The sequence below is a fragment of the Malania oleifera genome, chromosome 8 (genome assembly GCF_029873635.1).
Source record: "Malania oleifera isolate guangnan ecotype guangnan chromosome 8, ASM2987363v1, whole genome shotgun sequence".
Lineage (NCBI taxonomy): Eukaryota > Viridiplantae > Streptophyta > Magnoliopsida > Santalales > Ximeniaceae > Malania > Malania oleifera.
The window spans coordinates 37,231,258-37,303,346 of record NC_080424.1 but is presented as its reverse complement, the minus strand read 5'-3'; the positions used below and the strand labels follow the sequence as shown (position 1 = coordinate 37,303,346).

At 35.9% G+C, this 72,089-nt stretch overlaps 1 protein-coding gene across 1 annotated transcript; it reads right to left on the bottom strand.

The window, feature by feature from the left end:
* Positions 1-29,339: 29,339 nt before the first annotated feature.
* On the bottom strand, positions 29,340-66,501 carry LOC131161991 (uncharacterized). Its single transcript, XM_058118071.1, has 6 exons — positions 66,118-66,501; positions 55,882-56,093; positions 44,518-44,835; positions 43,319-43,393; positions 42,319-42,393; positions 29,340-30,034 (listed from the first exon to the last, which is right to left on the bottom strand). Exons 1-6 carry the CDS (start codon positions 66,323-66,325, stop codon positions 29,489-29,491), a joined length of 1,434 nt encoding a protein of 477 aa, XP_057974054.1. The 5' UTR covers positions 66,326-66,501; the 3' UTR covers positions 29,340-29,488.
* Positions 66,502-72,089: the final 5,588 nt, after the last annotated feature.

Below are 72,089 nucleotides of genomic sequence, written 5' to 3'. Positions count from 1 at the left end.
CCTCATACCACTGTCAATGTTTTACCCCCTAATATAAACGCTTATATAATGACCTCCTCATACCATTGCCAAAATTATAAGATGGTTATATCAGGTACGAAATAACAACCTCCTCATACCACTGCCAAGGCTATATCGCAATTTACATAAACCATAAAACAATACACATCCAGTACAGATAAACACATCATTACATTCCCACTCCTAGTATTTATTTATTCAAATAGCATCACAACCAAATAGAATTTGCAATCCAAATAGTAACCACAAGCGAACAACAGACGAAGTCAAGCAGTATCGGCAACCATTCAATTATCAACGTTGTTTTCATGCCACATGGTTTTTTTTTTCCCAATATAATATATAATCAAAAACAAAATTTTCAATGCATGCACTATTCAAAAAATTATACCTAAATTTATAGAATTTATACTCAAATTTAACTAGTTTAAAATTAATAAAAATTGTAATAATGTATTTCCCCTTACCTACTCTTCAAGTTCCTGCCTAAACCGAATGGAAAACGAGACCCTGTAATCTAAAATTCCCAACTCTCTTAAATCTCATAAAAATACTCATTTTGTACTTCCTAGGCTCCATATAATTATATTTAACAAAAAAACTCCAAAATATCTCACTAACCCTGCTTTTGGGATGGTGCCCCAAAACCCCAAATCAACGATCTACTTCGGCAGTTTTGTAGAGAACAATCCTACAAATCTCGTGATGGTTCTAGATCATAAAATTTTGCTAAATCCAATCTAGATTCAAAGAGAGAAGGCAGAGGGGCTGTTTTTAGAGAGAGAAAATGAGAGAAGAGTGATTTCTTCGCTGAAAAATGAAAGAAATCACTATTTATAGGCAGGGACTCATCGACGAGACACATGGATTCATCGACGATCCCATAAAGAACATTCATCGATGAGACCATGAGTTCATCGACAAGATTTAGAATATCTCAAACCCTCTCGGTAAATCCTCATCGACGAGACATGTGCCTTTGTCGACGGGCCAAAGAAGAACGTTCGTCGACGAGGCCTCGCTGACACTCCTTTTAAAAATTCCTTTTTCTTCCCTTCTCTCTTTCCTTTCCTTTTCTTTTATTATTTTTATTAATTAAATTTTCCGAGTTCTTACAGTCTTCATGCTTGTATGTGAGTTGTATTGAATACTGTTAGGGGGAGCCTTTCAGGTGAACCCACATTTTGCTCATGTGTTTGTCATCATTAAAAAGGGGGAGATTGTAGACTTTTTGGTCAGATCCCTGTTTTGATTATGACAAACCATAGTACCTCATTTGTTGGCCTAGTTAGGCTTACAAACTCTTGGTTCTAATGATAACAATGTAAAGTTATTTAATGAATTTTCAAGTGATATGATTACAGGCAAAGATGATTTGCTCAAATTACTCATACCCAGACATGGAAGCTTACAAGGATCAAGGAATAAGGAAAGTCACATGTAAATACCAAAGATCCATAATGAAAGCTCATAGAAGTCTGAAAGAGTGAAGAGCAACATTAAAAGGACTCAAAGCAAAGAAAGTGTCAAATCAACTTAGGACGAAGTCTTTGTAAGTGCTTCTAAGTGTATTCAAATATGAATTTTTCATTTTGAAGCTCATTAGGCAAAGACACTTAGAAATCTTAGTCTTAAAAATCTTGGAACATGGTTTTCAAGAGTTAAATAAAGTTAAAATTCCAAAGTTTATTAAACAAAAGAGAGAGAAATCAAAAATTTCTAATAGCCAGCTAACAGACGACTGTCTTTCTAGTGACAGACAACTGGTTTTTGCAGTGTTTTTAACACAAGTCAGAAGACTGACAGACGACTGTCAAGTAATAGACAGACGACTGCCAGTGACCAGTGAGCCGTCTGTGAGTGTTCTGCCAGCTGACTGCCAACCTTCTGTGTATATTGAAAAATTGATTTGGTCATGGACAGACGATTGTCACCATATGGACAAACGACTACCACCCTACTGAGTTGTTTTAAAACTAAATTATTCTAGTAACAAACGACTGCCAATCTAGGGACAGACCACGGCCACCTCTCTGCCTATGAATTTTATAGTTATAATATATGGACAGACGACTACCAATACTTCACAGTCGTTTGGCTCATGGTAGTTTTCAAATTTCCAACAGATATATTTTTTGAAATTTAAATTATTTGAAGCTTAAATAAATTTAAAACTTGGAAACTATCCAAGTAAACTTGGGGAACAAGCAAGAAGTCTTTCTACCTCTATAAATACCCTCAAGGATCATTGTTTTAGACATCAAGAAATCAATTCAGCTCTCATACTCTCTCAAAGCTTACTGAAAATCTGAAAGTGTGCTATTGCTCTCATCACTCTCAAAAATTTCTAAAAGTCTTGCTGAGTTTCTTACTGTGGTTGAGCATCGATTGTTGATTCTTTCATCCATTGAAAGATACCTATGGTGACAAGTTTCTAAGAGCTTCATTTTGAAATACATGTTCTGAATTTACTGAAGTACATAGTGTTTCAATTTGTACTAATCAACTCTTTAAGGAGCAAGTTCTTGGAGAAAGCAGGCTCTAGCCTTACCCAAGGAGTATTGTAACTAGTATTGTTCCGCCTGGTAAAGGTACAGTAATAGTGAATCCTTTGGTGGTTTTGCCAAGGGCGAGGACGTAGGCTATGTTGAAGCCGAACCTCATAAAAAACCCTGTGTTCTTCTTTCTCTTCCCTACTCTTTATTTTTCAGTAAAAAATATAATCTATGTGGTTGCTTTAAAATTCAATTCTGAATGTTTGGGTGTTAAATAGACCGGAAGGTAATTTGTTTTAGATTGATTAGCATTGATTGCAGAAACCAAAAAGGACTACATTGGTTGATCATCTTTGACTTATTAATCTGAAAGTTTATTTAAAAGCTGAACATTAGGAAGAAGAATAATTGTGATACTGGGCTTATAATAAGTTCAGCAAATTTTCATATCAATACAGGGCTATTGTTACAAAGATTGAGTGATTGATTATATTGTGTTGATTGTGATTACTCTAGATAAATTTTGCGATTGTGTTTAAGTTTTGATTACTGTTATAACTCAAAAGAACTAAGACTAAGGGGAATAAAATTTTTAAATCCCAATTCACCCCCCTCTTGGGAAGCTATTCCAATTTCATCATCTGTGTTCTTTGAGTACTTGAGCAGGTTTATCTTTTAGATAACATAGATGATGATGCAATGTGAAAGTCGTAAGAGCACCTGAACGAACATACCCTGGCATATTCCATGGAGTTACAAAGGAGCAGCGCATGAAGATCGATTTGTGTTTCAAGTTGTATTATATTTTTATATTTATCATTCAAGTATGTATTAATTATCTATCAGTCTATAATAATCCGCATATCATGCATGGTAGGGACTATAAGCTCAAAACCATTAAATGACCTTAGGGATCAGTCGACCGATGTCGGATTTTTAGGGATTAGCTCAAAGACCTTAAACTGATCATAGGTCCCAAAATATCACATAAAAAAGTTTCCCATATCTTAGAAGTAATAATCATGTGAGCAGGGGTGACTTCAAAATGGAATTAGGACTAAAATGCACAATCTTTGTGTGTTCGGTCGACCAAACCTAAACACACATAGACTTCGGTTGACCGAACATCCCCAGGGTTAAAGGTTTGACCATCTAGTCGACCAATCTTAAAATGAACATCAACGCCCTAGTCAACCGAATTGGAACATAGGGATTTCCCAACGCCCTGGTTAACCGAACGTATGAATTTGGTCAACCAAACTTGACCTGGTCGACCGAACTTCAGAGGTTCAAAAATCGCCTCAAGTTTGGTCAACCAACACCTCAGTTCAAAAACACCCTGGTCGACCGAACTAAGCAATCTAGCCGACCAAACCTTAAAACTGGTCGACCAAACCTCTTGGGTTGCTCGAATTTTACCAAGGTTAAAATGTGGTTATTTTTTATTAATCATACTTAAACTTTTTCAGAAATACCGAATGAGTCCCAACAGTTATATTTTTATGAATGTCTATAAATACCAATTCATTTGGAAATTTTAAGCATAGATTAGCAAATATCATTAGCCAAAACTCTCTGAATTTCAAAACCCTTACTTTATCATATAAAAGCCATAAATTCATCTCTTACTCATCCTACTTGCTAAAATCTTTTGGTAAGAGTATTATTGCGATTATTTATATTGGCTCACACTCTCATTGTATTTGTTTTGATGTTGATTTTTTTAGAGTAAGCTTAAGAGTCCCCTTGTGATTTAATTCATAAGTTTTCAGCATAAATACTCTTTAGAGCTTGTGAATCTTGCAGTATTGTTGCAAGTATTCAAAGACTTGTTCTTCTGCTTTGTGAAATATTTTTCAAACAAGCTTGATTTCAAATATCTCTCATGCTAGAATTTTGAGGAAATCATCTTAGAGATATTTTCATTATATTCTCTGAAAAACTTTGAAACCCTACTGGTGGTTGAAATATATTTACATATTGTTTCAAAGATAGATTAGTAATACACTCTTACACTTGATTGATTATTGACATTACCTAGAGTGCTATTACACATTATTTGCACTGAGCTTAGAGTTCCTATCTGGTTGATGTGCATTGGTTAATACTGGTACAAATCTGCTTGTTGGAGAAGCACATATCTTTGTATACAAAATTTCTATTGATTATATGGTGTACTCCAGGTGTGGCCTGAGGGGGCGTTGATCTAGCCCATAAAGACCGGTAAGGCCTTCTCCGCCCCGTAAGGAGAGTGTGTAAAGGTTGAGGTCAGCCTTGGTGTAATTTGACCTAATCATAACCATGCCGCTCCACCCATTAAGTGAGCAATAATGGTAATCCTCGAACTTGCGAACTGAGGCGGGGGCATAGGCAGTATTAGCCGAATCTCGATAACATATCGTGCGTGTTCTTTATATTTCAGCAAGTTATTTTCTGCACTTTCATTTTCAGCACATGTATGTAGTATGCCAGATTCATTATATGTTGTACATGTGTTGATTGGGTTTACGATTATATAGACAGACCCTAGGTTGTGTTATATTGCTGTTGAAATTTGAATTGATTTAGGGAGAAATTTTTTAATACCCAATTCACCCCCCTCTTGGGATTACACCAATTCCAACAGGTTGGCTTGAGGCTGGGACGTAGGCAAGTTTGGCCGAACCTCGATAACAAACTTTGTGTCGATTCTTTCTTCTCTTTACATTACTATTTATGCATGTTCTTAATTACTTGTTGATATTCCTGATTTTGATTTAAATTATGATTCATGGGTATTTGGGAGATACTGGAACTGATATACCTGTTTAAATTATTTGAACATTCATATATCTACTGAAATTGCAATTGTTTAGAAAATACCCTAGGTTGTGTTATACTGATTGTGGAAATAAAAGTAGGACAATTGACCTAGAAGTTTAAAATCTCCCATTCACTCCCCCCCCCCCTATCGAGATTACATAAAAAAAAAATAACAAGATATGGGTATTGCTGGTTCAATAGGTCCACATGCTTGGTCTGACTCATCAACTAAGTCAGTTTCCCGGCCAGTCAACATGCAAATGCATTAATTATTAGTGATGGTTTTGTGGTGTTAGTCAGAATGGCTACATTTGTGGCCACAACATTATTTCTATCCTGTTTTGTTTCCTAGACAGTATCAGCAACTGTTTTTATCTACCCACTGTTACGAAGTCAATTTCCAAATGATCGATTCTTCTGAATTGTAATCATCTTCATGAGCAACCCACCTATAGAACCAAGTTAATTAAGCGCGGTATTTCTTTTTTCGGACATCAAATTCCTTTTTAGTATGATGAATAGTTTCCAAAGATCTCACAAACTCTATTGCATTTAAAAAATCAATCCAATCATTGCAGAACTTCACGATAGATACAAAACTAATACAATACTATCAGTGACTATTTAAAAAAAAATCGTCGCTAATAATAGACTATTAGTGTCGGTTCAAAAAAACCGTCACTAATAATAGGCTATTAGTGATGGTTTTCATAAATCATCATTAATATTGTTGACTTTTTTTTGGTTAATAAATGAATTATTAGTGACGGTTTCTTAGCCAAACCGTTACTAATACAAGACTATTAGTGATGGTTTTAATAAACCGCCGCTAAAAATAGGTTATTCATAACGGTTCTCATAAACCATCACTACTATTATTGACTTTTTCCTAGTCAAGAAATGCATTATTAGAAACGGTTTACGGAACCATTACTATTACAAGACATATTAGTAACGGTTTAGAAGAACCATTACTAGTAATGCATTATTAGTGACGATTTTTAGGAACCGTCACTAATATTGTTGACTTTTCCTAATCAACATGCATTATTAGAAACGGCTTATAGAACCGTTACTAATATAATACTATTAGTGACGGTTGAATAACCATTACAAATAAGGTCCTGTTAGTGACGCCTTGAAATCGTCACTAATACCCCAAGAAACATCGCTAATATTTTCACGGAATAGTTTCAATGCAAAAAGTGGTTTCCCACGATAGTTTGAGTAGGAAAACTGTTTTTTAATGATGAAATTATTAGTGAATGTTTTAAATTCATCACTAAAAGTGTCGTATTAGTGACGGTTATCAAAATCGTCACTAATACTTACACTATTAGTGACGGTGTTTAAAAACCGTCACTAATACACGCTTTTAGTGACGAATTTCAAACCGTCACTAATACTTTCGCCACTAAAAACCAAGTTTTTTGTAGTGTAAATAACACAATCACGCAGATTATACAAAAGTAATAACAAAGACAAAGAAATTACGTGGTTCAACAATGTCTACATCCACGAGAGTAATCGGCAATGATTTCTTACTATCTTGTGTCAAAGACACAAACAACAACACATATACAGCATATATAACGTATATATAAAGGTTTCTCAGAGGTTTTCCCTCCAAACCCCAACCAACCTAATGTCCCAATTCGAATTTGAAAATCTACGCTGGGTTCCCGAGCCAAATCGTCGACAGTTTGTAGACATACCGTCAATGGTTTAATACCGAGAGTAAAAGCTCTCTGAATTCTAGACCAAATCATCGATGGTTTGTAGACATACCGTCGACAGTCTAATACTGAGAGCAAAATCTCTCTGAATTCTGAACCAAACTGTCGACGGTTTCCTCAACAAATTTCAGCATACTGTTTTCACCATGTTTTCTCTTTGTGCATGTCTTCCACTCGCAATATGAGCCACATATCACAACAATGTTCATTATATATACTCATGAAATTTTTTATGTATGGAAAAAAAAGAAAATAAATTTTAGACACATGTACACTAATTTTGTGAATATTATGAAATATCATGGTATAATAATTTGATTTATAATTTAATTTTAAAATTTAAAAATTATTAAAATTAATTATGTGTATGGTATGGGCTCTCTGCTAGTAACTAGTTTACAAAAGCTCTAAAATATATTTTGTTTGAGGAAATCATATTTATGAGCTAAATTTGGCTCTTGAGCATCTCAAGAAGCATTATCGTTCCCAGCATCTCTTTTCTCCCTTCTCTCTATTATTTAATGTTCATCTCCCACTCCTGCACCCTCCTGGTCTGCCATATTTCTCTCCTTAGCATTACATAAATAGGTTGCTGCTTGCCTAATCCACTCAAAAAGCATTTCACAATGAGTTGTTCTCGGAAAATTTGTTGTGTATTAACCCCACCATTTTCCATGAAGCTGTCATTCACTTAACTCGAAAATGAATTTGGCTTCATCATTGTGGCAGATACTTGTTAATTAACTCTATGCTACGTGTTACATTAGGGTTTTATATCATATTCTTTATTATTTTAAATATAAAACCACACTCAAACAACAACTTACCAATTTAAAAATAACTTTGTGAAATCATTCATGTCAAATCCGTCAAATTTGGGATAAAATACTCTTATGTTTATGGTAAATTCCCACTCCTAATTCAAATTCTTGAGCATTGGGAAGAATGATGAAAAGTTACAATAATTTATTAAGATTCAATTCAAGTCAAATATAGCAAGTTCACATGATTTAATTGCAAGATCCACGGCATAACCCTTAAAAGATATGACACTAACGAATTCTGTAGACTATACTTATCTTCAAATGACATTTTGAAAGTTAGTTCTAATCCAAATAACTTAACTTGGCGATAATTATATGCTTTTCGTTGACAACTTAATTTGATAATTATTTATTTATTTATTTATTATGCATTTTAAGGAAATGATATCGATTTCTAATATTACTTGCACCCTTTGTGTATTTTACAAATTATCCTCTTTTGTGTCTTTTCACTCACAGTGAAAGCCAAATGATAAAATTATCATTTGATATATGAAAATAACAAATATGAAATGAAAATAATATATATATTTTTTAAAATGCTAATAATTTTTTTTTCAGAATATTTTACGTTCAAAATATGTGCACAATGTCACATAGCATATAAATAACAGGATCTATTAACACTCGCATTGATCATTGTTAATCTTTATAAATAAAAAAAATTTAGAGAGAATAGTCCATGCCAATGGAAATATAAAAATAAGATGAACAAATAAAAGGAAGAAGCTCCTCAATGGTGGCTCAGGTGATAAACTCAAGACTCTCCCAGTTAAATAATCAGGGTTTGAGTCTTGGAAGTTACGACTTTCCATTTGAGATAATATCTTGATATTTAAGTGAAGAATGGTAGATGGGTGGACCCATTATCCTAATGAATCAGTTGAGCGTCCAAAGGACCTCGACACCATCATTTGAAAAAAAAAAAAAAAACAGTATTATTTCTCTCCACCAAATTCACTTTCAACTGAGTTAGTGCTTTTGTTAGGATAAGCTCCATGAATAATTTTTTTATGATATTTGACTAAAAGCTAATTTTTTTTTATTTAAATTATTGAAAATCCTAATGAACCAACTATTAAGTTCTACTCAAAATTTCCAGCAACAATAATAACATGTCAACTTCTGTACCAACCAATTACCACGATAACCAAGTTAACTGTAATAGATAAAATATAATAATATTTGTTGAAAGTAACCAGTCAAAATATTTTCTAAAGTAAGTTTAATAATTTAGGATAAAAGTGCATGGGAAAACTTTAGTTTAGAAAGGTTAGAGGTCTAATAATTTAGGAGAAACTCTATTAAGCCAAAACTAAAATAAAATAAAATGAAGTAAAAGTATCATAAAAATATTGAACAATATATCATTGTACTATATACAAATTTCTAATAATCTAATCATTTTAGATTAAAATATATTTAATTATATTTTTAAATATATTTTTATTTTTATTAGTAGAATCGCTGCTTTTATTTTATAAAACTCGTGTACAAATTTAGAAAAAATAATAATCTAGTATGCATAAGCTCTAGTCACACTATAAAAGTAAAAGGCACATGGAGATATTCAAGTGATTAAAGTTTAGGGCATATTCATATTAGAGGTTTTAAATTTAAAATCTTAAAAGTAGTGAGAAGGGGTATAATATGAAAAATGAGTTATATCTTATTGTTTAATTTAAGTCTAGTGTGCATTTTAATTTAGAAAAAAAAAAAAAACACTATAAACATAAGAGTAAATATTTTAGATCAAAATACAGTTAAGTATATGTTGACCTTCTAGGTCATATCCCGTTTTGATAATGACAAATATCTTTGTATCTTACCTATGCCCTGAGTTTTTGTGCAGGTTCTTCTTGCATGAAATGACAAAGTCTTACATTATATGGTGGCATATGAAGATATAAGGGAAATGAAGACCAAATTGTTTTTATTTGTATTTAATGTTTAAATTAATTTTGGGTTTTTAATGATCATGGGATGTAATAATTAATGCATTGCATGCATGATAGGCTAATATAAGTTCAAGAGGCCATAGATTGACTTTAGGTCCCTAAACACCACATGAAAAAATCCCCTTTAACTCACAAGTTATATCTATGCAAATAGAGGTGAATTTTAATCAAAAACATGACCTACCTTTAATTTTGAAAGGGCTTCGGCTGACTGAACTTCAGATGTTAAAAACGCCTCGGTCAACCGAATAGGTAAAAAGTCAATAAGTTGACTTGGCTCGGGCGACCGGTCCAAAATGAACGTACTGTTCACGGTCGATCGAATGTAAATGCTGATACTTTTTACCTTCCTCGACCGCCCAATGTTTTAGTTCAAAAACACCTCGGGCGACCGAATTTTGAGGTTCAGCAAACCAAACAACTCACCGGGCGACCGAACCTCGAACGATTGGAAAATTGCCTTGGCCCAGCCAACCAGACTCACCATCAAGCACCCGAGCTCAAAAATTAACCTTTTCTTTGTGTGTCTGTTCAGGCAATTGAAACTCTCGGATTGCCATAATTTAACCACGTTAATCAGGGTAAAAAGGCTTATTAAACTTTTCTAAAAATTTCCTTTGTATCCCAATGGTTATATTTTTTATCGAAGGCTATATATATACCTTCATTTGGAAAAATTAGAGAGTGATTAATACTTTGATTAACAAAAATATTCTCTGAAATTTCTTGAGCCATTCTTTCACATACAAGCTTACATACTCCACCCTTACTCATTTCTTTTGCAAAAAAATCTTTTTTGAGAGTATCTTGAGATAACCTACACTTCTACTACAAGCTTACACTCTTATATACTTGGATTAATTTTTTATTTTAATGAGAGTAAGCCAAAAAGTTTTCCCTTGTGATTTAATCTATAAATTTATTTTGGGAAAACTTTCTTAACCTAGTGAATCTTTGCATTCTTGTTGCAAGACTCAAGAGCTTGTCTTGTGTTTTGAAGAAAATATTTTTGACAAGCTGGTTTTCAAAATATCTCGTGTGCTTAACTTTTGAAAATCATTTCGAGATTTTTGCTTGTGTGTTTCAGATTTTTGATATTGAACATTGTGATTGATATTGTTATTTTGAATCAAAGATCCTTACACATGCACTCTCACAATGTGATGCAATATTTGCATTATCTTGAGAGTAGTCATATAATCTTCATTAAGCTTATAAATCCTATCATATTGAAGTGCATTGGTTATATTGGTACATATATGCTTATTGGAGAAGCACGCATATTGTACACAAAATTTGTGTTTTATTATTCGTTGTATTCCAGGCGTGGCCCGAGGAGGTGCTAATCTAGTCCGTAAGGATTGGTTGAAAAGGTTGAGGTCAGCCCTAGTAATTTGACCTAGTGTTGTATACGGTGCCGCTCCACCCGTTAAGTAAGTTTTAGTTGAATTCTCGAACTTACGAACTAGAGGCAAGAACGTAGGCACAATTTCAAAACCTCGATAACCCATCTGGTGTCATCTTTATTTTATTCGCTTTACTACACTGTGCATGTTTGTTTAATTTATTTGGAGCAAATTAATTACAATTTTATTTATTGGCTTACTTATTTTACATTCTAGATTGACCCTAGGTTTGTGAAATACTGCTGCTGATTAGTCAACCTATGAAAGAAAATTTTTAAATATCCAATACACCCCCCCTCTTGGGTTTACAGTAAAGTCAACAATTGATATCAAAGTCTATTTACTTAGACTTAATCATTTTTTTCTGCAAAAAGATCAAAATGACTCATAATACTGTAACCCCTTTTTCCGAGGGACCCTCGTCCACACGTCCTCCTGTTTTCAATCATGTAAACTACACATTCTAGAAACAAAGGATGCGCATTTACCTTCAAAATATTGATTGGAAGGTATGGAGAGTTGTCTCTAAAGGAAATTATGTTCCCATGAAAACTGTAGATGAGGTTAGAGTACCTAAGACTGAGGATGAATACTCTGATGATGATATGAAAGCTGTAAGTATTAATGCGACTTCTATGAATAATTTATATTGTGGACTTGATGTAAATGAATTCAACAAGGTTATGACATACTTAACTTCCAAGGAAATATGGGATAAATTAGAGGTTACTTATGAGGGCACTAGAGATGTTAAGGATAGTAGAATTGACATGTTGACTAGTGAATATGAAGCATTCAGGATGAACGCTAGTGAATCCATACAGATCATGTACGCTCGTTTTACTCATAGTATTAACTCAATACATGCATTAGGCAAGACATATCCCACATATGAAATGATTAGGAAAATTCTTAGAGGATTGCCACCTATTTGGGAAGCAAAGGCTACTGCTATAACTGAGGGTAGAGACTTAAAGGCAATGTCCCTAGATGAACTAATAGGGTCACTCACTTATGAGTTGGCTATTAATGAGAGATTAAATAATAAAAATGGAATAAAGAAAGTGACTGCTTTGAAAACATCTTCTAACACCTTTAGTGAATGTAGTGAACCAGAATCAGGAGATGACATGGCTATGCTTACCAGAAAATTCGGTAGGTTCTTTAGAAAGAATAGCAGACCATATAGAAGGTTCAGAGATTCAGTATCTGAAAAGGGAGAATCAAGTAAAAGAAAAGAAAAATTAAATGCTCCCACATGCTACAACTGTAACAAAGTCAGGCATATCAAATGAGACTGCCCTTTGCTAAAAAAGGAAACAAAGAAAAATAAGAAAACAATGAAAGCCAACACATCGTGGGACAAACAAAATAGCAGTGATTCAGACATAGACTGTAGTGACTTTGAGGTTGCTAACTTGTGCTTGATGGCACACAATGATGAGGTACTATCATCCTGCTCTTTATCTTCTTATTATTATGATGATGATTCTAATTCTGATAGCATGCCTACATATAAAGAACTACAGTATGAATACGTTTGGGTTTCTAAATTTCTACATAGGATGACCAAGGAAAATGATATTTTGAAAAACAAATGTGAAAATTGGTCAAAATTTTTTGAAATTTGAATGAAGTCTCATGCCACGTCTCTTAAAGAAAAGGATTTGAAAATTGCTGAGCTTGAATGAAAATTGGAGGATAGCTCCAAAATTATTCATAAATTTATAGAGGGCCAAAACAATTTTGAAAAACTTGTTGGGGCCCAAAGAAATTCACTTGGCAAAGATGGTCTTGGCTTCAATGGAATTCAAAACATAAGACGAAATGATCTTTATTTGGGACATTTTACTTGTAAATCAAAATCTCACATTCTACCTAAAGAATCATTCAGACAAATGACATGTTTTAAATGCAAAAATATTGATCATATTCAATTTGACTATACATTTAGAAATAGAAATGTGAAAATTAAGAAAGTGTAGAGAATCAAAGGTGATTCAGGCACTAACCCCTTTGGACCCAATAGAATTTGGGGACCAGCATTAGTTACTTAAATATTTTTTTCAGGTTTTCTTAAGGTCATCCTCATCTAAGGACAAGTGGTATATGGATAGTGGCTGTTCACGACATATGACTGGCGATAAGGCTAAGTTCGCTTCCATTGCTCCCAAGGATGGAGGGTTCATGACATTCGGGGACAACGCAAAGGACAAAATCATCGTAATAGGTAAGGTTGGTAAGGAACCTTCACTCGTTATTGATAATGTCTTATTAGTTGATGGCTTAAAACATAACCTACGGAGTATAAGTCAATTGTGTGATAAAGGTTATAGAGTGTCCTTTGAAAATGACAAATGCATTGTTGAGAATAAATAATATAACAAAAATATTTTTACTTCTAATCGTCATGAAAATGTTTACACCACTAGTTTTGATAACTTAGCTTCACAACATACAGCATGTTGTTCTACTATAAATGAAGCAAGCTGGTTGTGGTATAGGCGTCTAGGGCATGCTAGCATGGATCTTTTGTCAAAACTTGTGAAAAAGGACTTAATTGAAGGATTACCAAAAACACCTTTTGTGAAAAATAAAATTTGTGATGCATGTCAAATGAGTAAGCAAACGAGGTCATGTTTTAAGAAAAATAAAATTATATCCACCACTAGACCACTTGAAATGCTGCACTTAAACTTAGTCGGTCCTAATCAAACTCAGAGTCTAGGAAGAAAATTATATGCATTTGTAATTGTAGATGACTATTTCAGGTTCACATGGGTACTATTTCTTACACATAAAGATGAATCATGTGAACAATTTACTAGACTTTGTAGAAAAATCCAAAATGAAAAAGGCTACAAAATCACACACATTAGAAGTGATAGGGGAATTGAATTAAAAAATGATGGCATAGAGAACTACTGTTACTTAGAGGGTATATCTCATAATTTCCCTGCACCTAGGACCCCACAGCAAAACGGTGTTATTGAAAGAAAGAATAGGTCCTTGCAAGAAATGGGTAGAACAATGCTTAATGAACATAAATTACCTAAATATTTCTAGGTCAAAGTAGTAAGCACTACTTGTTACATAATGAATAGAGTATTAATCAGGCCCTCTCTAAATAAAACTCCCTAGGAATTATGGAATGATCATAGACCAAACATCCCTTATTTTCATGTCCTTGGCTATAAATGCTTTGTACTTAGGGATAATGAGCACCTAGGAAAGTTTGACTCAAAATGTGATGAAGAAATTTTTCTAGGTTATTCTCTTAATAGCAAGGCTTACGGAGTATTTAATAAAAGAACATTAAGTCTTTGATGAGTCTAATCCTTTTTTTCCAAAAGAGATGATGAAGATGATAATGAAATTAGAACAAGATTAGAGAAGCTCTTCATTGAAAATAATGTAGACAAAATTCAGAGATTAATGATAAATCAATTGAAGATAATAATTGAAAATGAGGTTTAGGAACTTCCTAGAGACTAAAAATTTATTAGGAACCATCTCTTAGATCAAATCATAGGTGAACTCTCACATGGTGTTGCCACACGGTCTTCCTTAAGAAACCTAGTTAGTCATTTTACATTCTTATCATGAGAAGAACTTAAAAATATTAAGGAAGCCATAGAGGATGAATCATGGGTAATCTCTATGCAGGAAGAGCTAAATCAAGTTGAAAGAAGTAAAGTTTGGACCCTAGTTTATAGACCTGACAATTATACTATTATTGGAACCAAATGGGTTTATAGAAACAAAAGGATGAAAATGGTATAGTGACAAGAAATAAAGTTAGTTAGTAGCCCAGGGGTATAATCAGGAGGAAGGAATAGACTTTGAGGAAACATATGCTCCCGTGGCTAGGATGGAAGCCATTCACATGTTACTTGCATATGCCGTTTTTAAGGATTTTAAATTGAATCAAATGGATGTTAAAAGTGCCTTTTTGAATGGCTATATAAACGACGAAGTCTATGTAGAACAACCACTAGGATTTGAAAACCGTAAATATCCTAATCATGTATATTGGTTTTCTAAAGCCTTGTATGGATTGAAACAATCTTCTAAAGCTTGGTATAAGAGGCTTAGTGGTTTTCTTTTAAAAAATGGATTTACCAAAGGTAAGATTGATACTACACTTTTCATTAAATCTAAAAATGATCATATGCTCCTTGTACAAATATATGTTGATGATATTATATTTGGAGCTACAAATGATGAATTGTGTAATGAGTTTGCTAAATGTATGCAAAACGAATTTGAAATGAGCATGGTGGGTGAACTAAGCTTCGAGATTAAACAAGTCAAACATGGGACTTTCATAAGCCAATCAAAATATGTTAGGGACTTGCTCAAGAAATTTGTTGGGCTTACAAGGCTTAACATCCTATTTTGATATTAACAAACAAGTGAAACTTAACATATTTGGTTGAGTAATGATATTTCAGGACTTACCAGGATCAAGCATGTAAATGCAAGGTCAAGGATCCATTGCAAGCTTATACTTCAAAGAAAGATGATCATATGAAGCTTAAATGACATGGATTCAAAGAATAAAGCTTGAAGATCATGAGAGCATGGATATTAAAGAGAACTCGATGAAAAGCTCAAAGTATTTTAAACTTTGAAGACAAGTAGTAAACCAAAGCATGAAGATTTAAGTGTTTAAGAATGACAAATGGCTTAGAAGTCTTTATATAAGTGCTTTAATGTTTAAATATCTTTTAAAATATTATTGAAACTCTTTAGGGGATATTTATGAACTTGGAGACCTATTTTAAAACCCCGGAAAATGTTTTATGAAAGATCAAATCAAAAAAGCAAAACTAATTTTGAAAACAAAAAATAAAAAACTAGAAAAATGAGCTGGTCGGGTGACTGACTAGATTACACTAGTTTTACTCAGCCGACTGACAAAAATACAACGGTTAAATAAACTGCCCAGCCGACTAACCAAATGAACTGACCTTATTCAGCCAACTGACAATGTCCAGCTGACTGACATTCTTGAACGTGGTTGAGTCAGCTGACTTATGATTTAATGAAATTAATTTCTGGTAGACAGAAAGGCCTTAGATGCCTGTCCATCCGACTGACCCTATGAAAATTGCCTACCCACTCGCCTGTCCAACCGACTAGCTCTACGGAAATTTGAATTTTAAACTCTAATGGGAAAATTTCTAAAAATTAGTTTTCCAAATGTAAACATTATAAAAACTTGGGGGACACTCAAGCTACATAGGGAACAAGGAAAATCTTCCTAAAACCTCTATAAATACACGGTTTTACAAATCAAAGTACACCAAGAGCTAAGGAATTGAAAAATCTACTGAAAGCCATCTTGCAAACCGGTTGTTCTCTCTTGCTCAAATCTTTGCCCAGCTGATATTGCTGAATTTCTGAAAGAGCTGATCATCCTAATCTATTCCTATTTCTAATCCTCATCTAAGAATAATATTGGTGAATTCTATACTTGAGCTTCAATTCTATTTCATATTGGTATTTAAATTTTTAAAGTACATTGTGTTGAATTTGTACTAATCTACTCTATTTGAGAGTGTACGTAGCTACTCTTTTGTATTCTTATAGTATTTTTGATGATTCAAGGTGTTTGGATCGTTGGCTAAGTGTGGGGTATCGCATAGAGAGGTGGGCTCTAGCCTGATTGAAGGAGTGACTGAGTAAGTGAATATCACTTGGAGAGGCGGGCTCTAGCCTACTAAATGAGTGTGTAAATGGTGTTGTTTCGCCTGGCAAAGGAACTGGTTTAGTGGATCCTTTGGTGGTTTTCCAAAGGTGAGGATGTAGGCTGGGGATAAGTCGAACCTCGTAAAAACCGTGGTCTCTCTCTCTCTCTCTCTCTCTCTCTCTCTCTCTCTCTCTCTCTCTCTCTCTCTCTCTCTCTCTTTCCTTTACTCTCTTTACTTTCAGCACATATAAACTGTGTGGATGTTTTAAATTTCTAAATCATATATACTACGTGAAATAGATATTAAATAAACTTAAGCTTAATTTGTTTTTAGGATTGCTAAAAATGAAAGGGAGTACGTTGGTTGATTCATACTTTGCGAAAACCGTAAGGGAGTACGTTGATTGGTGAAACACTCAAAGACTCTTTAACTGAAAGTTTATTTAACGTCTAAGATTTTGGAAAGAGTATTGGATTTTATATTGTACTTCTTTTTAAGAAAGAAAATTTATTATCACAGGGCTTACATTAACCACAGGGCTTGAATCAAACTTTCATATATACAGGGCTACAAACAAACAAAAGCTAAATCTTATATCTTAGTTTGGATATTATGGTTGATTGGAAAAATTGATTGGATTGGTTGATTGATTGGTTACTTGATTGTTTAAGTACTTGTGTTGTAGATTGAATATTGTTTTAAGTATTTGTTGTGTATTTGATAAATCAACAAGAAATCAAGAATTCTTAAAAAGAATTAAAAGAATTTTTTTAAAATCCAATGAACAAAACCAGTGTGCTTAGTCCCAATGTCTGGCCTAAGGATCTCTCTCGTGGTCTGGTTCTCCGCCTCAACTACAAGTTAAACCTGGGAAACACATCAGCCTTGTGTCACATAAGATAAACCAAGACCTTTCGTGATACACCCACGAAAAACATATGTCTGCCTTGTGATGCTATCCTCATCGGTCCCCAAACATCTGAATACATGTAGTCACTCATATGCTATAACTACATATGCCACAAACAATCTTACTCAGATTCTACAGCTGTAGCTCCACCTATAATTGTAACACCCTGTAATGCATAGATATTTCCTACTACCTTTTCTCCTTTCATCACCAACAACTCGCCTTCACACACTTTCATTTCTCCACCTTAAGACTTGTAACTATATCCGTTACAATTTAAAGTGCCTAATGAAATTAAATTCTTTTTTCACTACAAAAAAACTAGTTTTAAGTGACAAAAGTATTAGTAACGGTTTCAATATCATCACTAAAAGTGGTTTATTAGTAACGATTTTTAAAAACCGACACTACTAGTGTAAGTATTAGTGACGATTTTGAAAATCGTTACTAATGAGGTATTTTTAGTGACAAAATTGAAACCGTCACTAATACTTGCGTCATTAAAGGCACTTATTAGTGATGGTTAGTATTATATTAGTCACAATTCCATGAGTCGTTACTTATAACGTGTGTTGACTGAGAAAAAGTCAACAATATTAGTGACATTTCTTAGAAACCATCACTACAATGCATTATTAGTAACAGTTTTCTTGAACGTCACTAATAGTCTATTATTAGTAACAGTTTATATAACCATCACTAATAATACTTTTGCTGAGTGGGTAAAAGTTAACATTATTAGTGACGGTTTATTAGACCTGTTACTAATAGAATTTTTTATTTTAAAAATATAAAAATAACTTATTTAACTATATTAGTGACTGTTTTCTTAAACCGTCACTAATAGTCTATTATTAGTGACAGTTTATGGAAACTGTTACTTATATGCTAGTATTAGTAACGGTTTGTGAAATTGTGACTAATAATGCATTTGTTGACCAAAAAAAGTCAACTATATTAGTGATGGTTTATTAGAACCATTAGTATTATCCTATTATTAGTGACGAATTTATTAAACCGTCACTAATAGTGTTTTTTATTTAAAAAATATAAATACAATTTATTTAACTATATTAGTGACGGTTTAGACAACCATCACTAATAGACAGTTATTAGTGACGATTTATGAAAACCGTAACTAATAGTGCATTGTTAGTGACGAATTTATTAAACCGTCACTAATAGTCTTGTATTAGTCCCACCACTAAGAATGCATTTGTTGACAGGGAAAACAAGTAGATTAGCTTATAGATAATCCAAACCTAAAAGTTAGGTCTTCCCACAGAGATAAAGATGGCAAAGGAATCACCTCGATTGTTATGCCAGACAAACATGCCAGCCCCATTAGTGTTCTAGGTCACCTAAGTGGCCAAGATGCACAACAAATGAGAATCTGGATGAGTTTAAGATAAAATACAATAAGAAGAGCATGTCCTAGGTTTAATGGGACTAGAGCCCTTGCACATCATATTGTATATAGATATAGCTTTTCCCCCAAGGGAGTCCCACTTTCATCATCCGCAAAATATTTTTCTAGTTTCTTTGAGAGAGACTTTGTAGTATTGTGCAAATTAGGCTTCATGGAAGTATTGCTCATTTTTAGTTTCTTCAATGAATCAGGTCCTGAAGATCTTTTCTCACTTTTCCTAATAAAAGCAACCTATTTCAAATCTGAAGGAAAGATCTATATATATGTCTAGTCATGGACTGGGATTGTTCTTAACATAGTAGATGAAACAAATAAAAGAGTTGTCATTAATAGTGAACAAGGCATATATACGGAGTACTAGGAGCCATCTGAGTAGAGGAATTTGAGGTTGGTATCGACCGTAGCTAAGCCGAAATGAGATTCTGCAGCAGCTTGGTAGACTCTTAATCCATAGTCAGTGCTACCGTGTGCTACGCTACCAAAATGCATAATGCCCATTCAATACGCAACGCTCGGTGGTGGCAGAGACAAACGAGCCTTTTGGCAGAGAGCAGGATTCAAGCCACCTTACGTGGAGCTGGTTTTTGAAATGCAATAGAGTTTGAGAGATTTTTTGAAGTTGTTCATTATCACAGTATTAAAAAGGAATGGGACTCAAGAAATTAAAAAATAGCTTCGTTCCAATATCTATGCATGGGTGGGTTTCTTGTGAAGATGATTACAATTCATATGGGCCAGTATGAGACTATCTTTGTAGCAATGGACTGAAAGGAACTATTGCTGATATTGTCCAAGAAGAAAGATCATCACTAATAGTCTTTATATTAGTGACGGTTTTTAAAACCGTCACTAATCATGCAACTTAATTAAGCAGCTCATCTATTAATTTTATTAATAAAAGTAATAAAATATAAATTAGTGACTAAATGGTTCATTTCCATGCTACTTTTTCTAGGATGACAAAGTTCTAGGATTTAAAATAGGATCTGTTGACCTTATAGGTCATATCCCGTTTTGATTATGCAAATACCTTGACAATTAATGCTTGCCGAGTTTGTGTGCAGGATCAGTCTTGCATGTATTGGCAAAATCATATGGCGTCGTATAGAGACTTGAAGGGAAATGAAGACCCAAAATGTTTAACACTTGTATTTTGTATTCATTTTTATTTAGATCAATAATATTAATCCAAGGTCTTTAATAATTAATGCATGTCATGCATAATAGGACTATAAGCTCGGTAAAGACCATAAGAAAAACTCAAACACCTTAGACAAGACTTTGGTCGACCGACGCCGAGTTTTTTAGGCTAAATTAAAATGCCTTAACCATAGATTGACTTTAGGTCCCTAAACATCATATGAAAAGTCCCTTATAACTCAAAAGTTATACCTATATGAACAGGGGTGACTTCTGATAAAAATCAGGACCTTAAATTAACATTGATAGGGCCTCGTTCAACCGAACCTTTGCAGTGTAATTAATTCAGTCGACCAAATCGTACGAAAGTCAACCATTTGACTCCGCATGGTCGACCGAAATGACATGTGCCTGACACCCCGTATAATTTGGTCAACCAAATTTTTAGTACATTTGGCCACAGTCGACCGAACTTAATGAGTAGTCAACTATTTCCTCTTTCGATCGATCAAACCTCAAATTTCTTGAAATTGCCCGCACTACGGTCGACCATATTCGTAGTTAAAAAATGCCACGGTCGACCGAAGTTCTTAAAGTGGTCGACCGAACCCTTATTACGGTCAACCGAACCTCTCAAAAATGATTTCCAAAATATTAAGAACTAGAGATATTTAGCAGACAAGCTTGTTAAAAATATTTTCTACAAAACAAAAGAAAAGTTCAAGAGTCTTGCAATAAAGATGCAAAGACTCATAAGCTTAAGAAGGTTTTCCCAAAAATAAATTTATGAATTAAATCACCGAGGAAGACCTCTTGGCTTACTCTCACAAAAATCAACAATCAATTCACGTATTTTAGAGTATAATCACATAAAAACAATATAGGGTATCTCACAATACTCTCACCAAAAATGTTTTAGCAAAGGAATAAGAATGGGTGGAGTATATGGGCTTGTATGGAAATAAAAGGCACAAGAAATTTCAAAGAAATTTTTTGCTAATGATTTTCCTAATCCATCACTAATCAAACCAAATGAGAGAGTATATATAGACACTCCAAAAAGTATAACTGTTTAGGACTCATTCGGTGTTTTTGAAAAATTTTAAGTATAGTTAATTAAAAATAACCCCGATTTTACCTCGGTAAAAATTGGACAACTGATCTTTACGGGTTAGATCAATACCCCCTCAGGCCACACCTGGAATACAACAGATGATAACAATTTTCACGTACAAATAAGGGTGCTTCTAACATAAGAAGATTTGTACCGATACGCAAAAGCAATAACCAATGCACTTTAATATGATAGGAAATATAAGTTCAGTGAAGATATATGAAACTACTCTCAATATAATGTCAATATGCAATCAAAGTGTGAGAGTGAGTTTAGCAAGGAGAGTTTGTAAAGGTTGAGGTCAGCCCTAAAAATTTGACGTGGTTGTAACCGGTGCCGCTCCACCCATTAAGTGAGCATTAGTGGAATCCTCGGGCTTGCAAGCTAAGGCGAGGACGTCGGCAGTATTGGCAAACTCCAATAACATATCGTGAGTCCATTTTATTCCGCAATTTATTTATTGCACATGTCTGTTATTTTCATTAGACTTTGAATGTTGCGCATGATTTAATTTCCGTATATTATATTTATCTGTGCATTTGGGATTGCATGAACAGACCCTAGGTTGTGTTATATTGCTATTGGACATTGAACCTAGGACTAAATTTTTAATACCCAATTCACCCCCACTTGGGAATACACCAATTCCAACAGGATCTCGATCTGTTTGGATTTATCTTTGAAGGGTAATTTCCTCTGTCCTTGGTCCTTTCCTAAACCGCTGCTGCTTTTTGTATGTTATTTGTTCTTCAGAGAAACAGCGGTGGTGCTAGAGATTGAATTTTTTGAGCTTTCAAATGTTAGCAAGCGATTGATGGCAACAGTATGTGGTCAAAGCATAGAGGATTATTGTTAGTTTCATTCTTCTATCATTAGCAACTGTAGTTCTTGAATTCTCCCTTGATCTCAAAACACTCCAGAGTAGCTTTAATTTATATTTAAATTTTTAATTAATTATTAATTTGATTAATCAAATTAAAATTTCTATTAACCGAATTGATAACCGATTAACCAAAAATTGGTCAAATCGTAACCGAATCGAACCGACCCTATTTCTTGACCGAACCGAATTGACCGAAATTGGTCGCTTAATTCGGTGAACTCGAGTTTCCCCAAATTATGCTCACCCTTAATAAGTACAACATTTTCAAGTTCAATTTTAAATTTTAGACTATTAGTGATGGTTTATGAGAACCATAACTAATACTCCATTATTAGTTACGTTTTTAGATTATTAGTGATGGTTTTGAAATCGTCACTAATATTGTAAACCATAAATCCCTTACCCCCCGCGTATTTTTCCCCAATTTCCTCAAATTCCCTCCTTCCTCTCACGCAAGTCGTGCTCCTGCCATCTCCTCCTTGCTCCGCCCTCCTCCTTCCTCTTGCTCCTCGCTCCTCTTCCATACGCGAAGCACCATCCTTTTGCCGCCGAGTCTTGAGCCACCACTGCCACCACTGCCGCCCACCGCATCACCGCGTTGCCCCTCGTTCGCACTGTATTTCCCTCTTGCCGCATCGCCCCTCATTCGCGTTGTATTTCCCTCTTTCCACTGCCGCCTCCGCGCTCCCAATTAAGACTTCTGCAAAGGACTAAGAGTGTGTGTGTGTGTGTGTGTGTGTGTGTGTGTGTGCGCGCGCGCGCGCGTGCATAAAGTTGTGTGTGTGTGTGTGTGTGTGTGTGTGTGTGTGTGTGCATGCACGAGAGCGCGTGCGCGCGCGCGCGCGCGTGTGTGTGTGTGTGTGTGTGTGTGTCTGTATGATCTGGTAATTTTTTTTTAAATTATTTTTGGAGTATGGAGATTAGAATTAAGCTTCTATTACTTGCTTTACTATGTATAATATATTTTTTGTCTTTGATTTGGTCTTTGAAATGTGTAATTCTAGTTGGTTTTTTAGAAATTGATTTGTTTATTTCAATTGTAGCTAGAATTGAAGTGTTATATATTATTTTTATGAAGTTTGAGTAATGTTTGTATTTATTAAGAATATATCGTCATCTTAACAAATCATTTTTTCCATTAAAAACAAAGATTATTGTGGGAAATATATGGATGATATCTTTTAGAGCAATTATAATTGAGAATTGCAATGATTCATAAATAAGCAGGATTATTTTGAAAGAGGAAATTATAGTTCCATATAAGTGAAAAAGAAACAAAAAAGTAACAAAACCTCGGCTTAAACTATAAGTAGTTTTGTCCATTATCTATATAAATTATTGTGGAATTTTTGGTCCTCTATTAAGAGGTAAATTGGAGTTCAACTTAACCAAAAAGGTAGTCGAATCAAGTCTTTCACCCATTGATTCCTCTCTCCATTGTCCTTTGAAGAGATGGAGATTCAAGACCCCATGAAAGCATACTTAAGGTCCTCAAGCATTTGTCAGTATTTATGATATAGTATATCTTTTGGGCACTTGTGAAATGCATGCTGCTAAGTTGACTAGGATGTTGCATGCCGATTAATTAAACAAATTGAGAAATGCATGTTGATTAGTTGACACTAGGTTGTTGCATGATGATTAAGCGTTGTTATATTGAATTCAAAACATTGAACCCTTCAATGGAATCCATCCATTGTATAATTACTAAAACCATGCACACATACTAACACTTACCAATACATAAGCCTTATTTTGGATCTCGAATATCTTAACAAGTCTTATGTAAAACCAGTCAAGTGTCCTAATGGTTTATGGACACTTTTTGGTCTCACCTTGTTTAAAGCTTCATTTTGAACTTAAATGAGTGATAATATTAAAAAGGGAGTTTATCAAATACAAGAGTTGTTGTTTAAATGATAATATTAAAATCCAAACTTCTTCGTTTATTGGCACCTACAATATTGCTCATACCTACCATTTTTTTTAATCCAAGACTCCTAAGGTCATGCTCTACTTCTACCCTTCAACCCTTAAATCGTCAATAGTACTCTAACATTGTGAAACCCTAGACTCAGCACTGATTTCTCTTTTCTTTTTTTCTTTTTTTACCCAATCTTCTGCCTCCCCCCTCATTTCCCTCCATCCTCCTGTCCTCCTCCCTCCTTTTTTGCCTACGTGTATGGGGGGGTTGCTCATGAAGATGATTACATTTCAGCAGGGTAATTAGGAGACTATCTTCTTAGCAATGGACAAATAAAAACAATTCCTAATATTATCCAGGAAGCAAAACTGGATATATATCAGGTGATGTGGCTAAACTCGCTAGTGTGCTTGACACCACAAATGAGAATTTGGATGAGTTGTTGAAAGATAAAATAGAACGACAACCCATGTTCTTTTAGGTAGAATGCTTGAAGAGAAAAACCGTCACTAGTAGTCTTATATTAGTGATGATTTTTACAATCGTCACTAATAATGCATTTGTCGACGGGGAAAAAAGTTCAATAGGTTACCAAGTATAGAAGACTCGTCTCTGCGCAGTCTCTTCGAGAAGAAATTATCCTCTAACTTGACCTATATAAGTCGACTCAATATCTCCCAAAGGGGTGCATTATTAGTATCTGTTTTACGAACCGTCACAAATATAGTGGATTATTAGTGACAGTTTTCTTTAACCATCACTAATATATTAGTGATGGTTTTCTTTAACCGTCACTAATAGTGCAATTATTCATGATGGTTTTTTAAAATCGTCACTATTAATGCACGTTAACTAAAGAACAATCTGTGTTTGATTGATTGAGTTTAGACGACAAGCTACAATCTTTTGTTAGGTGTTTGGGTGCTTGTGAGCTAGTTGGAATAGGTTGTGTAGCGAAGTATCTACCACATCGGGTGGCTATGCAATTCGTAATGGATCAATAACTTTTGGGTAAGGTTGACTTCTTGCATGTCCCGTAAATATCATTCAAAGCAGGAGTTTCCATTGGGTAGTACAACTAGTGGAAGCGTCATAGGTTGACTAGAGAAAATTGTAATAAAGTGTATGTTTGTGAAGATGAGTAATCCTAAGACTTCACCATCTGATCAAGCAATAATGCACAGGGAAGGTTGCGATTCCTTGCATCAAGGAATCCTAGCAATCATAGTGAAGGACCTTCCAAGATCAAGGTAGAGACGATAAGTGAATGGAGCAATGAGGAAGATTTCCCTTCGGATACGGAGGTTCAACCCAGTGATGCAAGTGAAACTAATTTCAAATCAAAAGTGGCACCAATGGTTCCACCCAAAAATGGTGAAAGCAATTGTCATGACCTAGTCGCATGAAGGGGTACTCTAAAATTGTCACCATGGTGTAATGACAAGCTATCTTGAGAAGCAGCAACACTGGGAAGCACTGGCCGGTTAAGGAAGAAACCATAATACAAAATATTACTTACCTCTGAAATCCTTCGCAGGGCCTGGTTTGAGACTTTGATCCTTCTCTTGGCTTTGATCATTATATTCTAATTTCACATCATTATGATCAAACGGTGGGCATTTCCTCTCGTAGGGAGTTGAGTCAAAAACCATAATATGAAACACCAAGTTCCCTCCATACCTGAACTTTCTGTGAAAATAATTTCAAGCATGTTTTCTCTTGAAATGTCATATTATGATGTCTCAAAGGGCTTTGTTCAACATTTTATAGGTTGGCCACCACACAGCCATGTCACTTCCGAGACATGCAAGAAAGTTGTTGAAACTTGATCTGTCTTGGTGTCACAAATTCTAAAAACACCTTCATTTATGCATAAATTATCTCTTATATGAATAAATTGTTTTTCATCTATATTTTGAAAATGGTGGGTGAATGTTGAAATATTTTCTAAAATATACTATTTTATGGGGTTTTTCAAAGTCTTCCTTTGATTAATTTTCTAAAGCATTTAATGTTATGTGGGTTTGTCCCACATTTGAAAAAGTGGAAAGGAAAGGTCATTAATAAATGACAAAGTGGAATAATCTCTTAAAATTGGTTAATAGAAAGTGCTAGTGTGTACTCTAGTGCACCCACACCGTCCGCACATACACATGCGCGTGCATGTGCACGGCGTGGGCTATAGGGTGCTAGTGGCGAGTTCGTGATCGTTGGTCATGATCGAATGGTTAAAAATAAATCTTATATTTTTTTAATATTAAGTGGCGCAACCAAGTGGTGCGACCAGGAGACTAGATGTGACCTAGTCGATGATATCATTGACTGAATATGAAATCTCGAGAGTCTCGACCAGGGTGCGACTAGGCTCAACCAAGACACAATCAAGTCGACACTAGGTGTGAACAGGTTGAATCTGCAACCTTTCAAAACAGATGCAACCTTTCGGAAATGGCATGATTTTGTCTATATAAAGACAAAGTTAACTCCACGAAATACAACAAAAAATTCATCATTCTCTCCTTCTCTTTCTTACGAAAAGTTTCCTCAAATTATATCTTTTTCTAATCTAAATTGGTTCAGATTACTCTAAGGGTGTTTGTGATTCGTTTTCGTTTATGTATAACGAAAACTAATATCATATCATAATTTAGGTTTCATTATATCCTAAAAACGTATTTGCTGACTCAATAAACACCAATTTGGTGAGGACAAATAATGTTTTAAGGAAAATGACATTGTAACATATCTTAAAGCAAATTTCTATTCTGCAGTATTTTCTCATCTTATTCCTACAAATCATCATTAGTATGAATGTTCAATAAAAAATAAATAAACAAATAAACAAAACAAAGGAGGGTGGTTAAAAAAGAATAATCTCCCTTTGACAAAAAAATAACAACCTCTTCTAAGAATTCAAAAAAAAAAAAAAAAATCTTGAGACCTCCTATGAGATTTTTGTGTGAAAGATTTCAAATCTGAATTCATAAACCTCCCTTGGAACCTACTACTTGAGGCCGGCGCAATTGGTGATGGCCGTTGGCAAGGAGATGACTCCTAGCTCCAATGACAAGGACAGCTAGGGATGGTGCAATCAACCCCTCCCTTATAGTTTCGGATGCAAGGAAGAAGTCAAAAAAAATAAAAGAGGCAAAGACCCTTGTGGCTAGATTTGTCATATCTTGATGCCCTCTTCCTTTAAGTCGTAACCAGGTTTAACCTAATTTGATTGCCATCATTTCCCTCTACTATATAAAAAAAATTAAGAAAAGACATGAAGGCGAAAGCTTGTCATAATAAGTTAAAATTTTTCAAAAAAAAAATCAAAATAGAAAATTTTTAGAAAAAAAATTCAGGAAATTCAATCAAAATTAGGAAAAACTATGAAAAGAAAAACATTAAAAATCAATTATGAAATTCAATAAAAAAATAATAATAATTAGAAAAATTGAGAGGCAAAATTAAGGATGATAAAATAAATTATGAGATAGAAATTGGAAAAATCAAGAGAATCAAGAAGGGAAAAAGGGCTAGACAGAGATAAGATGAACTAAAAAAAATGAAAAAAAAATCATAAATATATTATAACAAATAGCCAAAACAATTTTAAAAACAAAAAAACAAAACCAAAAACAAAACAAAGGGAGCAACGAAAAAAATGCGTAAGATTCAGGATGGAGTTCATGAGTTCCTATGGTTTTAGGAAATAAGTGGAATAGTTTCTCCGTAATTATGTGCCCTAATTCTCCCTCTCCATTGGACCTTGATGAAGTTTGAGCTGTTAGGGTTCTACAATTGACTTCTTAGTTCTGATTAATTCCTATAAACTTGAAACTCAAAGTCCTTTTCCTTCAATGTGTATATGCCTTATCCCTTCTTATCTCATCCTACATGCGGCTCCAAAAGGAGCATTCTAACTCCATAAAGCCTCATCTTTTCTGGTCTCATCCTACATGCAGCTCCCAAAGGAATATTCTAACTCCAAGGGAGAATAGGTCAAGGCAAAAAAAGGAGGCAAAGAAAGTATCAAATGCAAAGTAGCCTTTGTAGTTTATATATTTACATTGAAGGTCATAACAACATAACTGAAAAATAACTATAACAGCTAATTCTTCTTTGCCTCCTTTTTCTACCTTGAGCTTTTCTCCCTTAGATTTTAATTTCACGTTGCCAATGTGAGATGCTACACTCCGACAGGGTCCGATAATCAGTGACAGATTAGGTAGATTGTGAAGTGAGGATATTGTAACCATATCTGACTCATTTTAGTTGCAGATTTATGGTCATTTGGATTGAATAATTTGTGATGAATGACAAATAATATATGACGGATGATAGATAATCTGTCATTCTCATCCTAAGTATAATTTTTTTTACCATTCGATAAACAGTTTATTTATAATATAACAGCTGAAGTTATTTTTAAAATTATAATTTGATAATATATTATATATTTAATAACCAGTCAAAAAATTATAATTTTTATTTTATTTTTCAAAACATGAATTTAGAGACTTTTGTTTTGATCACAAGAAAATTAAGTACTTGAACTTGATTTTGAATGTGGGCATAAGGCAGATGCCAGATACGCATACAGTGGTGCAAGAGCTGGATGTGTAAGATTAGGCCTTGGCCAATAGCATTTATACTACTTGAATTGATGTATAATAATTATAGACATATGAGATTACCGATGAATTTAAACATTAGTTGTTAGTAGATAGAGATTCAATGGATAAAATCCTAAATTCGTCAACATATTCATTTAGAGGCGCATAAAAAAAACTCAAATCATATTCAATTCATTTTATGTAAAGATTAGTTATGAATCGATTTAAACGCATCAAATTCAAAAATATGAAACTTAAGTAATCATGTCAATATATTATTAGTTTGATTAAAAAATATCTTAGTCATTGAAAAGCCTGACGTGCAATCATTCTATTCTTTCTATGGATCTAATTTTCCATCCCAAACACCAACCTCGTTCACTAGAGAGGGGGATTTTCGACAGAAGAGGATTAGAATTTAGAACTACGGGGCGCAAAAATGCTTGTCACATGCACGCACAATTTCATTGGAAAAATGCAGAGATTAGTCAGTGAGGCATAAATATTTGCCTGGCCAATTAAAATGCAATCTTCTGTAGAAAATTATACGTATTTTCCTCTGTATTTGGGCTTTAATTCCTTATTGAATTTAGGCTCACACCCTTGGGCCTCAGAAGGACAGAACACTGCGGAATGAAGATTACCACCTTGCAGCCACTTGAGATGGTTCTCCTTGAACTCCTGGTGTTTTATCCTAGCCAACTCTGCAACCTCCTCTGTGTATGGTCCCGTCTTCACCATGGTCAGCAGAACCCGGCTGTACCGTAAGCTTAAAATCTGCTCACAAGTGGCAACCAATTTGAAACATGGATGTTCTGGGAACCTGTTGTCTGTTAGATCGTTGTCTCTTAGGACAGGATAGAAGAAAACCAGCCTGCCACCCATAACAAGCATCCTTGTGGCAAGTTCGAGCAAATCATGTATGCACTCAGCTAAGCTGTACGCTGCAGTTGATGGTATGTGATCTGCCCTGTGGTAATCAGGAACGGTGTAAGGACTCACAGTCCCCTTTAACAATTTCCGACCACCAGATTTACGTCCACCAGCACGAACCCCATAAGGAGGATCACAAATTATGGCATCGAACACCTAAAAAGGAAAAGAAGAAATATTTAATAATTGGAAAGAACCAAAAGAAAACAGCACTACCAAGAATAATGAACATTAGTCCGAGACTCCCAATAATTATACAAAAATAAGTGAAGCGAATAGTTAAGCCTTGCTGAAAATTTGTTCAAGAAATCCTTAAAATGCCCTATTGAACATTCTACAGATATCATTTCAATGCTTAAATTGAATAGAAACCCTAAAGAAAAAGCCCCAAGACAATACTCAAGAAAAAGATTGTCTGGGAAAAAGAAATGGAAAAGTCTTCATAGCACCATAATAACCATATGGCCTGCCACAAACACTACTGGTATGCCAAGGCAGAGCCCAGCAAATACAAGCTTCCCAACAACAGAATTTCAAAAGACGCATCTGGATGGAGCAAGACATGGTTACAAAGGTTGAGTTGGTAGCTCAAATTCCAAAATTGACTTCAAAATTTCCATATGTTTCGGCAGACTTTCAAATTCCCATTTTCATCAGTCTTTCTTCCTACTAACCAAATTGTTACCAAAGCAGCACACTGAAGTCACTACCTTCCTCCAGCATTCTCAAAACCTGGAAGGGATATGATTTCTGATGAGAAATTTGTCAGTCACAGAGGGAGGCAAGAGGGAACAGCAAGAAAAAGGAGAGTGAAAAATGATTTGGGGGTAAAACAAGTTGAATTCATTCCACAGCTAAACAATTCAATTAAAACAAATTGTTTATAACAGAGAAAATCAAGAGACACAGTAACAAAGAAATATACTAAATATTTTCATCCAATCATACAGAATAGACAAAACTTGGAGGAGCTTTAGCAATTCTTTCTTTGAGCAGGCTTTATGCTCACTCCGCATGATAGTCCAAGCTAGCAACTTGGGTCTGGGAGGAGTTTTGGATAGAAATATCTTTGTAGTTAAGTAGTAAAGAAAACTATGTAGGAAGAAATTGTGTAAAGATGGATATGCACAAGAAGAACCCATCAGGCTGAATGGACCATAACCCAGAATCAACTTGAAAGGGAAACAAATTGACTTTATTATGATCCTTGAGGACAGAACTCACTAGGTAAAACATCAAAAAAAGGAAGATAAAAATGAAAATTCCATCAGGTACTCATGATTGAGGTAGAGCCGAGATATTGACAACAAATCCAGCAAGAAAGGCAATCATAAAAAGAAGATTACAGCTGATCCAATATCAGTACTCATAGAAGGATACAAAGAAAATAGATGCTAACGTATGCAATTTCAAGGAGAGTATAAGACTGCCCATTTGATAAATTAGTTGCTAACATTTTTAAGTGGGGTCACATTCCGACAATCATGCACACTTTCACCCCAAAACATTCACGGTGGTTGAGTAGAAAGTCAACTGTAATGAGGCGTACCATCATATATCCTAAAACAACCTAGAAACTTGGGGATTACACAAACTAACAGTTCAGTAAATGATGAGCACAACCAATAAAAAATCATTCCCCAGTTCTCTCAAATTTGTTAGCAAATAAAATGACCCCAGCATCATTAGATGCCAAATTTCTTGAGAATTGGATTTCTCCATTTTGCACCTCTAGAAAAATTCTTGCATAATTCTTGGGTCAAGTTCTAGCACTAAATTTTCTTCAATAATCAACATATAGAGTGTACGAAGCACCAATATCTAACAGAATGGTTCGAATTGTAATCTCTTTTGAGAAGGTCTTTTATTATATAGGCAAGACTGCCTGTTATACAAGGAAACTTAAATCTGTACACGCTAGTCACACAGAGTGATCTTAGGAAGCTATATATGGTAAGCCAATTACTTTACATAGAGTGATCTTAGGAAGCTATACATGGTAAGCTAAATCTCCTCTCCTATTTATGAAAGTATATACACCCTAGATTAATAGCTATTAACAAGGCATAATTTATGGTCTTCTATTGACGTTGCCCCTCATAATGATGCAGGTTATCCATAAGCATCAATTTGTTAGTAATAAAATTATGCCGTTGCCATATGAGAGCCTTGGTGAAAATATCTGCCACTTAAGATTGCTAGACACATGAAGAAGAGAGATAGTTTGAGCTTCAAAAGCCTCACAGATGAAGTGGTAATCAACCTCGATATGTTTAGTGCATTCACGGATGATGGGATTGGCTGAAATGTGAATGGCACTAGTATTATTCACATGAAGAGAAGTAGGACCACTTGGAGAGAAGCCAAGTTCAGCCAATAGCCCTCGGAGTCAATGTATCTCAGTGCAAGCTTGGGAAATGGCCCTATATTCGGACTCAGCAGAGGCCTTAGAAACATGGTCTTGTTTCTTGCTTTTCTTAGAAATAAGAGCCGGACCAAGAAACATACACCAACCCATAGTAGAACGTCGAGTGTCACTACACCCGGCATAATCAGCATCACTATATGCTACATGATCAAGTGAAGTAACAGCGGGATAGAAAAGTCCCCGCAAAGTTGTGCCATGGACATAGTGAATGATTCGTCGACCTGCATCCATATGCAGGTGCCGAGGAGAAGCCATGAATTGACTAACCTGTTGGACTGCATAAGAAATATAAGGTCTAGTAATTGTAACATAGATGTTGTGATATGTGGCTCACATACTAAGTGGAAAGCATGCACAAAAGGAAAACATGAAGGAAATCAAGCAACAGAAGGGGAAACCGTCGACGGTAAGGCTCTAACCGTCGACGATTTGGAGCAGTGTCTGAGAGATTTTACTCTCTCCCTGAAACCGTCGACGGTTTGACTCAGGAACCCAACACAGATTTCAAATTTTGAAAGAGAGACGTTAAGTTGGTTGGGGTTTGGAGGGAAAACCTCCGAAAACTTTAAATATACGTTGTGTCTGATGTATATGTAGTTCGTTGATGTATTTTTCATGTCCTTTGGACAAGTAGATAGTGAAATTGTTACTGTTTGCTCCCATGGATGTAGGCATTGCTGAACCACGTAATTCCTTGCATATTGTGTTTCTATTACTTTCACATATTTGCAATGGATTGTTTTTGTATTTTCATCGTTAAGTGCTGCGTGTTTGATCATATATATATATATATATTGGTGTGCAATTAGTTTTTTTTCACAACAAATTGGTATCAGAACATTGTTGTAATGGCCTTTGGAACTTCATATGCAAAATTTGATGTTGTCAAGTTTAATGGAACCGGAAATTTCGGTTTGTGGCAAGAGAAGGGTGAAGGATCTGTTAGTACAGTAAGGTATGGTGAAGGCCTTATACGGAATTCAACCAGAAAGCATGAATGAAGCAAGTTGGAATGAATTGGAGGCAAAGGGAGTGTCAACCATCTGACTTTGTTCGACTAATGATGTGTTGTATCACGTCGTGGATGAGGATTCTCCGGCAGCAATTTGGAGAAAACTGGAAAGCCAGTATATGTTTAAGTCTTTATCGAACAAATTGTTTCTTAAGCAAAGATTGTATTAGCTTAAGATGGTGGAGGGTTTGGATTTGAACCAACACATCAACGTTTTCAATCAAATTATAAGCGATTTGATGCGTGTTGATGTGAAGCTCGAGGAGGAAGACAAGGCGCTGATGCTATTGAATTCCCTACTTGCGTCTCACATGTATGAGAATATGGTTACTACTCTAACATGGGGCAGAGAAAGCCTGAATTTGGAAGAGGTAACAAACGCATTGCTCGGTTTTAATCAAAGAAAAATGGCAAGGGATGAAATTTCACATGGTGAAAGGCTTGTAGTGAAGAGTAACCATAAACGTGGGAGAGGAAAATTCAAGAATGGATTGAGTGGTAACAAGTCTCGTTCGCAGTTCGGGAAGGACATAAAGTGTTTTTAAGTGCAGGAAAATTAGGCACATAAGACTAGAATGTCTAAAGTGGAAGAAAGGGAATGCGAAAAATCAAGAGGGTTCGTCTCAATCTGCAAATGTAGTGGAAGGAGACTCAAAAAGCAGTGATGGTGATATGCTATTTGTTTCATCGGGTTCAGAATGCCTCATGGATTCTTAGATCCTAGATTCTAGATGCTCTTATCACATGACATCAAATAAAAAATGGTTCAACACCTACAGGTCAGTTAAAATACTGGTCCTATTTTGATGGGAAATGATATTTCATGCAAAATAATTGGTATTAAAATGTCAAAATCAAAATGTATGCTGGTGTTGTGAGAACCTTATGTGATGTAAGACATGTACCAGATCTACGGAAGAATATAGTTTCATTGGCCACTTTAAATTGTAACGGATATAGTTACAAGTCTAAAAGTGGAATAATGAAAGTATGTGAAGGCGACTTTATGGTGATGAAAGGACAAAAGGTAGTAGGAAATATTTATGCACTGCAAGGTATCAATGTTGTAGGTGGAGCTGCAACTGTAGAATCTGAGTCAGATGTTTTGTGGCATATGCGGTTAGGGCATATGGATGACTGCATGTATTCAGATGTTTGGGGACCGGTGATGAGCATTAGGGGTTAGACACATGTATTTCGTGGGTTTATCATGAAGGGTCTTGGTGTATCTCATGCAATACAAGTCAGAGGTATTTGCCAGATTTAGCTTATGGATGATGTAAAAAACTAGACCAGGAGAGAGATCCTCAAATCAGACATGGGTATTGAGTGCGTTGGTTTTGTGAGCAGGGCAGATTGCATACAAGGCTTGTAAGGAACTTCTTGGTGAAATCAGTGAGTATGGCACATTTCTCGTTTGACTGATCGCCAAAGGTATCACTAGATGGGAGAGTTGTAAAAGATTTGTGGGCAGGTTTTGCGGTAGATGAACACTTCGGTGTGAGAGTGTTTGGATGTCCACAGGTACACGTTTCTAGTGAGGTGAGATCTAAGTTTAATGTTATGTCTGGACAGTACATCTTTCTGGAGTATAAGAAAAGTGGGTTCAAGTTGAATGATACAATGACAAACAAGGGGTTATTAGTGGAGACATGATTTTCGATGAGAAAGTCATGGTGCAGCGTACTCAAGTAAAGGAAGAGAAACAGATGCCAAAAAATTACAACAGCAATGAACATGTGATGCAGGTGGAGTTACAGGCTCAGGGCAGAGATGACATGGTTCATATTGCAGGGAGTTTTAACTCGAGAGACTAGCAAGAAAACAACGAGTCTAAATGCACTATTAGGCCACCACTCAAGTATAAATTTGATGTTCTGGGGTTTTATGCATTCATTACTACCAGCAGCAAGGTTCCTATTATTTTTCAAGTTGCAGTGCACAGTAAAGGGAAAAATAGATGGATAAGTGTTATGGTGGAGGAGATGGAGTTACTGCATAATAATCATATGTGGGAGTTGGTGGAGCTTTAAGTGGGGAATAGGGTGATAGGATGCAAGGGACTGATGTTTACGTTGTTTGTGGATAACATGTTATTAGCTAGGAAGGCTTTGACTGAGGGTAATCAGTTGGGAACTCTGTTGAAAGGTTTTGACATTAAGGTTTTGGGTACAGCCAAGAAGAGTCTTGGTTCGGAGATTCACAAGGACAAAGCTGCAGGGAGATTGGGGTTATCTTAGGATGACTTTGTGGATAGAACTACAGGAAGATTTTGTTTGTCATTTCACGGTGGTTTTGTGAAGAATCAATGTAAATTGTCTACCGCTCAGTACCCAAGAACGGACGATGATATTCGCCATCCGAGATATGTCAAAGGCCCCCTATGCTGGTGCAATGGGGTGTTTCGGCAAGCAACAGAGTGGTCCGTCAGTTGTGAGGTATATTAATACAAACTATGCAGGGGGCATTGATGATAGAAGGTTTACAGCAAGTTTGGTGTTTACTGTAGTTGGAAGACCTACTTCTTGGAAGCCTAAGGCGCAGTCCCAGGTTGTTACATCTACAACTAAATCAGGTTCTTAACAGAAGCTGAAGCTGCCATGGACAAGTTCAAGCCTTGTTTGGACTTGGTGTTTGTCTCCAGTTGCTAAAAGGGAGATGGTCCCACCATAATGTCCCAAGGTCATGGTGGAGTAACGGGTTTATGTTTTCAGCTTCTCCTAAAGGGCGTATGTTCACCAAGGTGGAGATTGTTGTGATTTGTGGCTCATATACTGAGTGGAAAGCATGCACAAAAGGAAAACATGAAGGAAATCAAGCAGCAGCAAGGAAAACCGTCGACGATAAGGCTCTAACCGTCGACAATTTGGAGCAGTGCCTGAGAGATTTTATTCTCTGCCTGAAATCGTCGACGGTTTGGCTCGAGGAACCTAGCGCAAATTTCAAATTTTGAAAGAGGGACGTTAAGTTGGTTGGGGTTTGGAGGGAAACCCTCTGGGAACTTTATATATACGTTGCGTCTAATGTATATGTAGTTGGTTGATGTATTTTTCATGTCTTTTGGATAAGAAGATAGTGAAATTGTTGTCATTTGCTCTCGTGGATGTAGGCATTGCCGAACCACATAATTCCTTGCGTATTGTGTTGTTATTGCTTTCATATATTTGCAGTGGATTGTTTCTATATTTTCATCATTAAGTGTTGCATGTGTTTGATCCTATATATATATATATATATATATTCCACTGTGCAATTCGTTTTTTTTCACAACAATAGACCAAGTTGCCAATCAGCATACGATAGGCTACAGGGTCAAATAACAAGTCACTCTCTTCTTTGTGCAACTTGAGATTAAGTTCCAAGGGAGTATCAAGACGAGTAGAGTCCTGGAGACCAGCAGTAGCCATCAAATCCTAGGCATACTTGTGTTGTGACAGAAAAATACCATGTGAACCAGCAGTAATTTCTAGACCAAGAAAATACATAAGAGATCCCAAATCCTTCATGTGAAAAGAGTCCTGTAAATACTGCTTTAATTGGGAGATTAGAACCGAATCAGTACCCGTGATGATTATGTTGTCAACATACACCAAGAGAATGACAACACCAATCTCATTTTTGCAAAGAAACAAAGATGCATCATACTTGCTTTTGAGAAAAGCAAACTTGAGTAGGGTAGAAGTAAATTTCTCACACCATGCACGAGGGGCATGTTTGAGACCATACAAGGAGCGACGCAACTTGCACGCTGCCAAAGTAGGGGTGGAAAGTAAACCTGCAGGAGGACGCATATAAACATCTTCCTTGAGATCCCCGTGAAGAAGGCGTTCTTCACATCGATTTGGTGCAAACCCCAATTTTGAGAAGCGGCAATAGCCAAAATTGTGCGAATGGTGGTCATTTTGGCCAACAGAGCAAAAATTTCCTCGTAATTTATTCCATATTCTTGATTATTTCCAAGAGCTACTAAGCGGGCTTTATACCTGTCCAAACTACCATCAGACTTAAGCTTAATAGAATAGACCCATTTACATTCAAGTGGAGTCACACCTACAGGACAAACCACCACTTCCCAAGTCTTAATAGCCTCAAGAGCACATAGTTCCTCTTGCATGTCCTGCTGCCAGCATTCCCCTTTGACTGCCTGTGAGTAACCAGTAGGAATAACAATAGAAGATAGAGTGGCAGACAACACAGAAGTAGTAGCACCTGCCATACATGATGGGAATCCATAACGGTTAGGAGGAGCAGATACTCTAGAGGAGCAGTGCAAAGGAGCAGATGGCAAGACAGGAGCAGAAGGGGGTAGCATTGAAGGTCTTTGCTGGAATAACATGCCTGGCTGGAACCTTTCAACATGAATACTAGGAGCACTAAAAGTGTCATCAAAAGAAAGCAAGAAAGCAACAGAAGACTCCAGTGAGGAAGACATAGGAAAGGACCATTGAATTTCAAAAAAAGCACATTCCTTGAAACACGAACCCGATTAGGGTTTGGATCATAGCATAAATAACCCTTTGCGTGACACTATATCCCAAGAAGGTACAATGTCTGGATTGGGCAAAAAGCTTGTTTTTGTCTAGTGGGGTAAGATGCATAAAGCATACACACCCAAAAATGTGAAGATTTGTATAGGTAGGATTGTGATGATAAAGCCTGAAATATGGAGACTTGAAATTCGAAACTTGGGAAGGAAGTCTATTTATAAGAAAGGTGGTTGTGGCAAGTGCTTCTACCCAAAACGTAGGAGGAACTCAATGAGCATGGTCCAGACAACATCTAAAAGATGGCGATTCTTTCATTCAGCTACTCCATTTTGTTGTGGAGTATATGGAAAAAAACATTGAGAGATAATACATTTAGATTGCAATAAAGATTGGAACTCACGAGACACATATTCCCCACTCGAGTCGGACCGAAGAATTTTTACAGCTGCTAAAAATTGAGTGTCAACAAGAGCTAAGAACAGTTTGAACATATGAAAAACTTCTGATTTGTGCTGCAAGAAATACACCCATGTATATCTGATGTAGTCATCAATAAATGTCACAAAATATTTGTATTGGGCATGAGAAATAATAGGACTAATACCCCAGACATCACTATGAATGATCTCAAAACTGTGGGTGGCTCTACTTCCTTCAGAAGGAAAGGGTAAAGACTTACTTTTGCCAAGTTTACAAGTTGCACAATCAGGAAACATAGTGGAAGAAGAATGCTCTTCATTATTCAATAGACCAGATTTCAACAAATAAGATACAACCCTAGAATTAGGATGACCAAGGTGCTTATGCCAGACTTCATTTGACACTCTAGACTTATTACAAAGTAAAGGCAGTACAGAGAAAGAAGGTAAGCTTCGTGGAACAAGTAGTTGTAGAGAAAAGAGATGTCCATGCTTAGGGCCTTTAGCTATCAATTGCCCTGACATTTGATCCTGCACAACACAACCACCATGAGTAAAATGTACATCATAATTTTGGTCCACAAACTGGCCAACAGAAACTAAATTCATAGAGAGATTAGGTGATACAAAAACATCCTTAAAAGGAAGAAGATACATCACCAACTGCCACAATGGGTAAAACACTACCATTGGCTTTTTGAATATGTGAAGAGCCACAATATCTCTAACATTACTTAAACCATGGAGAGAATTAGTCATATGAAGCACCCGAGTCTAAGATCCAAGAGGGAGATGAAGAACCAGTATCTTGAAGACCCATGCTGAAAATACACTCACAATCATTTCTTGCACCGTTTCTCGAGTTAGAAGAGGTGTTGGAAGCTGTAAAGCAACAGCAGAAGTTGCAGCAGTAGTAGCAGGCATAGCTGGCTGTAAGTCACCAGTAACAATAGCATGATAGACCTTGTTGGAGCGTGAAGGATGAATAGTACAGTCCTAAATAATGTGCCCTGGCTGCTTGCAGTAATTACAAAATTTCTGAGGACAGTTAGGGGCAATATGGCCATATTTCTTGCAACTATAGCACTGTGTGGTGCTTATGTCACACCCCTTCCCCTTGCCATGAGCAACATAGGCAACTGAGACAGCATTAGAAGCAACACGAGACTGCTCCATAATATTCTGAGTATTGAGGCATTGTTCCTCACGCAAGAGCTCTCCAAAACAAGCCTCCAAAGTCGGAACAGGATCTCTATTTACTAGAGAGGCACGAATAGATTCAAAGTCAAGCCTCAATTTCATTAGAAATTGGTCTCTTTGGCTGGTTTTGTGTACATGTTGTACTGTCACCAATCCTGCCTCCAATCCTTCTGCAGGGACCATAGCTGTAACAAGGTCGGAATAATCATTCCACAAAATCAGAAAACCAAAGTAGTCTTGAACTGATAGATCCCCTTGAGTATAGTTAGCACCGGGCAACTCAAGCTAGAAGTGCCTAGCATTGTTTTCTTGGTTATAGACTTGCTTGAGATAATTCCATATAGCCTTTGCAGACCTATTAGGATGCAGAGAAAGAATCAGAAGTGGCTCCATAGAACCAAGAATCCAGGATATGATTTGATTATCATTGGCATCCCAAGCTGCCTTGTCGGCCACAGACCTTTCCGCAGTAGATCCCCCTTTACTGCTACCATCTGTATGTCCCCACAGCTCTTTACCCTTGAGAAAGATCTCCAATTGAAACTCCCAAGCAGCATAATTTTTGCCAGTGAATCTGACGCAGACATTATCTGACTTCTCCATAAGTACTGAGGCTATGACCAACAATTTTGGAATTTTTCCAAAATATAAAAAAGAAAAAATCAAAAACAAGAAACATAATGGAAGAGTACTGGAATTGTTTATCGCCTTTTTATTGGGTTGTTGATGGAACAATTCATTTTGTTACATCATCATGGGAGCAGGAATTTAACGCAACAATGGTTGAGGAGATGGAAGTTAGGGGAGGAGGAAGATGATAAAGAAAATGAAGATAATGTAGGTGTTTTTGTACACTGCAGGGAGAAGAGGGGACTCCTGCATGTAGTGTGTGGCCAAAACAGGCTTGCTGTGGGTAAGAGAGAGAAATATAGGGCTGGAGGTGTTTGGGAGGGCAAGCGAGGGTAGGTAAGGCATATATTTGTTCATTAGAAATACTGAGATGATGGACATTGAATGAAATAAGCTATGTCGGATCGCATTATGTTTTGAATAATTTGCTCTCTCTCTCTCTCTCTCTCTCTCTCTCTCTCCCGCCCTCCCTCCCTCCCTCCCTCCCAGGCTTTGCAGCAGTAGGAAGCCCTCTTCTTTCTCTTGCAGGCTTCGCAGCAGCATGAATCCCCTTCTCTCTCTTGTTGCAGGCCTTGCAGCCACAGGAAGCACTCTTCACTCTCTCCCTGGAGCTGTTTGGGAGGCAAGCGAGGGTAGGTAAGGCATCTATTTGTTCATTAGCAATACTGAGATGATGGACATTGAATGAAATAAGCTATGTCGGATCACATTATGTTTTGAATAATTTGCGCTCTCTCTCTCTCTCTCTCGCCCTCCCTCCCTCCCTCCCAGGCTTTGCAGCAGTAGGAAGCCCTCTTCTTTCTCTTGCAGGCTTCGCAGCAGCATGAATCCCTTTCTCTCTCTTGTTGCAGGCTTTGCAGCCACAGGAAGCACTCTTCACTCTGTCCCTGGCAGGCTTTTTGCAACAGTGGATATTTTCACATGGTTTTTGAAATCCATGAATATTTTAATACGATTTTTTAACATGAAAATGATTAACAAATCTGCATCATCCCCTTTGGGGATTATCTCCCATCTATCTGGGATGCAACTGACCCACCCAGGGGAAGGGCAGCAACCTAGGCAACTATGCTACTGCTTGCAGATCTGAATGTCTGAATGGAAAGATAAGAACTGCAATAACTGGCTGCTCCTGAGTTTCAATACTGATTAACCATGTAGAAATAACAATGAGAGAATGCACGAGTATGCATTTTCACCTGATTGGCAATTCCAGTTGCTTTTCCTATCAAAAAACAGCAATGTTGCCATTTCGCTCTTCAAAATAAAAATGCATTTTTTCTAACTCATTTATTGTTGCCATCTTTTTTGAAACAAAAACAAAAAATAGAAATTGGTAAAGTTGGAAGAATACAAACAACCCTAAAATAATTGTAAAAAGTAAATGCAGACCATTGAACGTAAATTAATTGTAAAAACTTCAAAAAATATATATTGAATTTGGGAATTGGCTCCCAACAAATATGAACATCAATACTGAATATGACCTAAAAAGACTATGCACTAAATATAAAATACAATTGCTTTACAGCTTACAGACTTGTGTTTCTTGTTGCAAAATATTCAAGATAAAATTTTGAAAAATTACAATATAAGCATTTGAACAGGATAACCACACTCTTGATATAACACAATCCAAGTGAGATGAGAACAGGGCATTGAAAGAGAAATTGAAAAGTTCACTTTACAATAACATATTTCCTGTTGTATGCATGTTGCAACATACAACACACATCAGCCAACTCAAGCACAAAGTGTGTCATAAAAAAGAATATATTTTGAGAATATGACAACCATGATATAGGCTATAGCAGATAATAGTGCAGGAGAAAATGCTTATGAAATAAATTTTATGAATATTGTTGAAATAAAAAGCTATGCAACCAACTAAATTTTCGTATAGCATCTGTCAAAGATAAAATGGCAGCAGAATTAGATGATCAACCCCGTATAAAAAATAATAGTTAGCCAACTAATATTATCATCATGGGAATGCTGAACTGTATTTATGATTTAATTTATAAACTTCAGATAATTAATTATGGTCAAATGAAATAACATTTTATACTGATTATACAAAGCACACAGAATCAACATTGAGAGTATATGGCCAAGTAGATAATGTCATGCTTAAGCAACAGCATGAATAACATCATCAACAAAGGAAATAAGAAAATAAGTAACATCATCAATGAAAATTTTGAGATCTTAGGCATAGCAGAAATTCCAGTTCAAGAACAACCAACAGCTGCCAAAGAGCTCACCTCTTTCAACCCAGGACGCCAGGGAGGAAGGTTATTATCTGCCCGTAACAGAGAAATCGGCATGGGTAAGCCATACTGCAAAAGATGCATGAAAAGATGAAGTTCAGAACTGTGCAGATGTCTGCAGCAAGTAGTCACAAAATTCAAATTCCAAATTATTCAGTCAAACATCAAAAATAAAATAGTTAAAACAAAATCAATTTATTGTGTTTTACAGGTCTCAATTGAGGATTGCCTTGCCTCAAGATGAGGCATGCCTAAAAGCCTTGAGGCTCACTCTAAAATACCGAATCCCAAATTTGACACATTAGACACATAGGCTCATGCATTTGTACAAAAGGCATGCCATTTACAGCAATCTTAGTTGAGGCATGCACATTCTATGGGTGTGAATCTCAACTTAGATTTGTCTAGAAAATGTTTAACATGTTTCTATGAAAGGAATGTCATAACACAATTTTATTTCTAAAATTTTTTGAACCTCAACCATACCAAAATAATTAAGAGTAGGATCTAAGATCTTGAAAATAATTTGAATTTTGTAATGCTATAGCTATTTCTCTTCGCATGATTTACTAAATAAATTCAAGTTAGAATCTTTTGAATGGCCAACAAGTTGTTTTTACAAAATATAGTTGATTTCTAATATATTTTATTTGTAATTTTCTTAATTTTTATTTATTTTCAAAAACAAGTCTATTTTATGCAAATATTTTTATCTAAAATAAAATTCTCAAAAGGCTTCCTTGCACCTTAAAGCTTAAACCTTGCCTCTTAAGGTTTAAACCGTCTCGCCTACACCTTCACCCTTTAAAACATTCATTTACAGAAACAAAAATCATAACACCTACACTGGTTTCTTATTATTGCTTCATCCAAAGGGACAGTACACTTGAAATTCATTGTAAAGTTATGAGCCACACCTTATCAGTTTTATATATATATATATATTCTGCAAAACATTATGTAGACCAAAATCTGACATTACATAGTAAATTACCTGCTTGAAATTGCTCCAAACGTTACAGTCTGGGCCACGTCCATCACGCAAAACTTTAATGTCAATATCTGAACCCTGAACAATTTGTATAATGAATAGTTACATTCATATATAGACTTGTGCATGTGTGAGGTTATAAGTAAACAAGGAGAGGGATGGTGAGGTTTGAACCTTGCTCAAATGCATGCAGGGTGGTAAGATACCATACCACTGAGTCCATCCCTTGCATATATATATATATATATATATATATATATGCATATGTATATCTGTGTATATCTATATGTATGTGTGTGTGAGCGCATGGGTGCATGTGTGTAGTATAAAGCTAAAGCCAAGGAGCTTCCAGGTTTGGTGAGTACTTTATTGTAGGGTCCACATAAGATCTTGATGATTAGAATGAAAGTTATCTCATGCTGATCAAATTTTTATCCCATTCATATCAGATGGGTCTTGATTGATGCAATCAAATAAGAATATTTTAAAGATATTAAAAAATCTCAAAATAGAAGTAAAATTTTGGTCACATTGAGGGGTCTATTTCAGTGGCAGATCCAGAAATTTTCATTAGTGGAGCAAAGAAATACATTCAACTCACGAGTAATAATTTTTTATATTTTTCAAAGCATGAAACTAAAATGCACATACATTCAATTCACATGAGTAATAATTGTTTCAACTAATATCCATTTACTTAAAAAGGCCAAAAGAAATACTTCATAACTTTTTGTTACAATTAATTTCCCTATCTTACTTAAAACTTTTAAGTTTTTCTTACTTTTTGTTTTTAAGAGTGGGGGCAAAATAGTATTTTCAATGGGGACAACCTCTAAGTTTACAAAAACTTCTTTTAATCTTCAAATTTTCAGCGCGGGCACCTGGTCCATTCATTGACACATCAAGCCCAAATTTGATCAAAAAGTTAGGAGTATAATGGTCTTTCAGCCCATTGGGACTTTTTTTTGTATCAGCGTATGAACCCCATAGGAGAAGACATCACCGCACTTGATAGGTGTTAGCAGAACAAATCTCCTTGTGTGCATGTGTAAAAGATTACAACAAAAAGAAAATTCAGGGTAAAAGTGTTGCCGCATTTGTGGACACAACTGTTAGCAGAGTACTATTGTGTGTGTTTCTGTGCATAAATCATAATAATGAAAAAAGATTCAGAGTAAACATGAATTGCATAGAAAGCTAACCATAGTTGTTGCTCCAAAATGAGATGCAGCAATAAGAATGCTACCAGTACCAACAAAAGGGTCATAGACAAGTTTCCCTTCTGCAGCCAATGCTTGGTTGGCCATTAAGAAAGCCATTTCTGCATCCATGGCTGTTGGACCAATGTAAATGCGGCTTTTCAGCTGATAAGTTGGCAAGAGCTTCCTATCAGCAGCACCAACCGCTCGACCAAAAAAGATTCTCCTCTGAACCATGGGGGGAAGCCCATTATTAGATCCATAGTCATCAGTCTCCATAAGCCAGAACTTGTGAACTGGATTTCGTAAATTAACCCGACCCTGTAAACAAAAATAAAATAAAATGAATTAAAAAACTATAACTTATAATATATATATATATATATATATATGAGAAAATTATAAAAATCACACTTCCAATTACTTTGCAACTCTTGTTCTAGAGCCTATTATTTCCAATCTAAGTTTCATTTTAAGGAAAAAACGCCCCTATGACTTTGAGAGAATTGCTCCTCTCTATTTTTCTTTTGTCTTCATTTTCTTTCCCTTATTTCCATCTGCTGTTCCAGAGAGTTCAACAATCTTCAATATCCTTGAGGTTCCACACCCTCTTTCTCAAATTCTTATTTGCGTAAACATGTACGGGGCTGGGGTATGGAGGGTGGGCCAATGCCTCAAGGTGGGGCAAGAGAGCGTTAAGCTGCATTGTCTATGTCTTGTTAATGAAGTCGTCACTAACCTTTATTCAAACTAGGTTTTGTTAGGTCGCCTAGTCAACTACCCATTTAAGAAAACCTAAGTCTAATCCTAGTGTTATAAAAGTGATAGGATCATGATCTGCAAAATCATAGGTAGTGTGGTAAGTGTGAGAAGGTATTAGTGCCTCCATCGTCAATGTTCATGAAGGGTAACTTGAAGCATGGATGATCCTTTAATGAATAAATAGTCTTTTGTTTCACTTTATCTTTCTTTTTATTACAGAATCCCCTTAAGACCCTTCCTTGGCTAGGCAATGAGGATCATCTCACTTTAGGAATTCATCAAAGAGCACTATTGTGCTCCTTTAAGGAATTGATCGTTGGATTGATTCAAATCACTGTTATTAACAGAGAAATCACATTCAACAAAGAAAATAAACTGAAAAATTAAAAGAGGGCAATCAAGTCCAAATTTCAAATGTATCCAAAACAAGCAGGCTATTGTATATTTTTAATCACCATCAATTTTTAAATATTTACCCTTTTAATGTTGAATCCCCTCAAGACCCTCTCAATAGTCTGCCAAATCCCCTCACCACTAGCAGAGCACTAGTGTGCTCTTTTAGGGAATCCACATCAAATTCATTTATCACTGTTAGGATTTTCCAAAATGTAAAGAAACGATCATACAAGAATAGGCTTTTAAAAAGTAAAGAAGATCAACCAAACAACGCAACAATAGAAACCCTAGACACTAAGTTCCTAAAAATGGAAATAAATTGAATTGCTTACAATCAATAGAGGTGACAAACTAAAAAATTAATGCAATTTGCCTTCAACAAACTAAGTAGGTTACTAAAAAATTAATGCAATTTGCCTTCAAGAAACTAAGTAGGTAGGAGAGTGAGCTAGAGAAATTGAAAATCAGGATTTAAACTTTGGTACATTGGAAACAAAAAATATAAGAATGGGGTAAAAGTTATTGTAGACAAAGACATGTGAAATAGTAGAGGATATAATCATAAAATTCAAGGTCTTGGGTCAAGAGATAATAAATGGCACTCCTCATGCTACTTAAATAAGCTTAGAAGAAAACTTCAAAACAAAATTTGGGGAATATATGAATAGCTTTATACAAGAGATATCAAATATTGAGAAAATATTCAACAGAGTTTATTTGAGTAACACATTGGAAAGGACAATAAAGGTTATGAGAGGATACATAGAGCACATGGATACGGAGATAAAACGAGTTTAGTGATACGGTCTTAGACTTCGCCATGTCATATGATCTTATTATAATGTTAACATGCTTCAAAGAGAGAAGACACTTAATAACCTTCAAGAGTGGACAAAATAAAAGTCAAATAGATTTTTTTCTTCACTATGAGGGTAGATCATTTATCATATAAGGATTGTCAAGTTATCCTAGGAGAAAGTTTAACTACACAACACAGAATCCTAGTGTTTGATATATATATATATATATGTTGGAAAATGGAAGAGAAAGGGAGACATGAATCAATATAAGGGAACTAGGTGGTGGAACTTAAGGAAGAAAATATAATTAAAGATAAAATTAACAAAGACAGTAATTGGACAATAGGGGATGCTATAAATGCAAACACTATTTGGAGTAGGATAGCTAGCTCTATGAAAAAAGATAGCAAAAGTGATTTTAGGTGAATCCAAAGGAAGATTCTCGAGTAGTAGAGAAAGTTACTAGTGGGATCAAGATTACCAAAAAATTGAAAAGACAAAAAGGATTCGGTATGGAAAAAATATAGAAACATGGAAAACTTTCAAAAGTATAAAGAGGAAAGAAAAAAAATATATGCAAAAAAAGAAAAAGAAAAGCTATTAGTGAAACTAAACATAGAGCATATAATAACTTATATGCTGATTAGATACAAAAGGGGAAAGAGACATATTTACAGTTGCAAGAGCTAGAGTAAAAAAAAAAAAAAAAAGCAAGGACTTAGGTAACGTAAAATGTATAAAAAAATGAGAATGATAGTGTCTTGGTTAAAGAAAAAGAAATAAAAGAAAGATGGTAAATTTACTTTAATAAACTATTTAATGAAAACCAAGTAAGAAGCTTAAACTTATAATTGGCAAACGAGGAAAACGCAAAAACAAAAAAGGAAGAAGAAGAACAACAACAAGAAAGATTTATTCACAAAATTAGAGTTAATGAAGTTTAGTTCGCATTAAAAAGATGAAAAATGGAAATGCTATAGGACCCAATAACATCCTGATTGAAGTTTGGAAATGTTTAGGTAATAAAATATGATGTAGTGAACTAATTTATCTAAGAGAAACACTTACAAGGAACGGTTCCTCCACGTAGGATTTGGAACCTACCAATTGTAAGATGCCATGTTAGCACTTGGAACCCGCCAATTGTAAGATGCAACTTAGCACTTGGTGTGGGTACCAATGATATGGGTCCTATAGAATTCTTGGAACCCACCAACTATAAGATGCCACATTAGCACATGGACCTATATAAGTAAAAGATATTGTTTGATGTGGATATTAATGATTGAGGTCCCACAACACAATTATAAAAACTAAGAAAATTCCAAACGAGTGGAGGAAAAGCTTATTCAAATTATTCTAGTGATTCAAATGACTATAGCAAACAAAGCACAATAGCACAGAATATTTTGCTCCCGTCTTCGTGCAAAACCCAAATGTTGCACAATGAACAACTTCTCCATCGTGCCTAGGCAAGTCCACCAGGTTATCGTGCAGGAGCCATGCAAAAATAGCGAGCAATAACCTCATTACTCTACTTAATGCACATTTAAAGAGATAAGACCTTATGAGGCCTCCTTACCAATAAACATCAATTAGTGCTCATCTAATTAAGAACCATGCATATATATAAACGCTAAACTTTGAAAGGAACATTAGCCATCCAAATAAATTTTCCCAGAGAGATGGGAAGGGAGGACACAAGGAAGCATTCAACGATGTCCAAGTAAAATGTCTACAAAATGCACATAGAAAAGTGACGAGAAATTAGCAAAACTGTATAGGCAACAAAGTCCAATGCAAATCAAGGATACCACTCGAACAACTAAAATTATCCACTTCTCTATTATTAAGAAGACATAAGAAGTGAAGATCTCAAGAAGTAGAACCAAATATATCGTTTTTTTTTATAACAAAAAAGGATCTATTAATGAAAAGAATAATTATTTCTAAAGGTTCTTTTAGTCTTTTTAGTATTATTATAAAGTGTATTAGTATGTTAATTAGTGAGAGTTAATAAGAGTATTATGGTCACTAGTATGCATTCGATATGTATCATAAATAGAGGGAGAGACCTATCTTCAATTTTGGCCATTCATTTAAACAAAATCTAAAGATGGTATCAACATATGATCCAACCTAAACCCCATTACACTCAGCCCGTCACTGGAAAACACCTTCTAATCGTTTCCCTCCTCAAATCCACCTCCACCGTACATTATTTCACAAAACCAACCAAATAGCCAAAAACAGAACCCTTTTTGAAACCTACCCCTATAGAACCCCATCACCGGGAAGTGCCCCATGTGCCGACAAACTGTTGGCAGTCGCAACCCCACGCGTTGGCACATGAGAGAGATGTCGGCCACCTTTTTCTGATTTTTTCCTCCACAATGTTCTAATTCCTTCCCTAGACCATATTATCAAGTTGTTCGACATGTTTTCTGCTCAAAGATCTAACCTTTTTTGACCATGTACTCATGGTAATCTTTCAATTGTTGTTCAATGTTTGTAAAGGCTCTTTTGTGAGTTCTTAGAGTAGTGACGGTGTTCATAAGTTGAGTTGTGAGGTTGTGGGAGTGCTATATCAGTTGGTAAGTGGTTCACCTCATCCGTGGTTGTTTTAGTGCTTCACATCGTTTGCGGTTGTCCCAATTAGTTTTGATTATTCTCCTTGTTTGACATTGGTGTGGGTTCTAGTTTGTGAGTGTTGGGATGGAGCCTACATATCCCAAAAACACGTTTCCTTCATCACTGCCACAAATAACAACTCAAAAGCTGGATGGAAAGAATTATGTTAAATGGTCTAAGGTTGTTCAAGTTTATTTAGTAGGATTAGGAAAATCTGACCACTTGCTCCAATCTGATCCTTCTATTGAGAAGAGAAAAAAGTGTGGATTCTTGAAGATGCCTTGATTGTTTCCCTCTAGCAAAATTCGATGGAGCCCCAAATTGCACGTATGTGCATGCATCTAGATACATGCAAGGAGATTTGGGTTATGTCAAGCTTCTAGACTCCAGCAACATCACATGTATGTATGATCTATCCTAAGAGTACTTTCAGTTACGACAAGGAGATAGGAGCATTGCAGATTATTTTGGAGAGTTGAAACATATTCATGAGGAGCTTAACATCGTGCAACCAATAACCACTGAAGTTAGTGAGATGCAGAAGCAAAGGGAGTAGATGACAAATCTTCAAGTTCTAGCAGGCTTGAGACTCGATTTTGAGGCGATCTATCCCAGATACTTAGTAGTGCAAAGTTACCATCATTTGCTAAAGTTTATTCTCGCGCCCTTCGTGCTTCTTTTAGCACACATTCTTCCTGCTCTTGCATTTGGCTCTAAGAGGACAGCCTTTGCCACACAAAATGATTCTAGTTCTCTACCAAACAACAGCATAAGTTATCAAGGTGGTTCGAGTGGCCATGGTGGTAGAGATGGACAAGGTAGAGGCATTCCTCACAAGTGCACTCATTTTGGACAAGGTAATCATACTATTCAGCAGTGTTGGGATCTACACGATAGACCTTCACGCGTTGCCAATGCAACCACCACCGAGCAGCCAATGCTGCCACCACGGACTCCACGGCTTGGGGGCCAATTGGGGCGTAACATACAATATCTATGTCAGAGGAAGAATATTCCAAGTTCCAACAGTATCAAGCATCACAACAAGCTTATATTCTCATTGCATTTCTTGCCAAAATAGGCAATCCCACAGCATGTTTGTCATCCAGTACTTCTAGTCCAAGTCCTTGGGTTATAGACTCCGGTGCCACTGAACATATCTCAAGTATAAGCCTAATTTCTTCCCTACTCTTTCAACATCCTACAAATCTGCTTTGTGTTGATGTATCCACCACTGTCGTCAAGGGAATTGGGATTATAAATCCCACTTCTTTTATTTCTCTTCCTTCAGTTAGGTATATTCCCTAGTTTCCTCTCAATCTAATATCCGTTAGCAAGATTACTAAATCCATGAATTGTTTAATAGCATTCTTCCCTGATTCTACGAATATTTAGAATTTGAAGACGAGGAAGACAATTAGCAGAGGGCATGAAGCAAGCGAACTTTATCACTTTGAGTTGCTATCTCCTTCTACCACCTACACTACTACTACCACACCTCTCCAAATTCATTGTCATCTTGGTCATCCTTCATTAAAAAAGTTGAAACATCTAGTTCCTTATTTGAGTTGTGTGTCTAGTCTTGATGGTGAGTCTTGTAAGTTGGGAAAACATCATCATGTCCCTTTTGCTTCAAGAGTCAATAAACAGGCTGCAAGCCCTTTCATGTTAGTCCATTCTGATATTTGGGGTCCTAGTAGAGTTGTGTCCAAGTTGGCTTTCTGGTACTTTGTAACCTTTGTGAATGATTATTCAAGGATGACTTTGCTATATTTAATAAAAGATCGTTCTAAGTTATTTCATATGTTTTGTGCCTTCTGTTTTTAAATAAATACTCAATTTGGTTTGCCAATTCGAATACATCAAAATGATAATGATAAAGATTATTTTAGTACACAATTCACTACTTATATGACTTAATTTGGTATTATTGTTCATTAATCATCATGTGCTCACACTCCTCAACAAAATGAGGTTGCAAAGAGGAAAAATAAACATATCCTTAAAATCCCTCCCACCCTACTTTATCAAATGCATGTATCTAAAGTGTTTTGGAGTGATGTTGTATTTACTGCTTGCTATCTGATCAATAAGATGACATCCTCTATTCTTAGTGGTAAAACCCCTTACTCCATTCTCTTTCCTAATTCACCTTTATTCTCTCTACCTCCTTGTACATTCTGGTGTGTGTCCTTTGTTCATCAATTAACTCCTAGGGTGGAAAAGTTGGATCCTTGTGCTATAAAATGTGTCTTCCTGAGCTACTCATATACACAAAAGGGATATCGTTGTTATAGTCCTATATTGCATGGCTTCTTTGTTACTGTAGATGTTACGTTCTTTGAGTCTACACCTTACTACATCTAGTCCTTGAGTGCTTCTAATCTCAATGAGTCTTTTGCTTTGCTTAATCTTCCATATTCTAGTTTGTTGTCCTTGCCCAATCAATCACCTATGTCTCCATGTAGTTTGAGTCCTTCTCATCATATCGATCCTCCTAATTTGCAGGTGTATTCACGACGGTAGCCCCAAGGAAGAGAGTCCCCTCTAGCTTCGACTACCATGCCTTTGGTTTCCTAGTCTAATGATCATACTTCCCATGATGTTGATCCTCCCATCGTTGCCCAGAAAGATAAATGCACATGTACCCAACATCCCATTTCCAACTATGTTTGCTATGACTTCTTATCACCCTTCTATTATTGTTTTGTTACTACTCTATCTTCTGCTGCCCTTCCTAAATCTATTTTAGAAGCCTTAGCTCACTCTGGGTGGAGGAATGCCACGGTTGAAGAGATGAATGCTTTACAGGACAATGGTACTTGGGACTTGGTTCTCTTTCTCCTAACAAGTTTGTGGTTAGTTGTCGTTGGGTATACACTGTGAAAGTCAACCATGATGGTTCTATAGCTCATCTGAAGCCAATTTTTTTTGCTAAGGGGCATACTCAGGTGCATTGTTTGGACTATTCTAACACTTTTTCTCCCATGGCCAAACTTACATCAGTATGTCCATTCATATCCTTGAATACCACTTGTCACGGGTCTCTGCATCAATTAGATGTGAAGAATGTCTTCTTATATGGTGATCTTGAGGAGGAGGTCTATATGGAGCAACCACCTGGGTTTGTTACTTAGGGGGAGTTAGGCTTAGTGTGTTAGCTCAAAAAGGCATTATATGGTTTAAAATCATCTCCCAAAGCATGGTTTGGTCAATTTAGTGCTATAGCATTTGATTTTGGTCTTCGATGATGTACAATGGATCACTTTGTGTTTTATTGTCATACTTCATCACATAGGATCCTTCTCATTGTGTATATGGATGATATTGTTATAACAGCTGATGATGATAAAGATATTCAAAGTCTCAAACTCTTTCTACAAACAAAGTTTCAAACCAAATATTTGCGACCGTTGTAATACTTCTGGGGTATAGAAGTATCTAAGTCTCATATGGGAATTGTTTTGTCGCAGAGGAAGTATATTCTTGATGTTGGATGGAATTGGATTATTGGGATCCAAACCTATTGATACACTCATGGATCCTAACAGCAAGTTAGTGTCGAATATGGGTGATTTGTTGCCTAATCTTGGACGATACTAGAGACTTGTTGGAAAGTTGAATTATCTCATAGTCACTCATTTGGACATTCCTTTTGCAACCAGTGTTGTGAGTCAACTTATGGATTCTCCGAGGACAAGTCACTAGGACACAATAATTCGCATCTTAATATATCTTAAAGGTGCGCCCAGGAGAGGTCCTTTTATATCAAGATCTGGCTCACACTTATATTTAGGGATATACAGATGCAGCTTTAGGTGGGTCACCTTCTGACAGAAGATCCACAACCAAGTACTATATCTAGGTTGGTGGTAATTTGGTTTCTTAGAAGAGTAAGAAACAAATTGTGGTAGCTAGGTCAAGTGCTAAATCAGAGTATAAAGCTATGGCTCACACTACTCGTGAACTAATTTGGTTGAAGAACACGTTGGAAGAATTGAGTTTTCCACATTCTCAGCCTATGGAGTTGATGCGTGATAATCAAGCCACTCTTCATATTGCCTCCAAACTGGTCTTCCATGAGTGAACAAAACACATTGAAGTTGATTGTCATTTTGTTCAAGAGAAACTTGTGCAAAAGCTCATTACTACCACTTATATGAAATTCAATATGCGGCTTGCCGATTTGTTTACTTAAGCTTTGGGGGGTGTTCGTGTTAAATTTATTTGTAATAAGCTAGGAGCATATGATATTTATGCTCCAGCTTGAAGGGGAGTGTTAAAGGTTATTTTAGTCTTTTAGTATTATTATTAAGTGTGTTAGTATGTTAATTAGTGAGAGAAAGTAAGGGTATTATGGTCACTAGAATGTATTTGATTTAGAGGGAGAAACCTATCTTCAAGTTAGGTCATTCATTTAATCAAAATCTCAACAATTACAAAGAATGGAGGATAAGAAATCCTCTTGGTAAAATAGAGAACTAACAAAGAAACGCAATTACATTAAAGCTGCCTTTAGACTCTTTGGACATCAAACAGTGATAAACCCTCAAAAATCCCAAAAGAATGTGCCCAAAAGGAAGCATAAAAAATGACTTTCTCCCAAAGGAGGGATCTTCTTATCTCTGAAAATTCTGGCATTCTTTTCAATCCACATCACCCACAGCAATGAAAAAACCGTGCAGACCCAAAAATTCCTCCCTGTTTTATTCTTCCCAAAGCCCCAAAACATTACCTTTAAAAAGTCAAATATAGATTCCAGAGCCAACCACTCTCCCCCAAAAAATGAAATCAGATTGTTCCACATGTCCCAATGCCTTGCAATGAAGAAATAGATGGCTAGAACTCTCATTTGAACCACTGCACAGCATACAAATATCTGCACTAAGAGCTTTGTAGGGTTTCCGGATCTGTAATACATCATTCATATTAATCTCATTGAGTATGAGAGTCCAAACGAAAGCCTGGACTTTAAATGGAACCTTTGCTTTCCAAACGACTTTATTTAACAAGAAAGGACTACGGTTTGTGGATTTTGTATAATTTGAGAAAAAAGACTTGAAGAGAAGGACCTCAAAATGTCCTCAAACCAAAGCCTTGTATCCTCCCGCAAAGTTGGCAAAATAGAATCCAACACACTCAGCAAACGAGTTAGCTCATCAACCTCTCATTGAGACTCCTAAAAAAATGGAAATCTCAAGAAAAAGAGTGCCCTTCATTGAAATAAAAAGCTTAAATTGGTGCCTCGCGAATAGAGAAAAGTCTAAACAAGTGCGGCACCAACAGCTCCAACAAAGACTAACCAAACCAAATATCCTCCCATAAGCCAATTTTTTCCCCAATCCCCACTTTGAAATGAGTAAATGGAAAACAAAAAAATAAAAATAAAATAAAAATAAAAAAAGACAAGGTACCTGTGAAACAAACTTCCAAGGACTTGCATGAGTAGCATTGCCATTTGAAGATAGAAGTGAAGCAAAGAAGCATCATGAAAAGTAAAGACGTAATAAAGATGAGGAAAAGCTTCACAAAAATTCAATCTTCACCTTTCCACAAATCTTTCCAAAAGTATTAACATCCCAAGTTTGTAACAAGTCCATGGAATAAAGAGGCAAATATATGTTAGAACAAACAAGGATCAGATTTCACACACACAACTCCAACCCCCAGTCGCCCCCCACCACCCCCCCCCCCCAGCCACTTTGTTGGAATCTATGTCGAAAGACAAGGTTCCCAAACTGAAACACCAGATGATCAGAACTACTTCACCCTCAAAGAAGGGTTGTTAGACACTACCTAGCCCCAACCAAACTCGAAGTATTGCTTCCTTTTGGGGCTACCATGTGGTGCCCTTATGTTTCTTATATATAATGCCCCCAGATTCATTCACTTGAATCAAGCAGGTTTGGGATCAGGCAAGGAGATTAGGATCGATGAAGATCTGTTTTCTTATTTAATCAAATTGCATGTATTTTTTGGCTTAAATTGACCCAAAGTGACGTGCGGACACTTGTTTACTTTGAACTCCAGTTTTAGTTTCTCCCCAAGTCACCAAATCGGTCTGGAATGCTAAAAAAATAAAAAAGGAATTGCAAAAGAAATGGGAAACAGGATTAAATACCAATTTCATGTATCCACAGCCAGCCCGCCAATGGTAGTGGCTACTGGCTGACAGCATGATGGCCAATAGCAGTATCATAATGGTCATTAAATTTGTGAGTTGGTGGATCCTCTAAAATACAATTAAAATTTCATAGTTCCTCGTCTGTAACGCACTAAATTTCAAATTATGTCCAATTATAATGGCATAGGTCTACCCTAAAGACTTAGCTTCTGATACACACTCATAATGAATTATCAGAACTGATGACAAGATTCCTTGAGCCCATATGGGGAAGTGGATAGACCACTAAGCTACAAATCCTCCAGTCATCAGATACAATATCCCAAATTTTCTAATAGCTTCTACCTAATTAAGTGGGTATAGAACCAACAAATATCAAAAATTGTATTTGAAGATAGGATTCAATGTTTCCCATGGCTGCTTCTATATGCAAGCATCCAAGCAGAACAAGATTGAGGCTGCAAAGGTCAAACAAAAAATAGAACTAGAAATTTTTCAGCACACTTCACTTTTAGAGTCACTTCAAGTACAATGTCATCATAGAGGAGACTGGAAAATATAATATGTGATGCTAAAATCTCAAGATAAACCCCCCCCACAAAAAAAAAATTAAAAATAAATCTCATCACACACGAATTATAAAACGACCAAAACCTTAAATGGGATGTAAGAGAGGCCTTGAATGCGATCATTTTGCTCCTGAAAGCTAATAACCTTCCCAAAGCTGTCAACAGTAATTTTAAAGGTACTTTCAGGAGTCAAGTATGGCAACTTCTGCTCTTCAGGATAACATCTTATACTCTCTTCTAATTCCTCATAGCTACTTCCTTCTCCCCAAAGTTCATATATTCCTTTCACAAGAATGCCTGCAATTTTTCAAGTAAAGAAGGCTTTTCATTTTTTTTATTATTTATTTGCAAAATTTTTAAGTCAAGTCATATTGTTTAAACAAAAGTGCCTACTGTTTAAACAAAAGTACAGCCACTCAAAAGCATAACAATCTGCATGACAAACGTATGAACTCTATGGTTTGGGAGCTCATTGCAATGGGTGTTTTTGATTAGCAAAAGAAAATTTAACTGACACTGGAGACTAACGAGATCAAATTAAAGCAAGACACAGCATATTGTACAATGGGAAGACAAACTTCTGCGAGAAGGATATTACACAAATGATCAAAAAACTATAGGATGCATTCATTTTTATGAGTAATTTGCCATATAATTTCAGAGTCCTCTACCAATGAATTCATTATGGAAACCTCAAAACATCTCACTGAACCCATACAAGAATAATAAAAGGATCAACAATTTTCAAGCACAACAAATATTATGCCTTTAAAATTTTAAATTACGAAGGGGAATAACTTAATCCTTTCATTCTACTGATGCATTGTAACAAATAATGCATAAACACCATAACAGGACTAACATTATTCCTCCTAGTGGAAAGCAAAGCACATTCTGAAGTGATGGAAACCATGAGATGGGCAAGAAGACAAGTTTAGAGATTGTGAGAGTTATTTGATTTTTATAGGGAATGGTTGGAACTTTATTTATTTTTGAGATTTTTCTAATTTCTGGGGAAATTTAGGGCCATACTTTAAGGACCATATGTTGAGAAAATTTCTTAAGTTCTTGATTAGGAAACTAGTATTTCAGCAAAATCAGGGTTTTTATTATTTGTTTGCTTCTTTTTCAAGCACAGCTAGTCTATATAGAAGGCCCTAAAATCTGTACTGTTTTAAAGGGATCAAATTTATGATTTGCATTTGAGTGCTTGAGTTTCAATAGGGGAATTATCCTTCTATTGTATCCCCTTCTCTCTTCTCCCTTTTGCCTCATATTTCCCTCCCTTCCTTCGTCCTCTCATTCCCATCTCTCCACAATTACTCTGTCTTGTGCAGCATCAGTTTGGTATCAGAGATAAATCTCGCTCGATCTTCTTGTTCTATTTTCCTTGCCATAATTACTCTCTCGTAAACTATTATCCATACATAGATACATGCATCCATCTATATAATTTATCTTACTCTAATCAAACTCAGTTTGATAGTTCTGCGTTAAAGAGACTAGTATCAGTGAATAGGAGGAAATTTTTTCAGCTATATATATCACAGCCAAAAGAAAGAGAATAAAGTTCTTGAAAGAAAGAAGCCTCATCAAAAATAAATATCACATGTTCAACTTCTAGTTGGGAAAGCAAGTTTCATCCTCACAGTGAATGTCACAAACTTGATCAAACATGCACCATCAGCTGAATCCCTCGACTTTACTCCCCAGAAATCCAACCTCGTAAAGATCTCCCACTGTTGTGTCTCTGATCACTTCAATGGAATCATGGAATTCCCATTGAAAACCTCTGGAAATGAAATGAAGACTTTTACTGGTACTGGCTTCAATGACCTAATGGCTATTACAAAGGCAGACCAGAATCTGAAGCTAGAAGGATTGTTAGTGAATGAGACTGATAAATCTAACAATGCAAATAGCCAGAACTGGAGAAAACTGTTTCTAGATCAATGCAAATAGCACCCATGCTATGGTTGATACCGAGGGTACCCATAATTTTGTTTCACAAGTAGAAACGCAAGGACTCAACTTAAACTTAGAAAAGGACTCAGGATGCATGAAAGCACTTAACTCCAGAGCTCAGCCTACTCTAGGAACAGCCAAGCAAGTTACAATAAAGCTTGGACAGTGGACGGGACATGCGAATTTCACAGTTGTACCATTGGATGATTTCCAAGTGATTCTTGGAATGGAATTTTTTAGGGAGACTAAGGTGGCACCAATGGCCTTTTCTAGTTCCCTTTGTCTAATGAGAGACCACCCTTGCATGGTGCAAGCAAAGAAAGGAGACGATGAGAAGTTCCATTTTGCCATGCAACTCAATAAAGGATTGAAGAGGGGTGAGCAAACTTATTTAGTCATGCTGGTGGTAGATGAAGTAGGCCAAGGGCAGGTGCTTACTGTCATCCAAGTTATGTTGGATGAGTATAAAGTTGTGATGCCGAACAAGCTACCCCACAACTTGCCTCCATGACATGGTCTGGAGCATTAAATCGAGTTGTTACCAGGAATGAAATCACCTACTAAAGGGTCATATCAGATGGCACCTACAAAGTTAGCAAAATTGAAAAACGGCTTGATGAATTCTTAAAAGCAAGCTATACATGTCCTTTTGAAGCACTGCTCAGAATATTGGTGTTGTTTTAGAGGAAACATGATAGGATCATGCGGATGTGTGTGGACTACAAAGTGCTTAACAAGGTGATTGTGTGCAACAAGTACCCTATTCCACTAATTGCTGATTTGTTTGATCAGCTAAGTCATGCAAAGTACTTCACCAAACTTGACTTGCGGTCAGGCTACCATCAGGTAAGGATCACAAACAGTGATGTGCCGAAGACAACTTGTGTGACACGGTATTGGGCATATGAATTCTTGGTGATGCCCTTCAAATTGAAAAAATGCACCAGCAACATTTTGCACTTGGATGAATCAAGTATTTCATGAGTACCTCGCCAAGCTTGTCGTGGTATACCTAGATGACATTGTTGCCTATAGTTCCACTCTAAAGAAACATAAACAACATCTACGAAAGGTGTTCAACAAGCGAAAGGAGAATAGTCTTTAGTAAAGAGAGAGAATTTCGCTCAGCAGAGCATCAAATTCCTTGGTCATGTGATTGAACAAGGTCATATATGGATGGATATGGAGAAGGTGAGAGCTATTCAACACTATAAGATCCCAACGACAATGAAAGAGTTGTGTTCCTTTCTTGGACTCACCAACTATTACAAAATTTTCATGGAAGGGTACTTGAGGAGAGTTGCACCATTAATAGAATTGTTGGAGTGTAGGAGGACCTGGACGGAGGGAGCCTTTGACAACTTGAAGGAAACCATGATGCGAGATCCAGCACTTGCCCTTCCGGACATCATGAAACCCTTTGAGGTACAGATAGATGCATCAAACTATTCCCTTAGTGGAGTCTTGTTACAGCATGGGCATCTTATTGCATATGAGAGCTATAAGCTAAGTGAAGCTGAATGGAGGTACACAGCTTAAAAGAAGGAGATGGTATTAGTGACACATTGTCTCCACGTGTAGTGACATTACCTACTTGGGTCAAAGTTTGTTGTGAAAACAAATAACTCAGGTATCAATCACTTCAAAGTTTGTTGTGAAAACAAATAACTCAGCTATCAATAACTCTGCAAGTGCTAACGAGACCATGGGAGAGTGTCTCACTTGAATTCATCACCAGCCTTCCAAGAGTGGGAGATGTAGGGTCTATACTTGTGGTTATAGACAAGTTTTTGAAGTACGGTACTTTCATACCCACACTAGAGTACCATTCAGCAAAGGAAACTGCACAATTATTTTTTAAACATATTGTGAAAAATTGGGGTGATCCCCTAGACATTTCAATGACCGAGACCCAAGATTCACTCGTAACTTCTTGACAAAACTTTTTAGAATCCTTCGGTTCACAGCTTGATATCTCTTGGTGTTACCACCCGCATACAGATGGACAGGTGGAGAGATTCAATGGGCTTCTGGAGGAATACTTGTGCCACTTTGTCACTACCAATCAAAAGAATTAGGTGCAACTACTCGATGTGACCCAATCCATTTCAACATCGAAAAGAGCTCAACAAAAAACAAAGAGTCCTTTTAAGTTTGTTACAAGCCAACAGTCGTTGGTACCTCACATAATGAACGAGTCATACAGAAGAAAGAGTCCAAGACCATACATGTTCACCAAAGAATGGAGAAAAAATGCGGAGTTTGCCCGAGCTTACCTGGAAAAAGCTTCCAAGCAGATTAAGAAGTGGGCAGATATGGGGAGAAGATTGTTACACTTTAACGTGGGTGACTTGGTGCATGTTAAGCTCAATCCTGAAAAAATCCAATCACCATGGGGTTGAGATGGGAGACTACTTCACAAATATAAAGGGCCAAGCCCCATCTTGGCTAAAGTCGAGACGGCCTCTTACAAGGTTAATCCTCTGGCTTGGATGAAAGTGGATCTAGTGTTTCATGTCAGCTGCCCCAAGTCATTCAACACTGATGCTAAAGCTCCAAGTAGAAGTCAATCAACCAAATAACCACAGAAGATAGCGCAACCTAATAGAAAGGAAGTTGAGGTCATCCTTGCAGATAAAGAGTTCACATCCTCAATGAAGAAATAGCACAAATTCTTAGTGAAGTGGAAAAGCCTTGGAGATGAAGAAATCAATTGGATTTCAGTGGAAGACGTGCAACGGTTCGTGCACAAAGTTGAAGACTACTTGTCAAAATCTACGAAGACATCGACCACATAAGTGGGGGAGAATGTCACAAGCAAAGCTTGTTCAGGGCATTATGCTTGCCTATGACCACTAGCCTTGTCTACATGGGATGGGTTATCATCATGTGTATAAGTAGGTTTTATACTTTGAGTAAGTGCAAATTGTAGTGTAAAGTGGACGTATGACTCCTCGAACATTTTGATGTTTCCTAGTTCTAAAGAAAAAATACCATAGAAAGCTCTTTAGGGGAGGATGAGTGTTCATTAGTCTTGGAAAACTCACTAGCTTCTGTCAACGTGTATAGCCTACTTGTCTCTCTTGCTAAACACACATTGCTTATGCAGGAATCACTAGTAATTGCCAATCAGCCGTAGCAATGAATTCGTTCTCAAGACCAGTGAATATCACTTATTTTGGTGTTTATCAGTGGTTACGGAGGTGTTGTTTGTGAGTTACGTCACTTCCATATTTACCGTTTGCTTGCCATTTGCTCTCATGAATTGCTTATTGCTTCCACTTACTTTTCATTGAATTGTTGTGAAAGTGTTTTTGTGGTAAACCATAGTAATTTTTAGCTGACTATTTAGGCAAGAGTGTTTTAACTAGTACTACATATCCCTTCACAAGGTGTAAAATATTCAGCCCGTGACACCTCTAGATCTCATTCCCACGTTTGTTTGAACATGGGAATCTAATGTGGCAAGAATGTTCACATTCCTAAGAATGAAAGGATTCCCATGAAACATGGGCATCCTACTACTACCCTCCCTCACAAGTAAGTTTTATGGGAATCCCATTCTAATGGAAAACTTTTGGACTTAATTGCCCCCCCTATTTTGATGGGTCGGACAATAATGCCACTATATTATAGTATACTAGTATATTATTTTTAAAAAAATAATAAATTATTTTGTCAAGAAGTTCTAAAACTTTTTAGAATCCTTCAGTTCACAGCTTGACAATAATGCAACTTATTATAGTGTATTATATTTTAAAATAATAAATTATTAGTAAAATAAAGTATTATTATTTGTTGTAATAATTTAATATAATAGTTAATATTTACTATTTAGACAAGGTATTACCCTCAATTATTTCGGTTAATCAATTATTTAAGTGTTCAATTTTTTAAATTTATGATTTTTGTATTTTTAAGGCATGGATTTAATTAAATACATACTCTCAGTAGATTTTTGTGTTGAAAATATAATTATTCTTCGTATATTGTTTATACACATGAAGGGTATAATGGTCATCTTCTTCAAATGCCTGCTAGAATTTCCATCTTGGACCAAACATTAAAATGGGAATCTTGTGTAAATTCTTGGGAAACTTAAAACACAAACCAAACAAAAATATTCCCATGGGCCACGAGGCAAACACTCCATTTCTAAGAATGTTAAACCATGGGAATATTCTTTATACTGCAAACCAAATGCCTTCTGTTGGCCTAACAAGGCTTACGAATCTTCTTTTGATGATAACAAACCAAGGGAACTTAACGTGTTTTGGCTAAGTGATGATGTTTCAGGAATCAAATAAATGAATTCAAGATCAAGTGCTCACAAGCTTTGTTGAAAGTTTATACTCCAAAGACAGATGATCAAATGAAAGCTTAAAGCATATTTAAAACTTGGACTCAAAGATAGAAAAATCCGATGAAGCTTAAAGTATATTGAAACTTGAAGGATGAAGCTTAAAGTCTATTGAAGCTTGAAGAAAAGATGGACTCAAAGAAAGACAAACATGAAGACTTAGTGCTTAGAATAAGAAGTCTTGTGTAAGTACTTCATTTATTGTCGATATGGATGCATTGAAGCTCTTAGGTTTAATTATTGACTTAGAGACCAAATTTTGAAAACCACGAAAAATATCTTCAAAAGTCTCAGAGCAATATCGCAAGTATAAAAGTTAACAAAAATTTTTGGAAACAAAATTGTAAAAGCATATGTTGTTGCATGATCAGGCGACTAACCTGTTCTGGTCAGGCAACTGTACTTTTTATGCAAATAAATTGAGAACACGGAATAGGCCCAATCAACTGAGCCCGTGAGTCCAGGCGACTGACCCCATTCTGACTTTGAAATTCCGCTGGATTTTTAAAGATCAGGCAACTGACCCCGATAGTCCAGTCAATTGAACTTCGTAACGGTCAAATTTAAATAGCGAAGAAAAGTTTCCAAACTTGATTACTTAGACCCCAAATTTTGTACTAACTTGGGAAACACTCAAAACAACTTGGGGAACACGAAATAGAAGCTTTTTCCATCTATAAATACATGGGAAACCTAAAGATTTTATACACCAACAATTACAATCAAGCAATCAAGCTATATTATTCATACTCTTCAAAACTCTTATGTGATAGCTGAAAAGAAAGATAGCTGGAGTTCAAAGTTAACTAAAGGAACTTATAAAAAGAGTTTGTAAAGAAATTTTTTTAAATCTCAATTCACCCCCCCCCCCCCTCCCTTCTTGGGAGTACACCTTACTTTTCCCCTTCCAAGGCAACTTATAACGAATGGATCTTCCCTACACAATTACAGTTGCACTGAGAAGTCAAGAAGAATTTGTGTTGGATTCACCCTAGTCAAGATCAATATCTTTAAGATCGTCAAAAGCCTCCATCACCTCTCTGTCAAAATCAACTAGGATCAAAACTCATGTCGAGTTTCCTTTATCTATGGTTTCATTGCCATCACCTTAATGATCTATTTCATCACAACAACTAACAGTGAGTTGTCTTGGGTGATTTCAACACAACAAGAGAAGCTTCAGAAAGCTCTAGTGGAGCATCAACTACCAATTCAACTAGAATAGAATGGAAGACTTTAGAAACTTCCTCTTTGACACAGACCTTGATGAATTCCCCTTCTCTAAACCTCTCTTTACCTAGATAAACAAAAGGAGTGAAGGTTTTATCGCAAAGAAGTTTGACAAAGCCCTCATCTCTCCTCAAGTCCTTGCCCAATTCCCTACAATGCAAGTCTATTTTCTCCCTCCTAGAGTCTCTGACCACAACCCTTGATTTATCACTCTCAACCCTGAATCACTTTCTACCAAGTTCAATGCTAACATCTTCAAGTTCCTAAATTGCTAGACTAAACACCCTGACTTCATCAACATTGTCGCTAATGCTTGGAGTATCAAAGTTTTTGGCTCTACAATGTATTCTCTTTTCTTCAAACTAAAGATTCTTTAGGGTGTGCTCCAAGACCCCCATAAAAAGCACTTCTCATCAATTAATAGTAGGATAAGCCAAGCAAGAATTGGAATCCCCCCCAAATTAAACAACTGAAAGGTGCCTAAAATTCAAATGAAGTAAACTCCAAGTCTCCAAGCTCAAAGTCTATAATTTCTTGGCCAAGTAAGAGGGCATTAAAGACAAAGAGCAAGACCTGACTCGCTTAGATTGGGAGACAAGAACAACAAATTTTTCTGCATGATGGTAAATTACAGAAAGGCATGATCCCAAATCAAATCCCTAGTTGATTCTAATGGAAAACCCTTTAACACTTATGATTAGATCTCCAAGCAATGGTTATCTTGCTATGAAGGTCTTCTTGGGAGTTAAAAAGAAAAAGAGGTCCTCCAACTTTACCTAGAGTGAAGAAGCTAAATTCATTTTATAGAAAAGCCATTATCCCTTTTTGCTAGTGTTCTCTAACCACCCTCTTTATCGCATGGCTGTCTCTCTCTCACTCCAAATTGCCTTGACCCTCACCCTCAAACTCGGTGTGCTCCTCTCTCTCAAAACACCGTCATATATATGTGCATGAAACACATAGATATGCACATGGTGGACTAGATGTGTGTGCAATGGTCAAGCGTGGGAGTTGGGCTGGTGTGTTGTGTTTGAACTGCAAGAGCACACGGTGTACGAATGTCTGTCCTATCATAGAAGTAGATGTGTTGATTGGGGAGTGCGCACATGTATGCATGGGTTTGAGTGTTGATTGTGGACCCACAAGTGTGAACATGAGGGGTAGTAGTGTATTTCAAAAAAAAAAAAAGTATTTATGGTTTAAAAATATCAATGTATCATTTTCTTAGTGCAAAAAAAGGAAAAATAAAAAAAAAAACCATGTTATTGTTTGATCGGTTTTAATGTCCCAAAATCTTTGTTTTTTATTTTATTAGTGCTTTTAGTATCTAAAAATAACTTTTCCTTTTATGCTTAAAACTTAGTGTTTTAAGGTGACAAAAATCAGTATTTTCAGTGTTTTGTTGGTTGAAAATTCAATGTTCTAGTGAAAAAACAGTGTCCATTTGTTTGTTTTTTTTTGTAAATTCGTGCTTCAATAAGTATTTATTAAGCCATCAACAATGTTGTCCAAACCATGTGTTTCTTTAAAGGTGAAAAGGGGTTGAGACAAGGGGACCCATCTCCCCTTATCTCTTTGTCATGGGTATGCGCTTACAGCATTGCTAAATCAAGCCACGAGATATGGTAAACTCTCCCATCACTTCAACTGTCGCAAGGTATTTATAAATATCTTATGCTTTGCTGATGATCCCTTGATCCTTGCAAAAGGGATGCTGACTCTGCAACAAGCACCAAATCTGTTCTCTCCATGTTCTACCTGTCATCAAGCTGGAAATGCAATCCATCCAAACCTGAACAGTTCTGTTCTGGTATTCAAGCATCATATGTAGAATATCAACCTTGTTTCATGAAATTCACTAGCCCCTAAATATTAAGTGATAGATTTATCATCACAACAGCAACTAAGCAGCAAGGCAAGCATATAAGAACCACGTCTCTCTAATGTCAGTTGACTACAGCTAAAATTTTGTCAATTATAAATCACAACGTAAAGTTAACAACTATGCCTTCCCCCCTGCCTAGTTGAGGTCAGCTGCACAAAAATTTTAAAAGAAACTTAATAGAAGAAAATTTGATCATTGTTTTCCATTCAATTCCTTATGAGGCTAACAATTCTGCTAAATTTTAAATGAAAAAATGCAAGAATTTTCACGGACCCATTTTGGAATCTGAACATGGATAACCTTCATGTAATCTCCCGAACATATTGCACATCAGCCTATTAATTTCAACCAGCTTCAAAATCAGTTCGCCCCATTCTCTAACTTACCAAACTGCCCCATGCTAAAACTATTAGAATGTATAGACACGTTAACTAAAGATTCAGCAGCAAACAGTTTCGTCTCAATCCACTTCTCTTTTGCTCCCGTTTAAAATCACGCCTATTTCCATTTTATGTAGTATTGTCACACGGATTAAAGTAATTTTGCCTCTTTGTTGCTTAGCAATAGTAAATATCGTTACTTGTGAGCCTAATTGACAAGAATATCCACAATTTGCTCCAAACCATCAGAATGCAGGAAATGTAAGCAATTTGTCATCACAAAAAACTGTTCAGCATAAGTTTTCAACAAGGTTTCTCCATGTGCATGCCGAGACTACTAAGGAAAATAAAATTAGCTCCAAGAAAAAATTAAAGGAAGTTTTCTCTTCACTCATTAGCCAAAACCATGGGGAAGTACAAGATATATCAGACGTACTTCCCCTTCTTTCAAATAAACAAAGATGAAGAAAGGTTGGAAGTATAATTTGCAGAAATACTCACTTCGATTGGCGATTCTTCGAGCAACATCCTCAGAAGGAAGATTGACGAAGTGGAAAGGAGAGTCCGGGTGGTGATGTTGTGGAAGCTTCCATTCCAAGGACTTCTGCTCGGCCGAGTCTCCGAAAGCACCGAAGAGCTCTGCCAGAGATTCCACTTCGGGTCTCCTGTAATCCAGCAACCTATGATAGAACACGCACAGATACCACATTTTCTTATCCTCCCTGTTTTTCTGTTTGTTCTCCTGCTGATGCCGAAGCTGCTACGGTTCAGCGCTGGAGAAGTGCTGTGAGCAGGGCACAACTACAACCTAAGCAAGCGAGGAGAAAGTGCTAAACCCAAAACCCAAACCCCAACACACTGGAGTGTTTTCTCGTTAATAAATTTAAATAATTTCAACTGCAAAAGTATATCTCAAAATGGGACGGATAAAAGACTCCTTGGTATTTTTGACTTTTACTTTTTTCATAAAGCAAAGAAATTTGTGACCGCAATGCATTTGTTTATTTTAGTTTTATTTATTTATTTATTTATTTATTATTTTTTGTGAAAATTAAAAAGTAAATGATTATTTGGTTCGATGAACAACCATACACATTAGAATAATAGATATGTGTCCCGGGAGTCGAGTTGGCCGAACATCCAACTGATGCACAGAAGTCGTATCCGCATTTCGGATTTTGCCCTGATCAGCGAGACCTGGGGGCGAAAGACGCTGATCTGTAGGTTTAGTGTTTCACCAAAGGGTCCAAAAGGCTCATTGATGACTAGGGTTCCTATATAACAAAAAAAAAATGAAATATATTTTAAATTTTAAGAATTAAGAGAATAGTTTATTTTTATATATTCTTAATTATTTCATTTAACATGTACTAAGAAATGAGTAAATATCCCCATGATGAAATTTGTAATAGTTATTCCTCCTTCATTCTTTATTATGGACTCATAAAATGTTCCACATTGTTATTTGTTTTATAATAAAAACATAATTTTTTAAATAACTAATTATAACTAACCTACTAAAATTAATCTTTTCCTGAGAATATAAATTCCACAAACCAAACGTAACTTAAATGTTTTATAATTTTAAGTTGTTATGCATGTTGCTATTATAGATAGCTTCTCAACAATGGATTGACCTCATTATCTTGACTCAAACTGCAACAAAGAAAACCATGTAATAAGATTATATGTTTATTAGTTTTCGACGAAGTTGTCATTGATATTTTTTGTCATAGTTATATATAGATCGCCTAATTACTACATACTTCTTACTCTCTAGGCTAACGTAGGTATAAGAAATTGCAATATTGGTCTATGTAATCAAGATAACATTCAAGAATACAATTATATGAAAGAAAGATATCAATGTCCCCATTACATTTCAATGAACAATACCTAATTAGTCAATAATTACCTTGATCTTCAATTATTCATGACTCATGACTCTTCTACATCCATTTGATTACTAGTGTTTTATAGATATGGTTGTCAAACAGATTTTGTGGAGTGATAGGTTATGGAAATGTATAGTAATGAACTTGTTATTCCAGTCATCTTAGAAGTGTAGGAAAGTTCCTTATTACATAAGAGCATCTTATGGAATATGTAGTAAGAGTCATAGATATCGTTGAAAGATGGAGAAAGGAGCCAGGTGAACAGACTTTGATTAAAATAGGGAATAAGGAGGTCGAAGGGAATAAATCAAAAATAGTAGATAATAAGAAAGAGAGGGTGTTGACTCTATGAGTCTAATCTTGTTTTAATTATGACAAAACCAATGTTTCTCATCTATGCACTGAGTCTCTTGAACAGGTATGCCTAAGCATGCACTGTTGGTAGGAAATCAAGCAAGTCATACAAATTATGAAGAACAAGCTTTATTTATGGCGTCTGAAGAATCAAAAGAATGAAGACCTATTTTCTATTGTATTTGCATTCATTTTAAATTGGTTTGTAATATAATATGATCTGTAATAAACTATATCACATGCATGGTAGGACTAAATGCTCAAGACCATAGAGTGACCTTAGGGCTCAGTCAACTGATGCCAGGTTTTTGGGACTAACTTAAAGACCTCAGAAAGACCTTAGGTTCTTACATATACACATAAATTTGTCCCTAATATTACATGTATCATCAGGGAAATTAATTGGCTTAAGTCTGGATTTAAAGGGTAAAAATAGTGACGCTTCAGGCGATCGAGCTATAGTGTTCAAAACACTTCAAGCGACCGAACTGCTGACAAGTCAAAATGCTTACTTAGGTTCGGGCGACTGAACTCAAAAGGACCGTAGCGTCCTCAATCAACTGAACCAGTACTATGTACTTTTCCATCATCCCCGGGCGCTTGAACCTACAGTTCATTTTACCCTCGAACGACCAAATATATGAATTTGGTAAATCGAACTTGAGACCGGGTAGGGACTGAAGCTCAGATAGAATGAATATAGCCTTGGTTTAGCAAACCGACCCTTTTCTCAGGCACCCGAAAGTTTAAAAAATACTTTTCTTCATGTGTCTATTCGAGCGACCAAACCAAGGGTCAAGCACCTGAAACTCTCGGGTTGAAATAATTTTAATTGCGGTAACACGGGGTTATTTGGGTTAAACTGGTTTAAAACATTTTTAATATTCCCTACTGAGTCTCAATGGTTACTTTTTTAGGAGAATTTATACCTTCTTATTTGCCTTAATTAGCAATAGATTAGCACAATATTCTCTCAATTTCTTACACTTCTATTTGCTCATACTCCACTATTTTTCAAGCAAAAATTGTTCATACTCTCTTACACCTTATTTGCAAAATCATTTTTAACAAAGAGAGCTCTTCTTTATTGTTCCCCTAACTTGCAAATCAATTGCAAAGTGTAGGGAGATTTGATTAAGTTATTGTGCATCACTTCAAATCATTTCCTTGGCAGAAACTCTCACATATTCATACTTGAAAATCTATTTTTGAGAATTCTTGCTTGTTTAATCTTTCCCATAATATCTCATATATAAATATTTGATTGGGAAGATTTTGTTTTTTAACTTGCTAGTATTGACATTCAAATTGCAAGACTTGAAAGCTTGCATATAATCTTTGATATTGTTTTTACAAGTTTCAATCCAAAGTATCTATTGTGCTTTACATTTATAATATCCTTGAGATATTTGATTTGGATTGTGTTAAACTTCCTCTGATTATTTATGCATTGAATAATTTATCTTAAATCAAAGGTTGAACTCTCACATATACATACACTCACACATCTTAGAGAGTTTACATATTGGATCCCACCCGAGCATTAAATTCATATCATCTATGAGTGCATATTTATCTTGACAATATTGTAGTACATATATGCTTGTATAGAAGCGCTTAAAATTGTACGCAAAATTTCATATTCATTGATTGTATTCCAGGCATGGCCTAAGAGGGCGGTAATCCAACCCGGAAGGATTGTTTGTAAAGGTTAAGGTCTGCCCTGTGCTAATTGACCTGGTTGTATTTGGTGTTGCTTCACCCGTTAAGTGAGCTTATAGTGTAATCCTTGTACTGGTGAGCCAAGGCAGGGACGTAGGCAGGATTGACCGAACTCCGATATCATATTCAGTGTCACTTTTACATTGCCTGCATTATATTCTGCTTTATGCTTGATTTAATTTCCCTACTGAATATACTGCATCTCTAATTGACACTAAATTGTATCTGGTTGAGAAATACTGAAATTGTGGTGCATGTACTGAAAATTATTTAATATATCATATCTACAATTTCATATATACTTGGACTGCTCCTATGTTGCATTATACTGTTGTTAGATTAGTTTAACCTAGGAGGAAATTTTTTAAATCTCCAATTCACCCCCCCTCTTAGGATTGCACCAAAACTAACATTTGGTATCAGAGCCTAGTTAACTGGACTTAAACATTATTTTGTAAAAAGATCATGATGGCTCATTTTGGTGCATCCCCATCTTGTGAGGGAAGGTTATCTGTGAACCCTCTAGTGTTCCACGGTGAAAATTTCGCCGAATGGAAATTTAGGATGACTATTTTTATTAAAGCTTTAAATTCGAAATTTTGGAAAGTCATTGCTTGTGGGAACGTTGGGCCTATGAAAATCATTGATTGTATTGACATTCCCAAATTAGAAAATGAGTTGAATGATGATGACATGTATTTAGTGCAAATAAATTTTGATGCCATGAGCACTTTGGTGCATGCCCTTGGTTCTAACATTCTTTGTGAAGTTATGGCATGTCATAGTGCTAAAAAAATATATGGGAGGAACTTGAAAGGAGATATGGAGCATCTATGCATAAAAAATCTATAGCTCCATGTGACTCCAGCTCAAAAGGCCATGAAGGAGAAAAACAATGCTTTATTGCTTTAACTGATGAAGAGGTAAATTCCTTTCCCTCTACTTCTTTAAATGATTTATGCAATAATTCATGTGATAAATCTTGTGATGCTTCTAATTCTGAATCATGTGATAGTTCTGATCATGAAAGCAGGCCAATTTATGAGGAACTCAAATTAGAATATATTAAAACTCATAAGTATCTTGTTAAAGCTCTTAAATGCTATACTGTTTTGAAAAAAAAGAACGATGCATCATTGAAAGAACTTGAATCACAAATTCTTGTTAATAAAGAAAAGGATTTGAAAAACATGAATTTGGAAAATAAGAATGCTATGCTACAAAAAGAGCTTAAAGACGTAAGATCCCAACTTACAATTGAAAATGAAAAGGATCTTCATATCCTTGATCTTGAAAATAAAGCAAACAATATGACTAAAGAATTTATGAAATTTCATAATGTTTGCAAAGGTCTAGAGAACTTAAAAATTCAAGATCTAGAAAATAAAATAGAAGATCAGTCTAAGATCATCCATACATTCACTAGAGGTAAAGAAAACTTTGACAAGCTATTCGGTTCACAAAAGATGACCTTAGATAAAGAAGGTATAGGTTTTAATGGGATTGAAAATAAGAAAAGAAAGAACTTATACATGGGGTACTTTGTTAAAGCATCAAAATACTATTGTAGAGACCCGAACAATTATTGTAATTTAATAATAGGAGGAGGAGAGGGAAAAGAAATTAAAGAAGGAAATTAAACAGGGTCTCGTCGATGAACACAGGGGATTCGTCGACGAGCGTGCATAAGGGGCTCATCGACGGGGACGTGTCTCGTCGAAGAGAAGATACCGAGAGGATGTATAACTCAGTTCTGAATTTCATTGATAAAGGTAAGCACTCGTCGATGAATTCTCTTCTTGACCTCGTCGATGAAGTGACGTTGCTCGTCGACGAAAGCCAGTGTATAAATAGGCCTAAATCTCATTTTTTTGGCCGAAAATCATGCGCAAATCACTCTCTCTCACCTTAGTTTGTCCCTCCTCCCTTTTCTTAAAGATTTCAGGCCAGATTCTCACTGGTTCGCCGATCTGAAGCCACCATGACATTCTTGGGAAAGTTTTCTACAAATTTGCTAGAGTGGATCGTCGGTGGGGTTACCTTGGAATTCATCCCAAACTCAAGGTAAGGCTTTTTATTCAGAATTTGGCTTTTCATAGTTATAGGAAAATGTTGTACATGGAGAAATACCGAAGTTTTGTTCTGTAAAATGTTGATTTCAGCGTGTTGAACAGGGAACCCTGCGAGTGCAGGACTAAATTTCATAGGGGTTTTTCAGTTGTCAGGTAAGGGAATAAACTAAAGAAGTAATTTTTCATGAAAATTATTATTAAATTATTAGCAGATTTATGTTCAAAAAGCATGTAATATATCTGAGTATTTTTGAGTAAATGCATATTTGGGAAAATGCTACTGTTACACTGAAATGTATGTTTTTAGTATAAAATGCCAGAAAATATGATTTCAGAGTAGAATGTATGGTTTTATTCAGTATTGTGTGGTATGAATATTATTTTACGTAAATTGTATCATGTTAAGGTAATTTTACAGATAAAATATATT

Bases quoted from the DNA above. Each gene is read 5' to 3' on its own strand.
- LOC131161991 (XM_058118071.1), bottom strand. From the start codon at position 66,325: ATGTGGTATCTGTGCGTGTTCTATCATAGGTTGCTGGATTACAGGAGA. The intron at 44,836-55,881 runs GTTTTGGTCGTT...TTTTGTTTACAG, and splicing joins TCTCTTACATCCCATTTAAG to GGTCGGGTTAATTTACGAAA. The intron at 30,035-42,318 runs GTGAGCTCTTTG...TTTCCTTTTTAG, and splicing joins GGCGTCCTGGGTTGAAAGAG to GTGTTCGATGCCATAATTTG.